At 33.9% G+C, this 60,948-nt stretch overlaps 3 protein-coding genes, 1 non-coding gene and 1 pseudogene across 4 annotated transcripts; 2 read left to right on the forward strand and 3 right to left on the reverse strand.

Moving 5' to 3' along the window:
- Nucleotides 1-2,511: 2,511 nt before the first annotated feature.
- Nucleotides 2,512-2,585, reverse strand: TRNAR-UCG (transfer RNA arginine (anticodon UCG)). Its single transcript has one exon. It is a non-coding gene; the product is annotated as a tRNA-Arg (tRNA).
- A 9,983-nt stretch (nt 2,586-12,568) lies between these two features.
- Nucleotides 12,569-17,761, reverse strand: MORF1 (multiple organellar RNA editing factor). The gene is made up of 5 exons (XM_086440184.1): nt 17,282-17,761; nt 15,169-15,266; nt 15,023-15,088; nt 13,277-13,980; nt 12,569-12,819 (listed from the first exon to the last, which is right to left on the reverse strand). Exons 1-5 carry the CDS (start codon nt 17,656-17,658, stop codon nt 12,808-12,810), a joined length of 1,257 nt encoding a protein of 418 aa, XP_086296310.1. The 5' UTR covers nt 17,659-17,761; the 3' UTR covers nt 12,569-12,807.
- A 3,139-nt stretch (nt 17,762-20,900) lies between these two features.
- LOC147404303 (UDP-glycosyltransferase 88F3 pseudogene) lies at nt 20,901-22,556 on the forward strand (annotated as a pseudogene).
- Nucleotides 22,557-27,748: 5,192 nt separating this feature from the next.
- On the forward strand, nt 27,749-30,074 carry LOC147404304 (transcription factor bHLH80-like). Its single transcript, XM_086440186.1, has 5 exons — nt 27,749-28,192; nt 28,534-28,656; nt 28,742-28,807; nt 28,982-29,050; nt 29,704-30,074. Exons 1-5 carry the CDS (start codon nt 27,806-27,808, stop codon nt 29,749-29,751), a joined length of 693 nt encoding a protein of 230 aa, XP_086296312.1. The 5' UTR covers nt 27,749-27,805; the 3' UTR covers nt 29,752-30,074.
- A 4,077-nt stretch (nt 30,075-34,151) lies between these two features.
- On the reverse strand, nt 34,152-55,799 carry LOC147404305 (transmembrane 9 superfamily member 1). Its single transcript, XM_086440185.1, has 12 exons — nt 55,541-55,799; nt 38,539-38,731; nt 38,343-38,447; nt 38,198-38,215; nt 37,996-38,093; nt 37,760-37,912; nt 37,333-37,467; nt 37,058-37,224; nt 36,679-36,773; nt 36,109-36,482; nt 35,407-35,680; nt 34,152-34,473 (listed from the first exon to the last, which is right to left on the reverse strand). Exons 1-12 carry the CDS (start codon nt 55,637-55,639, stop codon nt 34,406-34,408), a joined length of 1,779 nt encoding a protein of 592 aa, XP_086296311.1. The 5' UTR covers nt 55,640-55,799; the 3' UTR covers nt 34,152-34,405.
- Nucleotides 55,800-60,948: the final 5,149 nt, after the last annotated feature.

The following is a 60,948-nucleotide window of genomic DNA, read 5'->3' on the forward strand; positions in this document are numbered from 1 at the left end:
TAAAATAGTGACTGAAAAATCTAAAATCCCAATTCATAATTACATGCCATTGATACTTTTTTAAAATCCTAATACCTAAAGTTAAGGGATTTTTACACTTTTGTTTCTCAATTAGAATTTTTTAGAACCTTGAGTGCTTTGACACCTCTGCCTTTTGATGATCATGATTAATAAGTCTCATGGAGGTGTAAAAGACAATTAGGAACAAGTTGATAAAAGATATTTGAAGTCATATATTGAATTTTTTTTAGAATATTTGAAAATTAAGGAAATTGGACAAGTAATCTCACTAAAGCCTATAAATAGAGGACCCATCTAAGGCAAATAGAAGAGAAAAGTCTAAGACCTACAATTATGTTATTTTCTTTTCTTGAAACCTTCTACTATCGCAAAACCTTGCCCAAATCTAGTCTCATACATCCTAGAAGCCTAAACCAAAAAGAAGTGAAAAAAATCAAAAGTGGGGAGAGTTTTACATTTTTAATTTTATGTAATAAATCTCTCTTTATTCCCCCCCTTAATCCCCCCCCCCCACCCCCATTTTTTAATTTCAAACACTTTTTTGCTTCTTGTTATATAATAATTTGCTTCTTTTATTTTAATGGCATAAGGAGGTAGAGAGTAATCCCTTGCTTAAGTGAGATAATCTCCTATTTCTAAGTCTAGAATAAACTCATAGAAAGCATGTAGTTTATAATAATAAGTTCACATCCCTTTAAATTTCAAGCATCTTTAAATTCTTAGTTTAATCCTTTTTAGTTCTTTTTATTTTTTTATGGTTTAAGGAGGTAGAGAGCAAGACTTCACAATGTAAAGCAATCTTCCCTTTCTAAATCCATTAATAAGTTCATTTGAGAACATATGATATATACATAAGGAGCAACACCACATGTTTATCTACCTTCAAAAGGGTCATGAGTCAAAGGTGGAGGTCTTTCTAAATCTACATCTAATCATCTAAATCAACAAAAATAGTCTCAAAGGAACACATCTTTATGTATAAGATTTTAAGTTCCACAAAAAACGTATCCATTTATAGATATGTCCTAAGGACTAAACCAACAAAAGAAAGCAACTCTCAGGTGAGTACATGAATGTATGATAGTGCTTAAGGACTCAAAAAGTGAAATTCAAGTAGATTTGCACTCAAGTCCCAAGGCCATGAAAAAAAATCAGCAAACACCCATTTTCATTTTTAATTTTCTCATTACTTCCATTTTGCGATTTCACAAACCAAACTATAATACGTTTTATTCCTAATTTCTTCTATCTCCTCTACTTAAAAAAAAACAGTTTTCAACTTCATTCTTGGCTATTCTTTGGTAATCATTACTTGATGGATGAGACAAGATGCCTAACACCTTCATTGTTCATCAACCAAACCTCCCTACCTAATTCTTCGGTGGACCTTACTCTTTCCATTGTTGTGAGTCACCACAAAACAAAAAATAAATTTCTAAAATTCATTTTTATTATATCTATTCACACCTTAAACATTGAATGGTGACGATTCATAAACTCATGTAGATGAGGTTAAAACCATTTGAACCTCACGTATCTATAAAAATTAAATTATTATGCATAACAAAATGATTTGAAAACTATACATGTGCCAAACTAGTCACAATGCATTTGAGCAGGTACTTGTTATAATAGTTGCTCATAATCTTACTATTTCACCGTAGCCTACAATCCACCATTAGATATATGACATTCATGGTACTTCAGATAATAAAATTCATTTTGAGGTGGTATCCATAAAAATTATGAGAGGGAAACATGTTGTGGTCGTTGTCGAGAGTCCTATCACATCGACCTCCATGGAGCATCATGGTGTGGGAGAAGTGACAAGAGTTAGTACTTCCACTAAAATGGATGCATGTGAAGGAGAGGGTATATTTGTGGTCCACTTCAAGGGAGGAGAGGGTTTTGGTTTTAGTTCTTTTCTAACATGCTTGGAGGATCAAGGGGACCCTCAACCTAATTTTTGGATTTTTAAGTACTATGTATTTTTCATAATGTATTTTTAATTTTTTTTTTCGACCAATAATACATACATAAGTAATAATTTGCCTATCCGAACTATTTAATTAACTTTTTGCCTTACTATTTAATTTTTACAACCAATAATGCATACATACCTCCTAGTTTAGATCTTGACTCCAAATTAGTCACTATTTTTAATTCTAAAATCTATAAAGCTAGCTGATTTTTTGGTGTTTGTAATGTTTTAATAGATATGAATTGATCCAAATAAATAGTGCCCATGATGTCTGAATTGATAAAATTTTCGAAACAATCCTTGGTTCGATTATTATATTTGGATGGATAAATCAAGATGATTTTTTGAGTAACATTATAAAAGAGTAAATTTGTCATTTATAATCTTAAAAAATTGGATATCGTGCCCAGACTCTTGGAAACTTTTTAAGTCTTTCAAAAGATATGAATGTTTCACTTCATTCAATTAATGAAAGAATAAAAATAAAAAAATTTAATTTCAAAATAGAGCGACCACAGTGGGAGTCGAACCCACGACCTTTTGATCCGAAGTCAAACGCGCTAATCCACTGCGCTATGCGGTCATTTCTGAAACTCTTTGTCACAAAAATTTATAAAACAATTAAATAAAAGGAAGAACCTTTTCCTATGGCATCACCAGATAATCAAGAAATGGAGGGATCCTCCTCTCCCAACTAAGCCTCAAACGATCTTTGAGTCAAATATAATTTGAAATGGGAGAAAAAACACAAGCTTCCTGGGACCATTATAGATTTTTTAGGTGAATCCCTAAATATATTTTACCATTTTAGTCATACATCATATGTTATCATGGTTTTAAATCTCGCCTGAGTCATCTCAGTATCGTCCACGAACGAGATGGATAGACAAGGCATCTCACATATGCAAAATCTCGCGAGACAAACTAGATGACTTGGATGATATTTTGAAAAAAAATATTATTTGTATATATATGGGGAGCATTTAAGGGACAGAAGTTAAAAAACATATGTAAAAACAATCATTTTTCAAAATATGGGTTAAAAGTTTCGGATTGAAATGATTTTTTGTGAGGATGATCTCTATAATAAGAAGATCATCCTAACAAAAAATCAACCCAATCTGAACCTTCAAACCCCATCAAAAGTAATTTAGAATGTAGACTATTGATTTTTTACCAATAATTTGTAAATCACTTTGATGGATTTAAAAGTTTCATAGAATCCATCCTCACAAAAAATCAGCTCAATCCGAAATTTTTACCCTAAATTTTGAAAAATAATTGTTTTTGCATATGTTTTTACTTATGTGCCTTGAACGCCCCCACCCCCATATTATTATTTATAAAAAATAATATTTAAATTAGATTGAAAGTGTTGACTTGCTAGGAGAAATAAAATAGAGACTACCCTAAAGATGAGAAGATGTTCCTAGGGATTATGTAAGTTCTCTAAGATCTATACATATCCTATGAAGACTTTGTTTTTTCTCCTATCTCGACCACACATTTGATAATCAGCACAAACACATCCGATGATAAACATTTTGACTATTAGAGCTCCCTTCATAGAATTGTAGATCCGTTGTTTCAGGATACACAAGTACAAATCCTTATGATTTTGTACAATTTTGTGAAAGGAGCATACAAAAAAGTGAGTTAGATTATGAGACTCTTCTTATTATTTTCAAATGATATAAAAAATAAAGGAAAAAAAATCTAAAAAAATAATATAATCTTGACTGGTTATAATCATCAAACAAATTGAGTTGACCCAAAAGAGTTCATACTTGCTCGAGTTTTAAAACATGGGAATTAGGGAAAGAGCCCTGATCTTGAGGAACTAAAAACCACTATGACAAAGCGTGGTTCGAGAATAATTTGGTAAGAAAGCTCTGGAAAAAAAAGAAGGCAAAGGTTGATGAAGTCTAGAAAACATTGGATAAATTAAAAAGTATAAATAATTATTTTAAGTATAAATATATATATATTAAATAAAAAATAATACTTAAAAATGTGAAAAATAAAAATAATTCGTGAATTTGTTCTGTAAAAAACGGGATTAAATCACGACTAAAATCATAGGGTGTTTCAAAAACTTCGTAGTTTTTTGAAAAAATCATGATTTAATATACAAATATTAGATTTACTCGCGACTTTTTAATAAATCACAGATTTGTATCGCTATGCTTAGAACAACAATCCAATCCACAATCTACTGTATTGGAACCTAAGATCCTTGTCAGGTGCTACAGTGCACATTTCAACTCTAGACTTCCACTTTCAGCTTATTTACATATAGACACTAAAATAACACGTGGAGGCTTACCAGGACGTCTAGCATGTTGAGCACATAAGTTGTCAACCAATAGGATATCCCCCTTTTGCCACATCAGATCCACACAATTTTCTTCAAGTACTTGCTTGTAGGCATCCAAGGCTTCAGATGGAAAGTGGGTCCCATCTCCAAAGGTGGCGTTGACATCATTTTCATAGCTAGTGTAGCCTGAGATGGTGTTGAACCAAACCTTCCTTCCTCCAAATTCCCTTATAGGATTCATAGGTCCGTACACAAACTCTGCACTGCCGTCCTTGTTGAAGTTTACTGGGCTCTACCAAAAACCAACACAAATTAAATTGGATTTCACATGTTACCCTCTTCACTCGGATGAAGTAATGAAAGAAGAAGTCATTGTTAGTAGTAACGATTTATAAAGATACATCGTTTCGTACATGTCGAAACCTAATATTAAAGATCCAGAGTCAGCTAAACAAATCGAGTTCCTCCACTTAACTCAAAAGTCAGCCAAACGAATCATTTTTTAAATTAATATATAAAAACTCTTGCAAAATAAATACAATTAGTAAATTTAGGGGTTTTTTTAATCAAATTATAGAATCGGATTCTCAATTCTGATTGTGGATTATCATAATTAGATTATAGAAACCAATTTTCAGAATCCAAAATTTTGTTTGATTGACACCATTCTTGAAAATTGATCTTCTGGAAAAAAAAATTACTTGATTGACATTGTAAGATTAAAAATATTTGTCCCAGAGATTAAAGACAACGAATTATTGAAAGAAAATCCAAAGATCTTTAGAAGGAGATTGAGAAATAGGGCATTTAGTTCATGTTCTATTAGTGTGTGAGAATCATGAGAAATAGTCTAAGAATTGTTTTTGAGCCATAATCAAATTCTAGAATCCGAATCTAAAGTCATATCTTTGTGGATGGAAAATGAGTGGAAAAATGATTTCCCTTGAAAATTGAAAGTGGTTTATAGTTTCACGTTTAATCCCATCCTTAAAACTAAAAAATGAACTCTCTTGTTGACATTTTTCAATGTGCCAACAAAAAGTCGAATTCATTTTTCCAATGGAATTACATGATCATTAATTTTCAAAGGAACTCATATTACCTTGAAAATGAATTCCAACACCAATAAGTCGCCAATTCTAGAAATCATCATTCAGGTTGTATATTATTCTTATATATCATAGTATTTTATTTTATTTTTTTCAGAGGAAAATATTTGTGTACCTATTTCTTGCTTCAACTTGGTCTTCAGTTTGTAGAAATGATTGCCATGTCTTGCTATTGATTTTGCCAAAATTATTCTTTGTCGGGGTCTTCAAACGGAAAACATATCCTATTTCTGATAACTTTGTAACGAATTCTGGCACCTTTTCTACCATCTTTTCTACTATAATGTGGCTAGGCACTATCGATGTTTGGCCACCTTCTGGAGATGGTTGTGAACAAAAGAAAAATATCTTGGAAGGGAATTGTTTTATCTGCAATCACATGTCAGTCATTAGGAGATCATAACTTTTTTACGTTGATTGCCAATTTGATATAATTCTCTCCCTTTATCTAGGTTTGGGATCGACAATGTAGTGTAAATGGAGAATTTATAGTCTAACACAACTTTTTCTTAAATCGTGATAAACTAACACTCTTTTTTGTACGCTCTCTGACCTGACAGTTCACTTAATCATAAATCTATGTTCTTGTGTATCCCGAACCGAAGGATCTATGATTCCTTGAAGGGAGCATACGACTAGCGTCAAATTATCACGACTCATTTTTCTTCTAATATTTCAAATACCAAGATTAAATATGATGTATGAGGTATAGATAACTACTATATGTTAATATATGAGTCATTTTTCACAGATATACTTGTCGACTCAACTCGATTGGATTTTGAAATGACTGAGTCCCAAATCTCGATGGAACCAAGTCATCAAGTCGACTAAAAAATTATTGAGTCAACTTGTCCCACGTATCCCAATCCAAATTATAAAAGTTCAAACTTATTTGGCGGTTTGTATCTTTTGTTTGAAGGCCAAAAAACAGAAACGAGAAAACAATTGCACATAAATTACAAGGTGACATTCACAATGAAAGAAATGGTTGAACCTGACGAATAGAGTTTACATACCAGACATAGTCTACATATGTAGGCCCACCAAAAATAGACTCCAACATTTTCTTTAAGAAATGTATTATTTTAGAGTCCTGATTATATGACTCGCCAGTTGGCATACTTAATCTACTCCCTGACATGAACAAGTTCGGGAATTGTAAATCTATATACGTCTTGGGATACACAACTCCCTTGAGATACCATTTTTATGGGGAAGTGCAATTGTGTATCCCCAAGCATACAAGTCTACGGTTCCAAACTTGTCATGTCAAGGAGTCAATTGAGCATGTCACCTGATGAGTCATATTATCACGACTCTATTTTATTAGTGATCGTTGTATAAGCTAAATTAAGGGTACACCATAATTTTTATTTTGTGAAAATATTCTTGAAATGTATTTATTATTTTGTTTTTAGTTCAAAAAGTAAAAGTATTTTGGTTATTATTGTATAATAGTATATTTGTAAGTATAAAAGAACTTTTCTATCTTCAATCCATAGTTGAGGCGACTATTCATTAAATACATGATTGAGATAGGAGGAAAAACAAAATTTTCATAGACATCAATTCTTATTATCTAGGGATTATGGAAAATTTTTAGAGATACATTTTTCTTGAGAATCACCAACATCTTAATCGTCTGATTGATGAAGAATCTCAAAGTAGGGTTGAGGATGGGAATGTCAAGGACTCCTGAGAAAAATGTATCCCTTGGAAAAATGTATTGATTTCTAGAAAATCTGTTTTTCCTCTTACGGTCTAATCGTTTGTTTGATGGATGGCCTTAGAAAACACTAACCTCAACCTACAGGTGAGGTTCTCCATCAACATGACTGTTGGGATATTAAGGGTTCTTAAGAAATAGTATACTATTAATACATTTCTAGAAGATTGGAACCGAACTCGAAAATATTTGCATTTTTCCTCAAATCCCAATGATCATGTTGATGTAGAGAGACTAGAAAAGTTCTTTTTTCTTTTTTATTGTAATAATTTAACTAACCCACTTGGCACACTTAATCAACTCTCTTGATGGGACAAATCCAAGATACACGTTTTTATGGGGAAGTGTGTCATGTATCCTGAGGCATATAGATCTATGGCTTCTGAACATATCACGTCAAGGGAGTGATTAAGTGTGCCACGTAGGATAGTTAGATTATTGTAATTCTTTTTTTTTTTCCCACTATTTTGGAAAAGTATGTATCATGTAAAAACCTAAATATTATTGTCTTTAATTATCATATATTTTCAAGAAATTTTTATATAATTAACTTTATGAACGATACGATACTAACTAACGTCCCCAAGAAGCATTAAAGGTATAATAACGAACCTGTGCCATCTCATGATGAAAGTTGATAAATTGATCAGGAGGGGCTTGATTGGCAGTGTAGACCCAGTCAGCAACCTTGACACGTGTGGCCCCTAGATACCCCATCTCCTCCCATCCAAAAGCCTGCACCACACGTCCAAAATCACTCGCTGAGCACACATTGAATCCCCTAAACAAAATTGCAGAGTGACGTTTCAGTAACTCACACAACCACTCACCCTTTTCTCTCACCATCTCTATCAACTCATCTGTACCCCACTCTTCCAACTCACCACCAACACCATCACCATCACCTTTAGGAGGGTTTAGTGTCTTTGGGAACACCACACCTCCAAATACCTTCTCTTCTTCAATCTTTCCTTCTACAAATTCCATTCTCTCTCTCTCTCTCTCTCCTCTCTCTCTCTCTCGATTTATAGATGCATGTGGAATTAAAAGTTTTAATAGTGGCAAATATGGACAAAGTGGGTATGGACAACCCACTTTGTAAAATCTTTTTTTCTTAATACCCATTCACCTTGAAAATGATGGGGGCACCTGGAGAAAATGGTGAACTAAAATGGTCAAGATTGACGATTGTAACAAGGTCGACTTAAATGGTGATCTTGATGATTCAAATTCAAACAACGAGATCAATGATTTACAATCTTTGTTTTCAACGGTTATAAAAGGTGATCTCGACAATTGGACTAGAAGTCGATCTCAACAATTTGAATCATCGATCTCACTAATTGAAAGGTAGGGCTCAAATGGCTTTAAGAAAGAAAATGTTTATTAGATGGCTTATGATTTTCTGATTCGTTTTTTTTTTCATTTGGTTAATACTCGGTTGACATGGCAAGGGTACAAAATCAAAGATCGTTTTTCTTATGTATCCCGAAGAAAATGATCTATGATTTTGTGCCCATATCAGGTCAGTCGGGTATTGATCGAGTGAAAAAAAAAATCGAGTCAGAAAATCAGAACTCTTACTAGATATAGACCTTTAAGTTGTCACGAAAAAAATTACGGGGAATTTAGAAAGAAGTCCCTCCAAAGGGTGCATTAATTAATTTCCCTCCAATCTATGGTTTGGTCTCTAAACCACATCAATGGACAGCCCCACCCCATGTCCAACTACATATCAAAAGCTAACATGATTGGCAATTTAGGGCCACATAAATTTTTTATTGGGTGATTCCATCCATCTTTATGGTACTTAAATCCAATGGTTATAAATCACCAAGTAGTTGATTTTGATATTTTGGTAGCTATCAATGGATCCAAGGGAATCTGCCACCGATGACGACACATGTCCTTAGGATTTCCCATCCGATCCATCGAATTTTTTATACTACATCGACAATTACAAGGAAACCATTAGAGCATAAGTTTAGGATTCATGTACTATGAGGTAGAATGCACATATATTACAAAAATTAGAATTTAGTTGAGATTAATTTTTTTTAAATTAATTAAATAATTATTTGAAAATTTTTAAATAGATAATATAATTATAGTTATAACATTATAATTTAATGTATTACAAAGATATTTTAATTTGTAATTTAAAATATTAATAATGGAGATTTTAAATTTTCATCGGATGATTATATCATTATAATATTGAAGATTAAATGGGTATTTTTTATATTTGTAACAATTTAAATTTTATTAGACCCTTATCTCATTATAACATTGAAGTGTAAAATAATATTTTTGATATATTAAGTGAGGAAGAGGAGAGATAATGTGAGTCAAGGAAATATCAAGTTATTTACACTGTTCATTTTAATTCACAAAACACGTTTTTCCAATGAATTCATCACTTTTATAATCATTGAATCCGTAGATAAATTACCAATGAGATCATTGATATGGCAAAATCACTGGTATTTTATTAGTGAATTCGTAGATTATAAAAGTCACTCGAAAAACTTGTTTTTGAAATTAAAATGAATAATGTGCCAAACTCGAAATTTCATCATATTTAATACACGAAAGGGAGATTAACCCATTAAAATAAAAATAATAAATCAATGACTAAGATTAAGTAAGAGTTGGGGTGCCAATAGAAACTCTCTTTCTCTCTTTTGGATTCCTATTTGTTACATTTAGCATTTTATATGAGCCTAATCCTATAATTGCAAACAATTGAAAAGTTGTTTGAATGTGCTTAATTAAATGCTTTGTAATGATGAGGTAATAACTTGAACCAAGCTTTTTTTTAATGTTTGAATGATGTGCTGTAATCTATAATTAGGGGGTGAAAAATAATTTAAAAGGTTAGGGTGTGATAATTAAAAATTAGGGTGCCAATAGCAGTTCTTTTAAAAAGACATCAGTTATTTCTTAAACTTTCATCAAATTTCAAGAATATTACTAACAGTGAATCATGTATAATGCATCAAGACAATTTCCAATCCTTCGAACCCAATCCAATTAATCACACAAAGGTATCATCATCAAACACCCTGGAATTCGAAATCCACCAATTTGCCTAAAATTACAACGATCTACTACGATAACAGATACACTTAATTATTAAATTGCAAGGATGAGAAAGCAGATTGATCTTAGAAGGTTTTCCAATGTGTTTGTTTGTTTGTTTTTTTTTTTTTTTTTAAATTTCCCAAAAAATATTATCTTTCTTGACGTTTGATGAATCAAGTGTAGAACATGACTGGGTTTGATAAGGGAAAAACAATATAGGGTTGTTATTGTACAAAAACTTAGAATTTTCTATCCAAAATCAACTTTCGGGGAAAAAATGAAAATACTATTTCAATCCTATCTGAAAAAGAAAAGCAAAACAAAAAAGAAGATAGCGATGAACCTTTGATTAATGGAGATCAAAACAAGGTATTGCTTCTGCTGATATATCGATTCAACGAACTTGATGTGTGAGGGTTTACAACTGGGAACAAAGAACCTATTCATCTGATGACAACGGAAAAGAATCATCACGTTTTTTCATCTGTTATGCATTGCCTTCTCATTGGAGAAGGAATCGGAGTCACGAACCAAAACAACTCAACCTCAATTTTGAACGAAAAAAATAAAATAAATAAATTTGATTCATTTTTTACCATCAGATTTACCCTAAATCACAAAAACATAATCTTCCTCTTCTTCTTCCCTACCACCATCACCACCGTCGAGCCTCTCTCTTCCTTCTTCCCCTTTTCTGGTATTTTTCTCAAATGTACTCAAACACAAAAACTTGTTTTTTTACCATCCTACCTATTTTCCCATGGATTTGGAATTTCATTCAATCAAACAGATCTTTAGGAACACAACCACAACTCGAGAAAATTCTCACACACTTGTGTTAAAATTGGAAGCACGATCTACTCTTCAAGCCTGGGTACAAATGTAGATTCCCTCCTTATTTATAAACTTTGGTTGGGGGTGGGAGTTCAAGGTTTTCTAAGTTAAAATAGTTGAAAGAGAACTTTATATCTATTTACATTTCTTAAATAAACCTAAAATTTCTTAACATTTCATAGAATTCTCCACAACCTTGGGTATTCTAGAGCTTTGCAAGTCCCTAAATCCAGTCTGCTAAAGAAATATCTAAAAGATTTTATTATTTATATGGAACACCACTATAACTTTTTAGAGTTAGTCCACATTTTTCTAAGAACTCTTCGTGCCTTTCTGAGAGTTTCTAGTTTTTCTAAAAAAATGTTTTAATCTTCCCCAGCCCGAAATCCATAAATTGAGAGGGAATCCGCGCTTGTGCCCAACCAAATCTTCAAAGTTCAACACAAGTGCGTGAAAATTCTCTTTTGAGTATGAATGTGCACCTATATTGAACCGACTCCTAAGACACTTGGGGTAAGACTAACTTGAACTAGATTGTGGGAATTAATTTAAATGTCGCACAGGCACTAGATAATGAGGGACTAGGTTCGTGGCATAAAATTACAAACTCTAATTTCCACACTTATGTCACCAATAAAAAAAAATTTAAAAACAAAGACTAACTGAAATGCCATACTGGGGTTGAGTGAGTTATATGTAATGGAAAATTTTAATTGTGGTTTCATCGTCATCAAAGCCTTATCCCAAAGTTTTGGGCCTGACTAAAGGAATGTGAAACACGGCTTGCTATTGTTATTGTATACATATCCGCTTGCCTTCCAGTATCTCGATCCATGTATCTCGATCCATGTTCATATTCTTTCTAACTAGAACGGTAATCTGTCTCACTTCTTTAAACATGCCAAAACCATCTCAATTAACATTGGAAGACTGCAGCGTTAAGATGTACCCTCTAGACTCTTCACATCCCCATCTACATCAGCCCATATTCCCCCTCCCTTATATAGGACTCTCCTATGACTGATAGTTGTAAAAAATGTTGAATTTTCGGTACTACGTTTAACATAAGGCAACAATAGTTGTGGCATTCTAGAAATTGTAATACTTAAGTCTTTCTATACCAATATCCTCGACAATTTTCATCATTCTTCCAACACCACCACTTGGTATAGTTTCCATAGGTTTGGACCAATAACAGAAGCCATGTTAGTTTCCATGGAATATCTACTCCACTGGAGGGAATTTCTGAGGACGTTCTCAATTGGATAATCATAATAAAAAACCATACTACTTATTGGGAAAAAAAAAGAAAAAGATTGATTTTTTATGTAAATCCATATGTTGGCTCCTTGGAATCATCACTAAAACCCTGCATGTGAACCACATGTACCACTATAGGACCCAGGCGGACTGTCCTCAATGTCTTACAAATTGGTACCTTAGTTGTCAACTTTGTACTCAGTGTGTCTGAATCCCGAATCAGTCGATCCACATATCAAATGATAAGAGATTCAAGTTCTAACTCTTCAACCATAACAGGCTAGTTCCTTGTTACAGAGTGACATTCATAAAGTTGGACATAAAGACTATCCACCAAAACAGGTTTCTTTTTATACAATTCCTATCTAAGAGAATAATTCAGTCTAAACAAGTAGGAAGGGCTTCTTACTTAACCTTTTCTCAGATGCTCTTCGGGTTTCCTCCTATCTTCAAGTCATGCATTGAAACCTTTTCAGAATCGCCCCTGCATCAACCCATACTAGTGTGTTAAAACCGACCTTCACCTAAGCAAAAGAACTAGAAACATTGAAAAGGGATGAGACCAAAAAAGGAACTACCCAACAAGAGTCAAACAAGGCTAAGAAACGAGACCAAAGAAGCCAAGTGAAAGGGCAACGCAATAGAAGGTGGTTTACTGATTCACCATTTGCTTTGCAAATGAAACAAAAACTCGGCAGGACAAGTCCTTTTTTATCATGTAATTACATATTGTTGGGCCAATTGCGGAAAAATCTTACCAAACAAGAAAAAGATAAAACAACTATTAAAATAGAACACTTCTCCTATAAAAGTATCACTTTACTTCGCTAATATGCAAAGGGATCTGCATGGTTAAAGGTTCAAGACCAATAAATTTATCAAATGCATTGATCTTCAACAGTAGCTCAATATAAAACACAATAAAAAGACTAAATTCATACTTGGTCATTCCCCATTTGTCCTGTGGGATTGTAGTTCTTTTGCTCTCCTTGCGTGCCATCCCTCTCATGAACCTGTGAGAACCTTTGCCCATCTCCTTGTGCGGGATAATTCTGCCCATAGCCAACACCAGATCCTTGATTATATTCTCCACCGGGTGGAGGGCCAAAATTCCTGTTATCTCCTCTCATATCACTATGATTGGGAGGTGCATAATCCCTTCGATCTCCTTGAGTGAAACCCCTCCGTTCTTGAGAATAATAATTTCCTTGATCCCCTTGGTTGTAGCCCCTCTGATATGAAGGCATTGGATCTCTTCCTGCAGAAGCATAATCCCTATTGCCCATTGGCACGGAATCTCTACGTTCTCCTTGTCCAGTTGGACCATAATTTTGTTGCGGTGTGTAGTTCTGTTGTGCACCATAGTTCCTTCCATCTCCTTGCATAGGACCCTGTCGATCGTACTGTTGGTAACCTTGTTGCGTTGGCATCGTGTCTCTCTGTTGTGCACCATAGTTCCTTCCATCTCCTTGCATAGAGCCCTGGCGATCATATGGTTGGTTCCCTTGTTGCATTTGTGCCGGATCTCTAGGCCTATCGTACCTTTGCCGATCATAATTTCGATTTCGGTCCCCATACCTTCCTTGTCTTCCATACTGAACTGGCGGAGGCCTAGGTATGATTGTACCGTTGATGTATTTGTCACCTAATAATTACATAGGAATGGCATAAATTCAAAAAGACTGACATAATAACTCGATTAACCAGTCCTTACATTACACACATGATTTCAAATCTCAGTTTGATGGCTCAGATCCATGGACGAGAGCGAGTTGTCTCGGACGAGTAAACTCATCTTGAAAGAGATAAACCATTTAACTCTGTTTATAATTATTTTCATATAAATACATATGAATAAATAATTATATATATATATATATATATATATATATGGGAGCGGTTCGGCAGCCATAAAGTTTGCCAAGTTTGGTGCCAAACATTTTTTGTAAATCACTTTTGATGGGGTTAGAAGTTTTGGAATAGGCTGATTTTTTGTGAGAATAATCTCTACGGTGAAGAGATCATCCTCACAAAAAATCAGCTCATTTTGAAACTTCTAACCCTAGTTTACAAGTTGAAGAATCGTGGACCGTCCAATTTTTGTAAATCACTTTTGATGGGGTTAGAAGTTTTGGAATAGGCTGATTTTTTGTGAGGATGATCTCTATGATGAGGAGATCATCCTCACCAAAAATCAGCCTATTCCAAAGCTTCTAACCCATATTTTGAAAAATGTTTGGTACCAAACTTGGCAAACTTTAGGGCTGCTGAACCATCCCCTATATATATATATATATATATATATATATATTATAAAATAAGAAAGATTAGAAGATGTTTTATTATAAAATAATATGTTATTAAGATAATAAATGTTTAAATTCAAAAAAAATAATTTTTTCAATTAAAATATAGAAAATCCCAATTGACTCGGATGAGTATTAACAACTCGGTCAAGATTTTCAAAATATCATCCAAGTCAACTCGTTTATCTTGTGAGATTATGCAGATGTGACACGTCATGTCTATCCATCTTGTTCATGGATGATACCAAGATGACTCGGGCATGTTATCTTGGTCTCAGACGAGTCACGGCTTCAGTTTCAACAAGCAGATAGACTTCTGCTTCTCTATTCCCCATAAGAATCAAAAAGGATTTTATAGGGAGAAAAATTGAAAGGTCCTACCTCCATACTCCTTATTCACTGGATCAATGTACGAATCTGGCAAGATAAAAACAACTCCTGGAAGACCTGATCAAAGCATAGATGGAAGCATATATTAGAAACCCAATCTCATAGTTTGCAGAAAACGCAAAACTACAGAAGCATACCTCTGAACTTCTCAGACATTTCTTCTGTCATCACAGCCTGAAATCCATTGTAAGTTGTTGTGCTACAAGCATACATTCTCTTTTTTGCTTCTTCAACACTGACTCATACATAACATTTCTTAAATTAGCCCAATCATTTTAAATATTGGGTTCCAAACATCAAAGTTATCCAAATCTAACAACTATAAATGTGATAAATTTGGGGGTCCAACTCAAAACCAATTGGCGATGAGTGGAGAGGCCTAGGAGCTTATAAGGAGAGAGACAAGGCAACAAGTGTTCAATGTGAGTCTAAACTCAACACGCCCCCTCATGTGTGGGCCGGACTGGGCCAAAGCATGTGGAGATATGAATTGGGTGGCGTGAAGGAGAGAAAGGCCTGCTCTGATACCATGATAAATTTGGGGGTCCAACCCAAAACCAATTCGTGATGAGTGGAGAGGCCCAAGAGCTTATAAGGAAAGAGAAAAGGCAATGAGTGCCTGATGTTGGACTAAACTCACTAAACTCAACAACATGCTGAAGCAAACCAAGGAACATTGCAAGAAAACTGAACATAATTTTTTCAATGGGGACAATAGAACATTTTATAGCAAAATTGGAAAATGTGCGAAGCAAAACAGTTGAGAAACACCATTATAAGTTTTTCCAGACTGAAAGTTTACCACACTAAATTAGAGGAAAGATTGTGGCACTTGCATTAATGCAAAAATTTGGCCACTCACCTGCATTATTTGAAACATGTCTAGGTGAGGAGTGTTGGTAATTTGCATGGGCAACATGGGAGTGGCGTGCCAATAGGACGAGCCCAGTGCGTGGTTTTTGATATTTTTTAGGCCCAGCACGGCCTGATTGAATAATTCAATTCATGCCTGCAGGGCCCACAGTGACACCCCTAATCCCCAAAATACGATCCAATAAATGGTGACAAAATTGGTGATTTTTTAAAGAAAATTCGTGCTTTTTTTCAAAAAATCTCCAAGTTTTATTATTATTAAATAATAATCAATGATGTAATCGAAGGTATTTTGGGGGGAAAAAAGTCATATCTTATTTTTATTGTGTTATTTTATCATTTAATTTATGAAATATGTATTTTTTACATTTTTATACTTGAAAAAATAATTTTTATATTTATTTAATACGATGTTTTTCTGAAGTTTTCTCTTGCCAAATTATACCTGAACCCCGACTTTATCACTATGATCCAATGGGCACGTACCCAACAATAAGGGTGAGTGACTATCTTTCTTGCACTCATATGAGTGCTGCTGCTAGAACTTCTTCTCACTGAATTTTGCTAACTAACAACCCGCTTTGTGAGGTTCAAAGAAAATCCAGTGATCAGCCAAAAAAAAAATTAATAATACACAAATGAATAGATTGGATAGCAACAAAATTAAGTCGCGATTAATTAACTGATCTAATTTTCGCATAGGTGGTCCTCCAGTGGCCTTTCCACTTTGCAATCTATAATGTCAAGACAGATCATTGGAATAGCTTATGTGGTTAATGACCCATATCCTATCAAGTAGTTATCAATTCTATATGTTTGGTCACAAATCACAATACTCCAAAAAAACAACAAAAAAGTTCATTAATTGACAATTCAAGTAATCTCATCGGTATAATTACAGCCCGATACTACATTTCAAAATTGATGTAATATTAAATATGATTGAGAACTTTTACAAAACCACTAACCCATCTAACATCATAAATAAAAATAAAATTTTTTGCGGCCCAATACTACATTTCAAAATTGATGTCAAAACAGATCGTTGGAATAGCTTATGTGGTTAATGACCCATATCCTATCCAATAGTTATCAATTCTATATGGTTGGTCACAAATCACAATTCTCAAAAAAAAAAAAAAAAAAAAAAAGTTCATTAATTGAGAATTCAAATAATCTCCTCGGTATACTTACGGCCCGATACTACATTTCAAAATTGATGTACTATTAAATATGATTGAGAACTTTTACAAAACCAATAACCCATCTAACATCATAAATAAAAATCAAAATTTTTGCTTTACATTATAAATTCTGGCTTGGAAAACAGATTATCCACTCAAAACTAATAGAAATTGTGATATTCAACCATTTTACCTTCCAACGACCTTAGCGAGAGTTTGAACATAAGTCTCGACCATCTCTTCTGGGGTGGGTTTTGGGTCTTTGGGGAAATCCATGGTGATGAGCCAATGATTGTAATCGCAGCCCTCAAAGAGGATCGTATCTGGCGATATCTTGTCATCATCATTATATGAAGATCTCGATGATGCAGAAGACAATGAGGTTGATCGAAACCACAGAGATTGGATCCTGAGATGATTTCTAGGGTTTTGAGGAACAATGGGTGGTGATGAAATGTGGGATTGTAAAAGAGAAGATGAAGAAGCAATTGCAGAGAGCGAACGATGGTGTTTGAGAAGAGAAGATGAGAGGGTTAAGGCTCGGCGAAGGCGTAGTGAGGAGTAAGCCATGGATGGTTGCCAAGCGAAGATGGCTTTTCTAGGGTTTAGGGTTTTGGCAGGTGGAATTCGCGGATTAAAGCCCGACTCCAAAGAGGATGAGAGGGCTTATTGAAAGGGGGCAGCTATTTGCACACACCGAAATGGCTCATCGCACCCACTTAAATGACTTGTATTTTAGAAAAAATAAAATAACATAAAATTATCATTACACCCTTACGTTTTGGCTTATTGCACCCACCACCTACTCTTCTTTTTCTTCATTTTCATCTCCTTCTAAGATTGTGAGACGTTGAATCAATGAAGATTATGTTTTAAGTTATTTTAATTTTTTGATTTTTGATTTTTTTACTTTTTTGTAAATCACCATTAAAACCTTAAAATGATGATTTTGAATCGAAGAACTCGAAAAAAATGTGATAGATCTGTTCGATAGGTACCTACTAAACAAAATTTTCTACCAAACATTACAAAATCAATTTTTGGTAAGTACCTATCAAATCTTACAAAATAAATTCAATAGGTACCTATCGATCAAAACTTTCTCATGTGAATGGTTTCGACTTTATAGAAAGTATTTAGGGTAAGAAATATAAGTAAGATTATTGCTTAAAACTCTCATTAAAATCTTTCTAGATGTGAAGATGAAAAAGTATATGAGAGAGAGAGAGAGAGAGAGAGAAATGATTTGATACCTTTAAATGAGTAAAATAAACAAAATATATTTAATAGGTGTGTGTAAATAGTCCCCTTCCAATTGAAATGTCCTCGTAGTTCAGATTTCTTCTCTACAATTAGGGGATTCTTCAAATGGTTTTAAAATCTGGTATCTCATCTTGCTTTGCTCCAAGAAATATCGAGTTGACTCATCCAATCATCCCATTTATTGTTTATAATTATGTTAAATTAGAATGTCGCATGGGCAAACACACGTGTGTCAAAAAACTTATTTGTAATATAAAATATTAACTCAAGGGTTTTTTTAATATGGTAAATTACATTTTGCCCCTATAGGTTTGCATAATTTCATATTGAACCCTAATGTTTTGATAATTGAACTTACCTCCCCTTTCACTAACAGTCTTAAAATTCAGATGTTATTTTATTAATTTACCTTTTTATTATTACAAAAAATAACTTTTAAAACAATAATTAAAAATGCCTCGTCCAAGCATTCACATTCTTAAGTATGAACCCATTTTTTTTATTGGGATATTTTTGTTTATCAAGAAAAATAATATTAAAAAAAAAAGGATAAAATAATCTTTTTTTAAATAAAAATCATTTTTTAAATGTTTGGTTGGCCTCAATTAGATGGAATGGAGGTAAACAAGCCCCTTAGATAATTATAAGGGAAATAAGTGAAATTATCAAAACTTTAGGGGGTCAACATAAAATTATACCAAACTACATGGGATCAAAGTGTAATTTACCCTTTGGTATATTACTTAGTAAAAAAAGAATATTTTGTAATTTTGGAAACGAAAGGCTGCAATTTTTTTAATTTTTATTTTCGAAAACGAATCTCATTACATCAGATTTAAATATAACAATGGGGACATTTATGACCACTCAAATTTTGCTATGGAACCACTTCTACTCTGCCTTCTTTCATTATAATAGTAAAGAAAACACAAAGTGACTTGGTCGATATTAAGTCCCTAAGGGTTGGACCTTAGACTAGACATATATCCCTATTGGACCTAAGTTGTCTAAGCACAAATCATGTCTTATCGTGATTTTGTTGGTTTGAATTTATTTTTTGGATTCTAAAAATAATAAATTCATGCACTTTTTTAAATCATTTAGAACAGTTTGATATTGAGGGTCTATACTCTATAGTTGAAAAAATAATTAGAGATGAAAGTAAACTTATCACATTATAATATATTTTGGTCATTTTCTATTATAAAATCATACATTTAATCATAAATAATTTACATATATAAAATATATTAACAACGGGTAAGGTTGGACGTTGCTATGTCTTGACTGGCCTATATTTAATGAGTTCAAAATTTTGAGCCCAACCTAACTTTTGAAGGATCAAGATCAAGGTCTTAACCCATGTTTTTTCGGATGGAACGGTTTAGCAAGCATAACTGACCCCTACCAATATACATTCCTGAGACAATATGCAAGTATTTGGACCTATTTACAAGACAAGACAAGCCAAGCCAAGCCAAGCCAAGCCAAGCCAAGCAAATCCGCATTTAGGACATGTAGATTGTCATGTTGGTCCAAATGACATCTCAGCTAGGGCTACAACTTGGGTAGGCCAATCCGAACCCAATCTTGGGTTAGGTCTAGGCATAATTAACTCGGGTTTAACGGTAAAACAACGCCCGTTTGGCTCAAATCGGATTGGGTTCAGGTATGGGTATCAACCAACTCGAATTGTTCGAACCCAAGCTTAATATGGTTATAATTTAAAAGTGTGTATATATATATATATATATATGTATATATATACTTGTCAAAAATAATGTCAAAAATATATGACATAAATAATGTGTGATTATTTTCATCAAATAAATAACTGCTTTCATTATGAATGCTTTTTGTTTAAGTGTATTTACATATTGTCATTATATTAAAATTATAAAAGTTTTTCTTTTGTTGAAAATTTCTATTATCAATAAAAATGATTGTTTTAGTTAATCTACTTATTCTTCTTTACTTTTCTTTAATTTGCTTATAATTTTATGTATTATTTTTACGATAAATAATTGTAAATTTTAAGTTCTTTTACCTAGCACTTATCTTTATATAAACCATTTCAATACTAGATTACCTAGTATTAATAAAAAATGAATTGACCAACCCGAACAACCAGACTAACCTAACTTGGGTACGGTTTGATACTTATCAAGTTAGGGTTGGGCACATGTTGATCCCCAACCCAACTGAGTTGTAGTCCTAATCTCAGCCCTCTAAATTTCATGATCTATGGTATGACTTTGTTTTTTTTAACATTCTTTTTTCTAAACTTTAAAAAAAATTACACACTACATCCATGTGACAGTCGATCGTGTTTTTGAGTGTCACATGAACGTGCGATCCATATATATATATAAGTGATCCTTTGGTCAATATAAATCATATGATATATTTATCATAAATATAATATAATATAATTATGGCAAACGGTCCTACACACCTACTAGAAACCCACTCTATGGGCTGGGCTAAAACCCGGCCCATTAACATCCCTAGTTAAGATAGAAATCAGCCGCCCTCCGTAGACTTCTGCAAGGACTTTCGTCCTTTCCAACACTTTTGTAAGTTTTAAGAGACTCTTTAAACCTTGATGGCCTTAAAAGCTAAATATAGACCGGAACTTGGATTACTGAGTAAGCTAAGTATGTCAGACACCATTGTTTTATATCCAGGTCCAAGCATGGGACACGTGGCATCCATGGTGAACCTAGCCAAGCTAATCCTCCGTCACCACTTCTCCGTCACCATCCTCCTCGCAAGCGGACACGTGGACATCTCTTACATACACCGAATTTCCCAAACTACCCCTCTCATCACCTTCCACTATCTCCCTCCTCTCACCTTCCGTCCTAACTGTACTCCCACTCCTTTAGAACTCATAAGCCTCAACGACCATAACCTCCTCCACGCCATCCAAACCATCTCTCAAACCTCAACCGTCCGATCTCTCATCTCCGCACTTTCCACAGCCGTCCACGTGGCATCCCAACTCAACATCCCCTTTTACAGCTACTTCACCTCTTGTGCAGCAACTCTCGCTGTGTTGCTTTACTTCCCTACACTTCACAACAACTCCACCCAAAGCTTCAAAGACCAAACCTCCACTTTTCTCCAATTACCAGGTTTGCCCCTAATCCGAGCCTCCTACATGCCCGAACCTCTGCTAGACAGAGAGACCCAAGCCTACCAGTACTTCTTGGATTATACCAACAATCTCCCCAAATCTAAGGGTATTTTAGTAAATTCCTTCATCCCTCTCGAACCAAAACCCATCAAAGCCATATCTGATGGATTATGCATTCCTGATGGTCCGGTTCCACCCGTTCGTTACATAGGACCGTTGATTAACACTGAAGATCGAACGGTCGATGGACAAGATGATGGATCGGAGTGTCTGAGTTGGCTCAGTGATCAACCGAGTCGAAGTGTTGTGTTTCTTTCTTTTGGAAGCAAAGGCAGATTCTCAGCGGAACAGGTGATGGAGATCGCAACCGGGTTGGAGAATTGCGGGTACCGGTTCTTTTGGGTGGTTCGGAGTCCTCCAAACGAGTCGAATAATTCTGACCCGGATTTGGATGTTTTATTACCAAACGGGTTCTTGGATCGGACCAAAGACCGGGGACTTGTTGTAAAGTCATGGGCACCACAAGTGGCGATACTGAGTTCGGAATCGGTGGGTGGGTTTGTGACTCACTGTGGTTGGAACTCGGTTATGGAATCGATTTGTGCTGGGGTGCCGATGGTGGCTTGGCCTCTGTACGCGGAGCAACATTTGAATCGGGTGGTTTTGGTGGAGGAAATGAAGCTTGCGATTTCAATGGAGGAATCGGAAGATGGGTTCGTGAACGCTGCCGAGTTAGAGAAACGAGTGAGTGAGTTGATGGACTCGGAAAATGGAAGAGAACTCAGAGAACGAAGTTTGAAAATGAGGGAGAGTGCGTTGGCCGCGTGGACTCAAAACGGGTCATCAAAGATGGAGTTTACCGAGTTGATTGAGTCGTGGAAGCGAGGATGATACTATAGTGTGGGTCCCACTTCATGCTGAATTATACTCTCTCTTGTATTTGTATAAAGATAAATGTGTTACTCAAATCTAAAATAATTTACCAAAGAAAAATAAAAGAATTACCATGCCACAACAACTTTGATATTTTATTTTAATATAATGCTTTTCTATGATGCCCCCCCCCCCTCTCTGACATACGTCCCAATCATTGAACCGTAGATCATTTGCATTGGGATATGTATACTCATACTTTTTGTGTATCTCAAGGTAAATGATTTACGATTTTGTAAAAGGGGCGTCAGATTATCACAATTCTTTATTTTATTAATAATTTATATTTAAATATGAAATTTTTTCTTAATTTTCTCTAATCAAAATGTGTCATGTAGACACTGTATGTTGTTATAGGAATAGGACACCGACACCACTATAGACCGCGACTCTTTGTAATTTTGTATTGCTTATTATCGCTAAGTTTAACGATTAGTTGTTGTCAAAAGATAATGGTAAAAATGTAAAAGTGCATGTGACCCATCTCAATGTAAGTTCCTAGTATTGTTTTTTTAAATTTTTGGAAAATTACTTGAAGGATTCTATCGAAGGAATTTATTTCTAAATAGACCCTAAGTTGATATTTAGTGAATTTTTTATTTCTTAATAGTTCCTCATTATCGATGTCCTCACAACATTTTTATTTGTTGTTAAGTTTACAATTTTTATTGTCGAGTTCTCTATTTTTATTTACTGTCAAACTTGAAGCTTTTTATTTATTGTTGAGTTCACCATATTTTAAATAAAAAAATGGTGAACTCGACACTGGTAAAATCTACTCATTTTTTATTTTCAAGTTTTTTCAACTAAAATACATGGAAAGATCGATTAAAAATTTGAGATAATGACTTGTTTAGATGATTTCAACCCCAAAAGAATTATTTTTGATTAATTTTTATACAAACACTAAGAAGAAGAAGAAAAAAAATGAAAAAACATAGTTTTTTACACACATCTTCAAAATATTTGAAAAAACTATTGAAAATGACTTTTTCTTTCTCTTAAATCCTTTCCAATGAAATAAAGTATCCGAAACTCGATTGAGATGCCAAAAATTCATTTATTTATTTATGAAAACGATGAGTTAAAATGATTAATGCATTCAATCGTGAGAAATGTAGAAGATGAGGTCTAGGGACTGCTAAGAAAAAAAAAATTACTAAATGAACTATTAAGATATCGCCCAAAATTTAGAAATTATTTAGAAAAAAGTCCCTCCACTAGGGTTCTTTAAGTGACAAAAGATAAAAGATTACCCCCAAGCTAGTCTTATTGTATACATTTTGAACGGATTGTTAAGAGTAATATTTTCATATATATGTGAACAAAAACTAAAGTTGCAGAACCTCAACTTTGCTCGAATGAATTGCAATATTGCTAAAGATTTTTTAAATCAAAAATTTTCACCCGGTTTGTACTCGACTGACGTGGCAAGGACATAGAATCGTTGATCGTTTTTCTTGTGTATCCCGAAGTAAAAGATCTATGGTTCTATACTTGCCACGTTAGTTGCATACCGACCAAGTGAAAATTTTCAAGTCAAAAAATCACGACTCATTGCAATAATTATGTGTAAAGCATAAGGCATGAGGATATTTTAAACAAAGAATATGACGATTCTTTTCGATTATTTAAAAGCCTTGTAAAGAGATAATCAACCAATTTATTTATTTATTTAATTTTTTAAAAGATGGATGATGAGGACAATCACATGCGTAATTATTTTTTTATGCAATGTGAAGTCAATAATATAATAAGAGATATGATATGCTTTGACACAACATTTAAGACCAATAAACAAATAAAAAAAGAAATGAACTCATTTGAGAAATTGTAGGAGTATTTCCAATAAATAACAATTCAAGAGAAATCCGATTGAAAATGATTTTAGTATAGAGTCATGATCATTTGACTCCCCCCCTTGACATACTCCTTCACACCTGACTTGGCATGTGCATAGAATCAGAGATTTTTCCTCAATATACACAATTACACATCCCTATAAATATGTATAGTTGTGTATCCCGAGGGAAAAAAAATATGTGGTTCGATGCACATGTCACGTTAAGAGAGTAGAAGGGAGAGTAAGAAAATCATTTTTCTTTAGTATATCAACGAGAGTGTAACGAAGGGATGAGATATGCTTAGTCAACCCTAGGATTTTGGGATAAGGTTTTATTGTTATTATTATTAATATATTTAAAAAATAAATAATATAGTTAAAATTTAAAAAAATAATAAAATTTAAATTATTTTATATTTTTGTAAATCAAAAAGTTTTATGAATTTTAAATCATAGTGTTGATTTTGAATTACCATTTATTCAAAAAGTATATGCATTGACTTGATATTAATGTGTTAGGTTTTGCATGTGAATGGGTGAGAGGTAGAGTCTACATAAGATGGTGGAATTCGTGTGCACTTTTATTACAAGTAAAGGAAACTAAACGTCTCTTATGGTCAACTTTATTACAGCTAATTCAAAAAGTCAACGACTTGCCAGCTTTTAGCTTTGCTGTTTGTGGGTGTGTTTAGAAGTTAGAACATGGTGGACCCATTGTTGTCCTCGTTAGACTTACCAAATAAACAGGAAAAAAAACCTAACAACATGGTTTTGTGCCCTTTTGGTCCAAGAGATAAATGTGTAAGGGTATCTTATTAATTACATATTAAATAAGTGCTGATTTTGTAACTCAACTTGATAAGGTAACTCAAAAACTCACTGACGTGAAAAGTGTCAAAGCCGTAATTTTTTTTTACTCAGTATACACAATTGCACATGTTTTATGGGGATGTGTAGTTGTGTATCCCAAGGGAAAAATTCTACGATTCTTACAGGGTACATGTCAATTGGGTTTTCGAGTTACTTTGTCAGGTTGAGTTACAAAATCATTACATTAATTAAAATGAAGGGTAGTAGAACCTTCTCCCATGAGGTAAAAACTTTGGAGCGGGCAATCCGTTTCAAAATTTTGAAGAAACCTTCACCATTGGATTACACATGGTATTTCGAAAGAGGTGTTTCAAATTTTGGTGGAAATGTAGGGTTGTGAAATAAATTTAAAATGCCATGTGTTTTGTAATGAGGAGGGTTTCTTCAAAATTTGAAACGGGATCCTCCTATGGGTCCCACCAAGAGATTTTAAGGTAAATCATGACCGACAATTTGAAAATAAGGAAATTAGTTTCTTAAAATAAAATAATAGTTGACGTTGACAACAAACCTTGAATAGCCATTTATGTGAATGAAGACTTCTTCTCTACACCGATAGAGAAGAGAGAAAATATTTGAATCGTTTGTAAAATTTGATGTGGTAGGCCTACAAATGTCCCCTCATTTATTCATAATGATTATAGTGATTATTTCGAAAACAATTTAATTGGAAAAAAGCAGTTCCCAAGATTTGGGATCAAATGTAGACCATTAAATAAGTCTAATCAACCCAAGTTAACTTAAAGAATCATATCATTACCTCTTCAAATGAAGTCTGTTAGTAGTGGACAAGGTCTTGATTACATGTGAATTATGGGGTGGGTAATATCTTGATTGAGTCGTGATAATCTTACTCACTTTTCTATACTCACTTCGAACTCTCCCTTCACATAATCGTAGTTCTTTTACTTCGAGATACACAATGACATATATTTATGATTTTGTACGATGATGTGAAGGGAGTGTCTGACGTGAGTCAAATTATCAGAACCCATCTCGATTACATAAGATCTTATGAATGATGTATGGCCAAGTTACACCCAATACCCCAATAACGCCTATTACAAGAATGGATTTAAAGTCAAAATGTTGGGAAAATGAAGGTGGATCTAAGTTTAACTGTTACATTAAACCTAAATGCAAATAATCATCCATATTGTGATAAAAGGACTCATTAGGTGGCATACTCAATTGACACACTAATGTGGACAAGTTTGGAATTGTAGATTTGTACATCTTCATATACACGATTACACTTCACCCCATAAAAAAGTGTATCCCAAGACGAAAAGATCTACGATTTCCAAACTTGTCCACGTTAGTGAGTCAATTAAGTATGCCAACTGACAAGTCATTTTATCAAGACTCATTATAACATCGAAGTTAAAAGTGTCTGGGTAAGTTAAAATTATTGTAATTGAATAATGATTTTCTGATACTCCCCTCTGACACACGCCCCTCTATGCCCCATAATTATTTTTCTTGGGATACACAACTACACATATTTATTGGGATGTCCAGTTGTGTATCCCAAGGAAAAAAAATATATGGTTCTAGCCCATGCCACATTAGGGGGTGAGTTAGAAAATCATGACTCATTGTAATTGTTTCTTAAAATGATTTGCAAGTTATTTGAGGTAAAAATTGCAAAGCAAATAATGAAGAAATTAAAACCCACCCCTTTTCATGAAAGGATGGGATTATATTTTTTAAACTCTTCACACCACGTTTGTGTATGATTGAAAAGAGAAAGCATATCCTCTAGAAAATTAATTTTCAAGAAAATCATGCATGATAAATACCCTCAGACATGAAAAGAAAATCCAAATGTGAAAACACCTACTCTCCTCTGGCTGTGGAGGGACCAGTCTCCAAGTAGAGATTTTCAAAATAAATAAAGTTGTCTTTCAAAATTTAATATAAAGAAGAGAAAAAGGCTTCTTATATAAAACAAGAGAGCTGCTATTCGGACCCACAATTTTTACTTATTAGACTTCAATTTTTTAAATTATTTAATACAGATTAAAACACTCTTCAAACATTAACAAAATTTGATTTAAAATAATATCAACATTATAAAATATTATAGCACTCATTTAAATAATTTGACTAATGAATAATGATTATGATTAGGTTTGTATAAAATCTTAAATTCAAAAATTAGAATTATAGTAAAAAGGAAAGTAAGAGAGCTTTCATTTGGCACTACAACTTTTACTTTTTCTCAATCATTCACTTTTTTTTAAATTGAATTGTAATAAGTAAAAGCTGAGGTGCCAATGATAACTCTTCAAAGTTATCTTTTAAAGTTTATTATAAAGTAATGTTATGAACACCCCAATTATTATTAAGGGCACTTCATGTTATAGTTAAAAATTTTATTTTATTTTATCTTATTTGAGTTAAAAGTTTAAGAATGAGCTGATTTTTTGGTACGATGATCTATTAAAAATTAAAAAATATAAAAATTAAAAATAATTTTTTTTTTTTTTTTAAAACTTTTTTTGGGGTTAGAAGTTTCAGAATAAGATGATTGTTAGTGAGGATGATCTATACACCGCCCCTGGTAAAAATTGGGATGCCTTTAACCCTATCCTTAATATAAAAAGGAGAAAAGGGCTTCTTCATAGGACAAAAGCAAACCAAGCTCACCCAACCATTACAGAGCTATGATGGAGCAACATCATCATCATCAACAACAACAACAACAGATGGGTAGTAGTGGTGGTGGTGGTGGGTTATCAAGATTCCAGTCAGCTCCAACAACATGGTTTGATACACTACTACTTGAGGAAGATGAAGAAGCACAAACCCAATGCCTTTCACAGCCTCCCATACTTAGAAACTCTACCGTCTATGACGATCCTTCCACCACCACTAACACCTTCTTCAGACATAATAGTTCTCCACCTGAACTTCTTTCTCACCTCACTTCATCTCTTCCCTCTGATTCCTACTTCTCCACCTCTGGGTTTTCCTCCAATTATGACTTACTCTCCATTCCAGATATCCGAAGTGAAAAGAGACCCAAAGAATTGGAATCCACACAACAATTGGTAATTAGCAATCTCAATTCTCAACCAACCAAACCCTCTTATTTGTTGATATTTTATTTCTTTATTTGATATTAAATACTTGGTTCAAGAATGGGTAACAATCTGAATCAATCAAATTATGATTGGTTTTATTTACTAATTGATTTTAAACACTTGGTTCAAGAATGGTTAACAATCTGAATAAATAAAAAAGTGTGAGTGTGATTGATTTTAATCAAACACTTGGGCTGGTTCAAGAAATTTGTTGGAATCCACACAGAAATGGGTAACAATCTGAACCAAACAAATTCTGTTTGATTTTAATTTTTTGTTCTAATTTTTGAACATTGGGTTTGGTTCAGAAAGTTGAGAAGGGTGCTGATTTTTCTGAAATGGAGATGGAGAATCTATTCCAGGACTCTGTTCCTTGTAGGATTCGTGCGAAGCGTGGCTTTGCAACTCATCCTCGTAGCATAGCCGAAAGGGTAAGTAAGATCGATCAAACTTACTCCTGAAATTCAATAATTATTGGGGAAGTTTAGTGTGTTTTTATTTGGTCAATTGGATTAGGTTCGGAGGACTCGAATCAGTGATCGGATTAGAAAGCTTCAAGAAATTGTACCCAATATGGACAAGGTGATTTGCTAAATCAAAACATTGGGTTAGAGAGTTTTATCAATTTATTTTTTATTTCATTTATTTACTTACTTTGGATTTGATTCATTAGATTGGTGGACTTGAGAGTGTTAATTGTAATTTGGGAAGCATTTCATAATCTTGTTTGGGCAATTTCATTATTGTTACATGCAGCAAACCAATACCGCCGACATGTTGGACGAAGCAGTTGAATATGTCAAATTGTTACAGAAACAGATTCAGGTATTCCCTCCATAAGCCCAATTAAAGTAAAAAAGTTTGCCATTTTTTTATTAGAGGGATCGACTAATTGCAGATCACAAGTTGTAGGTTGCACCCCAACCAAAAAATACCCCCACCCCTTTTTATTCATAATTGGACCCTACTAGTTGCGTCTTGCGGGAGGAGTCTTTATGATCTCTTTCAACCCACTTTATCATTTTCTGCTCTTATTCTCTTGGTGTTGCATTGCAGTCGCAAGCACTCTCTCTCAATGTCACAGCCATACGTATGGAGTGTAAGATGATGAAGAAAAAATAGTGCGATCTTTCTTTCTTTTTTGGATTGATTTTATTTTCTTCTAACCAAACAAAAAAAAGGGTTAGATTAATAAAATAAGGATTATAGACATATTATAAGAGGCATCCCTATGGTTACAAACTACCATGATGAAGGAGTGCGACATCTTTTTTTTATTTTTATATATATATATATAAAAAATGAAATCATTTGTGTGAAGTGCAATGAGGATTTTTTCAAGTGATCGAGTGTGATTTGTACTAAGTGATCTGCAACTAGTTGGTCCCTTTACTGGCTTGTAGTTGAATTTCTTTGAGTTGTCTATTGTTGAGATCAAAGGCAAAATTTCTCTCCATCTAAAACTCTATACTTGGCAGGAACTCACGGAACATCAAAATAAATGCAAATGCTCAAGTAGAGATTAGTTGGAAGAAAATGTCGACGTGAAATTCTCTGTTCAAAGATTCAACTTGATGTCATGGAATGCTTGTTGAAGATTGTTACCAGCTTCATCTCTTTTCAAAGGTTCCACTTTTAAATATTCTCTGTTCTAGGGTTATGGATGTAAATTATCTTTGCATGTATTAATCTCTTAAGTCTAAACTAACTAACCCCATATTTGTTGAAATATTTGCTGTTCTTGTTCTCTCTTGTACATATGGGATTTGTTGTTCCATAAGACTCACTGTTTACATTATTGCGAATCTATTAGATCAATAAAAATATTCTATATATCATGATTTATGCAGATTTATTATTCTTGATACCGTTAATTCTTATCACTCTCATGTATAGATTTGTTCTCATTTCTTCTTCTTCTGTGGTTTAATTTCAGTTTCTTTTTATAGTTGAGTTTGCTTTATCATCATTATTGTCAAAGCTTTGCTCCAAATAAACTGCAGAGTAGTCTAAGGGACAAATAAGCTTTTATTGGAAAATGAATGTGGTTTCTACTGTCAAGTGTTGATGTTTAAGATATGTGTAGCAATGTTGATTTAAGACTCCCACTTAAGGTCGGGTAGCTTCTCTTCCTTGAGAGCTCCATGAAGGAACTCAATTTTCATTCATCTTGACTTAGTGTCTTCTTGGAATCATTGGCAAGAATAATTCCGTTCTCATTGTAGACGTCCTTGTGATCTAATTTTAGCTAGCTCTCCCAATAGTCTAGGTTGTGTACGTCCTTGTGATCTAATTTTAGCTAGCTCTCCCAATAGTCTAGTTTGTGTACGTCCTTGTGATCTAATTTTAGCTAGCTCTCCCAATAGTCTAGTTTGTGTTTCACTAGTTGCATATCGTAATTAGTATTTCATGGTTAGCGGATTTTGAAGAAAATAAAAGAAGTTTGTCGTGCAGATGATTTTCTAAGAAAATGTGCTCTAATAGTTTTCATTTCCCATCTCATGGAAAACTCTTTTTACTCCGCTTAGTACTATCCCCCTCTAGGGGAGCCATAAGTAGGTTTGTATTGAATTTATTCCTACATTCATATGAGTTTTATTTGATTGTGATTTTGAGGATGAGAAACAACTTGGAAGAAAAAGATGAGAAAACAAATAATAATATTGTTTTTTTGGAAAAATGAAAAGAAAATATAACCAAAACTACCCCTTTAATAACTTAAAACAACTTAATCTACTTTAAAACCTTACTCTTTTTTCCCTCTTTAACACTTGTCGAGTCAGAAACTGAGGACCCTTCAATCTATAGGTTTGTCAAGAAGATGGTGAACACACTTGAATCAAAAGAAGACACACGGCTTTAGACAGGATTGCCTGGTGAAACAAAATCCATTTAGCCAACCCCAATTTTTGGGATAAGGCTTTGATGATGATGATGGTCCTTGCTACAATTTACTTCTTATGGCTTTGTTGACTGCATAATCTTGAGAAACAATGCACATTGAATGATAAAATATTTTTTCCATATTGCCCTTTTTGAATTTGACAATGTCTACAATGATATCTATTGTAAAGTTCTAGTGAAGTGATGAGTGTGCATCATCTATATACACTAAATGGAGTAACCCCATTTTAGTCTTTCTGAAGGATATAGTTGAGAACAGTCCCTACTTTATTTGGTAATTTTTTATCTTTGACTACTAATCATATTATTGCTCGGGGCATTATTCTCGATGATTTTTGCCTTCTTTGAATTGATTGCAAGGAATCAGTCAATCACCTTCTTATTCATTGTTCATTTGGTATTCACTTACTCATATTTCATTTTCCTCTTTCACATGAATTGGACTATCTCATGATCAATTTTAAATATTTTTCAAAGTTGGCAGTCCTTGCAATTTTTTTTTAAAGATTTTTTTTGTCAGTCTTGCGGGTGCATTTGCATGGAGTTGAATGGCCCAAGGGGTTGGCCTAGTGGCAAGCCGAGCCTTGATAAGCTCCTTAGGAAGGGTAGGTCAAGTGTTCGAAACCCCACGAAGCATTGAATTCCTTGGAGCCACCCTCCAGTGTCAGGTTGACCCTCAACTTAACCAGTTGCACGTAGGACTTTTTGAGAGGGGGGGGATTAGTCTCACCCGAAGGGTTAGGATACCCACGATAAGAAAAGAATGGCCCATTTTTTAGGGAAAAAATGATATCTATTCACGAGGTTATAATTTTCATTTTGTGAATCTTATTTTATTGGTGCAAAACTTTTAATGAAGTCTGAAGGCATTTTCTTAGTATTTCCCTTTCAAATAGAATTTTATGCACAAAGAGCCTTCAAGAGCTTTTGATCGGTTGGTGGTGTAACTGGTTGCTTCCTCTTATTCTTTTATCAATAAATTATAGTGGAATTATAAAAAATAAAAAAATTAAAAAGGAGAAAAAGAAAAGAAAACAGTCTACAGTTACACCATAGCCACCAAATCGGAATACGGGTTTAAAATGGCAAGGGAAAACTTCGGAAAAGAATGGAGAAACCTAGTAAGAAATGAAAAAATGGTATATATATTAAAAATTATGAAAAAATGTGTTTATAATGTAATGTATAATACATTATACCTTTACTCTTAAGTTTGCAATATATTTTTAAGTGAAAAAAATATTATTGAATATTATGATAATATGTTCCCACCCGTAATTATATATTTTATGATGAAAATAACGTCTAACGATCAATGTATCTTTTAAGCAAAATAAAACACTATTTAAAAAAAAAAATGTATAACATCAAGCAATTATCATCAAATCCTTCATTAAATAATGAACCAAAGCACAAACAACTATAAGGTCATAGAAATTAACCATAGACCTGTAAAGAATAGGTTATTTTAGTTTTTATTCTTTTTAAATAACGTGTTTAAAATGTAAAAGTCCTGTTTAAAATATTAAAACTTATTTTTTAAAAATCGAGTTTTTATTATTATTTTAATTGTTAGAGGTACGAAAAGTGTTTTATAGGAGAAATTAATAAAACAGCTTCGTATTTCACCAAATTACCGAACCAGCCATGTTTTTTTAAATCTTTATGAAAATGGTCATAAATCTGATTTTGTAATTATAATTTTTTTTACGAAAATGGTTATTGGGTGTATAATGTAGTATGGATAATGATGAGTTTATCGGCATGCCCTTGAGTTTAATGTAGGTTCCCAAGAGAGGTAAACAAGTGAATAGCAAATGTAAAAAATGTTCACAAGATATATTCCTTTAAAAAAAAGTTACAAAATTTGGGTATATGACCATCTTTGTAAATGTTAAAAATAATGTTTGGTTCAGTAATTTTTGCAAAATATCTGAGAACTAATCTAGTCTATGGTGCCCCTCTTCATGATCCTTTTTTTTTCACTATTAGTTCAACAGCTACTAATATCAAATATGATAGATTGCAACCATCAAAGAAGCACTCATGGAGACATTATATCAAGATAAATGATTTTAAAAAGGTTCATGATGCAAGAATTTTTCATCAAAGTGACCTTTTAAGATTGTGTTTGGATTGAGAGAAAATAAATGAATTTCTCTCCATTTATCTTATTTGGATTGTTAAGTAAAGAATTGGAGAGAAATCCGTTTAAAATATTTTATAATTCCAACTCTACCCCTAGATCGAGATCTCTTTTAAGATATTTTAAAATTCTAAAGTTGTCTCAAATTCTCTCCATCAATCCAAACATGTGGAGAGTAATTGGGTTTCTCTTCTCTTCCCTTCTCTCAAACCAAACATAGTGTTAGAGAAAGATCAAATTATCCCAAAATTACAGGGATGTTTCTTTTCTCAGATTGCACTTTTATAAGATTTTCATCTTATCTTATTATAGTTCTTAAATAGAGAATAAAGTAAACCAGCTGAATTTGGATTCCAAATAGCCAAAGCAGTAAATAATAATAATAATCATAGAAACTGGATTAAGATTATGGGATTCAAACATTAAAATTGAAAAAGCAACTTTAATCCATAACTTCATCAAAAATAGTTGCCCATCTAGAAATTTAGATTCTGTGCAGGTACCCATGAATGGTCAGCTTCGATCCATTAGTTCGTCTAAAAAAAGTTGCTCATCTAAAATTTAGGTTCTGTACAGATTCTCAAGGTGGGCACCTCCAATGCACGGTGCAAGCATTAAGTTATCTTTGATAAAAACCCCTCTAAAAATGAAAAATTAAATCATGTTAAAGGCTGTTCCACGAGAGCCGTTGGAGTCGCAAATACAGGGCATCTATAAATTACTACTTAACCAATTATTCTCAACTCACTAACGAAGAAACTCTGGCCAAAAAAATTGCAATATGAAACAGTGAAACTTGCATTGGTTGTTACATGAAATCCATATTCATAGAGTGATGAAAAGAACTAGAAAGTAAATCGAAGACAAGAAGCTAAATGATGATCAAATAAGCTGGATTTTTCTAGATTATAAGTTTCTGCACTCTAAATTAATTAAACAAGGCTTTCAATTACACCCAGAAAAAAAAAAAAAGGCTGACAAAAAAACCACCCCTCCTCAAACACTAGGGTTCAATCCTTTTTTAACCATACATTGGTGGAGCCCATCAGATGGGTAACGTCTCAAGCACTTTTGTCTCGATAACAAGACTCTAGCGAGCTCTATCAATTCTGTTGGTCCTTGCCCCTTCACTAGTCACATTTGATGTTTCTGTAAATCCTCCTCACAAATAAAGTTGAGCCCAGATAACCAACAGCCCCTGAACATGCACAGAGAGATGAATCCAATGTCAAGTAAGGAAAAAACGAGCAAAACCTGAAGAGAAACATAAGTCTCCCAAAAAGGTGACCAATAAAGAACTAAGCAGAACCATCTATACACTCAAAAAGCAGGTTAAAAAAGAAAGAAAACAATCTAGTATATGGTTTGAATATAACAGGAGTAATGATGGTGGCTCTTGATCATAAATCACAGAAGTTGCAACGATGGGTACTTTTTTGGATTTTCACTATTCTTTGAACATTTTATCAATAAATCTGAAAAACAATAAATTATTCTCACAGATGGGAAATCTTTTGGGATTGGTCACTTGTAAGTGTGCTGCGACCAACACTCAAGGCAGTTTGTTTGTTTGTTTGAGCATGGAGAGAGAGCGCCCTTGTGGTGTTTGGAGGCCCTAATGAGAGCCAAACATTTTTCAAAACATGGGTTAGAAGTTCTGGAATTGGCTGATTTTTTGTGAGGATGATCTCTATGATGAGGAGATCATCCTCATCAAAAAATCAGCCCGTTCTGAAACTTCTAACCCTATCAAAAGTGGTTTACAAAAATTGGATGGTCCACGATTCTTCAACTTGTAAATTAGGGTTAAAAGTTTCACAATGAGCTGATTTTTGGTGAGGATGATCTTTTCATCATATAGAGATCATCCTCGCAAAAAATCAGCCCATTCAAAAACTTCTAACCCATGTTTTGAAAAATGTTTGGCTCTCTTTAGAGCCTCCGAACGCTCCCCTATATATACGCATAATAGGGTAAAAGACCTAAAACCATTAAAATGACATTATTAATGATCCAATTGTGTGGTTTGCAATCTAAAAGTAGAGTTTTCCTAATAATATAAGCAATTATCAGAGCCAAGCACTACTGCCTTTAAATATTATAATATATAAAGGGAAGTGTTAAAACTCACCACAGAGGATTCCTAACCCAAGACAAAACATGAGTGTGTATCCAAAATAGAAGCTAGTCTGGAAGAAGCCTGACATCTTTGTCTTCACATGGTAATAATATATGGAGTAGAGGTATACATAGACAGCCGTCGATGCAGCAGAGAAGAATGAAGTCCATTGCCAGTGATAGTTCTCAGCATTCAGTAAGAAATATGTACCCACAATTGTAACACAAACGGTAACAATAATGAGAATCAGGAAAACCAGCAACATAAATCCATATACATAGTACACCTGCCAAGCACGGAAACAACACCAGAAGCATCTGAAATAGTCCCAAATAACAAATTTGATTCCACAACAACAGATCTTCTTCTCAACGGTTATATTCCATCTTTTTTTGGAGAATTTAATGTTCATCACTTTTCAGAGAATTTTTCTGGGATATATTCCTATATGCTTTAATTATTTGTTGCAAGTTTTCCATGAAAGTAAGAGAGATTCTATAGTCACGCCACCCCAATTCATATGTAAATCACCAAAGAATTAACACACATATTGGGGTGGTGTTAGCAAAATTTGGTGTGGCAATAGAAGCACTCTAAATTAATTTATTGCAGATTTTCAAGATATGGTATGATATTAGGAATATTTTCATTTAAAAGTTAATTTGAAAAAAAATCCTACTTTTTCTCGAGCCATTTGAATCATAACATTTTTACCTTGTAATTCCAGAAGGATGTGAAGACAAAATACATCTCAATGAATATGCTACCAAAGGGAAGTAAACCTCCCATCAGCGAAACAACAGACGGTGTGAGATACCATTTCTTTTCAGGGATAGGGCGAGGAATAGTCTTCACACGGCAGGGATTGTTTGGTGCACCACTCCAGTTTCTTCCAACAACTGTACCAAGAAGTGCTAGAGGGAAAGAGATGAAAGCCCAAATGACAAACACAACTACCATTGTACCGAAGGGGATAGCCGCTAGAGATCCGTAGAATATTGCAATCGTGTTTAATATGAATCCAATCCCAAAGCACATAAATGGGAAAAGTGATGCCGTAAGAATCATTGATTTTATCCAGTTTTTACCTGACAAAGATGAAATGGAACCTTAAGAAGAGATATATGAGAAAACAAAGCAAAAGGATAACCATCTAAACAATACATGCACATTACAACAAACAAAGCTCTCCCAAAATGGAACTAAAAACATTAACCAAAGCCCAAAAATTCAACACTGTTGACATACAAAAGACAAGCAAAAGAGGATACATTAAATACATACCACCATTGCGTGAATAAAGTCCACCACTCACATAACCCGAAATGAATGATGTAAGAGCATAACATACTATAAAAGTAGTGATAATCGCTCCTCGCCTGAACCAAATTATAACCTTAAAGGTCAGCATTTCACCGAACTAATTGATTGCAAAACACAATCAACTCAAGAATACATGAGAGGAAGTGACAACAAAATAGAATGATAAAAGTTAATCCTCTCAGAAATGGCTTATCCATATTGAAATAAAATCTGCGTATAGAAAATTCAAAAAGAGAACATTTTTTATTCTTAGCCAGCAAGACGAAACTGGAATCAATAACACAATGGCATGCTTCAGGTCAGATATATTCAAAGTATTTCATAGCTGGTTTCAACATACCCGATGTATAACATCCCAATGATTGCCAAGACAATGACAAGGAGAACAAGCATTGCAAGCTGAGCACCTGTCCCAACAACAGCTGAAAGTATAACCAAATTGCGAGGAGGACGAAAAACATCCCCATGTACAAGTTTCCAACCAGACTCTTCACTTACATCTCTTTCCTGACAATGTGTTGAAAATAATCACCCATTTATTACGAGTTTCCAACAAGATGAACAACAAATAATTACCAAAAAAGAAAAAAAAAAGATAATTGAAACAAAAGTCACCAGTGTCTCCAGATCATCATCTTCTCGAGCATATTTTGCATAGTCATTTCTAAGTGTTCGCATCAATATCATAGATACCAAGCCAGTGAGGAAGATAACCATCATGAAAGAATTGAAAATAGAGAACCAATGAATCTGCCAAAATAACATTTAAAGATTTAATAAGTACTAAAAATAGGTGTAAAATACACTAACAAAACGCAATAAGCCAAAAATATTAGTAGTCCTCATGAACATGACTTCGATAACATTTGGCTTACAACATCAATGACAATATGCAAAGCTATAGCCAGTTGAGTACAGCTGCAATTTGTAAACAAACATAGTTTTCAAATTTGCTAAACCTAGTTTTAAATAACTAAAAGAATCAACTTCCCCACATGAGACAATGCACATGAAGAAATCTGCCATTATAACCACTATTCACCTGGTGCTCAAAGAAAGGGTAGTCCAAGTACACATCAAATCGCCGCGCAAAAGTGGTATTTGTTTGACTCCATTTTACAGAATATGTCATTTCTAACTTTTTCCCCACTTCCAAGGGTTTCGGATTGTCGTGAGTGAGATTAACATGAATAATCTGCAAGGATAAAAACTTGCTCAACATCAGAAACAACCAAGTAAATCAAACATACGGTCCAAAAAACATTAGAAGCCACAAACCTGATCTCCATTGTATTGAACAAGAATTTTCTTGTGCGTATGAAGAAGGTGTTTGGCGTTATCATTGCTTTTCTCAGGATGGAATTCGCCAACATAGGCTGATCATTAATGAGATAATTTACGCATGCATAAGGGTTAAGATTGAACAATCTAAAAGAACTTTTAAAAAAATCAGAAAAATCTAAATGAGATGAGTGCATACCCCATAGAGGAAGATCATCTGGATGAGTATACAACATTTGGCAGGAACAAAGAGACGGGGGGAAAAAAAAGGTAAAACAATTAGCACTCCAAACAATATCAAGAAACAAACAGAAAATCAATCACCGATCACATAAAGAACATACCCATGAATAATTCAAACCAATATGTATTCTCAATTGCATCCTTGAACCGTTTAACATTTGCAGCAGTAAGATCAATTTCACAGATGGGACTCTTGTCCACATTTTCTGCCCAAACACAGACAAACAACATCGACATATTTTCATAATCATAATCGAACAAAATAAAATTAAGAATATAAAAAGGAAGTCTACATACTCCTAAACATTATTTCCATCTGGCTATCAATGAGTTCATTTCCACCCAGAACCTCGCCAAGTCCACCCCACTTGTGAGTAACATTGCTAGATGGCTGGCAAAATGGAAGGCTGAAGTAGTTGTATGTTTCTTGCGGATTATTATAAGGGCCAACTTTGTTAACCCAGAGAGTAACTGGATCGTTCGGTTGATACTACAGACAGAAACCACGAAACATGTTAACAAGATCCGAAAGAATATTATACTTTAGCATAGAAAAACTGCTAAGAATGATTCGGTAAAAATTCAAGTTACTGGTCGGATAACAAAAGCATTAGCTTGGGCTGATTGGAAACAAAATTCAGCCCAGTGCCTGTTGTGCCTTCTATCATAAACATGGAAAACAAGCAAATTGACTATGGCTTTAATTGACGGTAGGAAGAGCTTTGGGCGTAACCATAATATTTGACTATTATGTCAAATAGTAAACACTCCAAAATAAATAAAATAACAAAATTAAAAGAAGAAGGAAAAAAGATAGTTGTAACCGTGGTTGGATCCGGTGCCGACTTACTGATGTGCAGAACAATAATATGTGCAGCCTAGTGCAAATTGAACACTACAAAAGTGGTGAAAAGCCACCGAACTCCATCAAGAACTCTCAAAATAATCTGAAAACCATCCTCCATCCCAGAATGAGAGTTTTTATACCTAAATTCGCATTCTATGGCTAATCCTATCCTTTAGTTTTCTTAGGGAAATCATAGCCACTGTTTTAGTAAATCATAAAATCAACCCTAATCCATTGTGCTAAACCCCAAATTTTTTCTAAATAAGGAACATTTCCATTTGGAAGGAATATTCTTGACCATCCAAAATTTTGCAAACACGAGCCGTGGTCTACATCAACTCTTCCCCACTTGAGAAAAATCGACCTCAAGTTTTGAGTTAAATGAAGCTTATAGGGACACATCATTTCTTCACTCAACTCCATAAACTTGCACCTTCAACAATAGTTTATCTTGGTGAAACCACACACCATTTGCAGCTATGGAATCCAAAAAGTCACCATCTACTCTTCACTTCGGTATTCACCTGGATTTTCAAGAAAGCTTTGAGAATGCCAAAACAAGTGAAAATATAGTTGTTAGACTCATGTGAACGTGCCACCTGGTTCTGAAGTGGCACAGAGTCCAACATCTGGTAGTCGTTAATTTCCATGTCATTCGTCAAACAGTATGTGAGCCGCAATAAGACATAATTTGGAGGGGCGACATTAGAGGCATGCTCCTAGCTTCCCTAAAACACAACATTAGATGGGGCCTTCTCAAAGGCATAATCCTCCTAAAAGAATGGATTGACATACGCAATGACAGTCCAAAAAATATAATTTTGAACATGAAGTCTTACGCATAGGAGTCCACTACAAATTGAATTGGGTACCAATTTTATTGATAGCCACGTCATACAAGATAGCTTCTTCATTTTCATCAATAATGATCTTCTCAATGAATATCAGGCAGCTATCAAAGTTAAACTGAGTAGTGCATCTGTCCTTCATCAGTTGCTAATCACAATGTAGGTGGTGAATCCCAATTGTTGTTTGAAGAGATGTCACCCTCTACTTTGTCAAAGATTGAAGGTGATTCAAGTTGACGTAAATCAAGGTAGTTGAAGGTGCCAGCTTGATGAGTGGATTAAAGTCTGTGAGTGTTGACCATGGCTTGGGTTGAAAGCTGCCTTCACCTATTAATTACTAACCACTAACCTACTTGCTTATCATGGAAAAAAATTTAAATCAAGGTAGTACAAGGCAAAAATCCAATAGAAAATTCTTATGAGCAAATATTATGAAGTCAATTAAAAACCCAAGCCAAAAACTATGAAAAATCTAAGCCAAAAAACATAAAAAGACCTCTTGTGCAATTACAAAAATGAATAAGCTAAGGGAACTCCTAGAAGCTTCAATGTGGTTTCAAACGTTCGCTTAGGGAAAGAGCATTTGGGTTTCAAATTGCTTCAAGGGTAAAAAAAAAAATTGTCTTTGCTCATTCCCTGCTATTTTTATACTTGACTTAAACCTTCCTTTAAGAAAAATTAAAAATCCCTAGATATCCCTTACAAAGATTACAACAAAAGACAGGACTGTAATTAACTCAATTTGTTTCACAAAAGTTACTAAAAATAAAAAATCCTAAAGAACTATCCATTCAGAAACTAAAATGGTGCACTCTCAAAATTTGATAAACGTACACGACTTATGATAATTAAAAAAAAATACCACTGGGATAATGTCGTCTCTAGGAATTAGTATGAGTGAACACATGATGCTAAAAGACACTTGGGCAAACTAAAGACAGGAATATAGAACCGCCCTAGAAGATTTTCATTTCCACGATTTCTTTTAAATCATTCCCCTCCACCAAAAAAAATTTGCTTTCCCGTGCAAATTGCCTTTTTTTGTTGAATGATTGAACGACACTTCAGATCAACCTTAATGAACTATGTCCCTTCTATCTAAGGGTTATCAGAATTGGATCGACCAATTATTTAACAAGAAACAAAATACATCTTCCACATTGAGTCATGATTTCCCGTCTCAACTACATTTTTCTAACCAATTTTCTCTATCTTGGGCCCTACATCACCATCAGGGGCGGAGCCAAGATTTTTTCTACATGGGGGCAACTAAAACTCTTATAAATTTTAAAAATTCTTGTGAGGGTAAAAATAATTTTTTCCGCCTATATTATCAGTTGCAGTAGCATATAAATCATTATAAAATTTTAAATTTCTTGTGGGGGCCATGGCCCACACTATAACTCTGCCCCCAAAGTTGTGGATCTTTTCCCCATTTTGGGTCATCAATGCGTGAGTTATGACACTATTGCCTACGCTGAAAATATCAAGGAAATTCAAGAAAATGTTAAAAAAAATGTTGAAAATTGACCAACTTTGCATTAAAGCAAATGGTTGACCTCATAAAAAAAGAATTTTCAAATTGGTGATTGGGTTATGGATTTCTTGAGGATTGAAAGTTCTTTGACCATTGCATATCATAAATTGAAAACAAGAAATTTTGATGCGTAAAAGCAATTCATTAATCAATAAGCAAGTACAACGGAAAAGAAAATAAAAGAAAACCCCCAAAAGTAGGTCATGGAGACCTCCAACGAGCGTTATCTGTTTATCTAATCTCATGCAAAAGAAAAGGGTAGGAACACTTACAAAATTGAGCCTCCCAAAGATGTAGGGATTTTCCCAACTTTTATGCGGCTAGCCTTTTGTATTATGGTGATCGGGGGTAGAATTATGGTGGGGGCACTTGCCCCCACAAGAAATTTTAAAACTCACAATGATTTATGTGCTATTGCGATTGATAATGTTATTGGTATGTATAGGACGCGTGGGGCCAAACTAGTCTTTTCCAGTTCCACGCGTCCCACTTAGTGTAGCCCTAATTCTCTTATCTAAATATAAGAGCGGATGCTCATAGAATATGTTATTTTTTCTATTGAGTCTCTCTCAATGCTTCTACTCTAAATCTCTCTTTCCCTTCTAAACAATAGCATGGTATCAAAGAAAGGTTTAGATCTTAAAGTTTGAGAACCTACTCTTCTCTTCCTATTTCCCTTTTCTTCTTCTTCTTCTTCGATCTACTTGATATTAAAATCTTAGGCTTCTGATTACAACTTATGATTTTAATCTTCTAATTGGTGAATACTCACAATATGTGAGCATGTTTGAAGTTGGTGTTTTGTAGTTTGGTTGTGCAAGTTGTGGTTTGGTGGTATGTTTTTCCCTAGGAGGTTTAGATCTACTTTCTGAATATTTGCGTGATTTATTTAAAAAAAAAAAAAAACAGATCTGATTGGTATTTCAAATCTGATTTATTTGGTGCAATCTATTTACTGTGGAGTGATTTCTAATGGAGATGAAGTCCAACGCTCTATCTCCTCTTGAGTTCTTTAATCTTCAGATGACCTCAATCAAATTAAATGGGGATAATTTTATCCCTTAGTCGAAATTTGTTGAGGTGTTCCTTACTACAAAGGGAAAGTTGAAGTATCTGAAAGATGATCCTCCTAAGACCGACGATCCCCACTACTCTGAGTGGGTTTAAGAGAATACTCAGATTATGACGTGGTTGTGGAATTATATGGATTCCACCATTTGTGTCAACTTAATTTTCCAATCTTCTGCCAAGGAGATTTGGATTCAGGTTGGCAAGATGTATTCTGGAGCGAATAATATTTCTCGGATTTCTTAGTTGGCTGAAGAATTATTTTCCGTTTAGCAAAGTGACCAAAGTTTACCAGCATATTACTCACCTTCAAAATATACGGAACGAGCTCAATATATATCAACCCCTTACTACTGATTTGGCCGTACTACGTAAATAGCGAAAAGAGATAGATGTTGTTTGTTTTCTTTCTGGTTTGAAATCTAAGTATAATTTTGTTAAATCTCATATTTTGACCAGTAAAGAGTTGTTTTCATTTACTTAAGTTTTTTCTCACCTTCAAAGAACTTTTGTTGGTGGCTCTGATGCTACATCATTGGTGTATGAATCTGACCGATCAACATTGACTATTTCTAGAAGTACAGATCGTGATCGTGGCCGTAGTATCGGCTGTGGTGGTGGTCGTGGGTATCGTGGTAACCATGGTGGAGGCCATGGAGGGAGTTGTGATTCTAGTGGGGATCATGGTTGTGGTGCACCCAGGAAGTGTACCCATTGTGGATTTGATGGTCACTCTATAGATTTCTGTTGGGATTTACATGGTCAGCCCACAAACTTGACCAATCAAGCTATAACTAGTGACATTAATGGTGGTGGTTCTGTTAATCTTCCTCATCATGTGGCTTCCCATGCAGATATGGTTACCATCTCTCGTGATGAGTATTCCAAGTTATTTTATCCTCCTCAGCCTAGTGCCTCATCCTCTAACACTGCGACCCTAGCTCACTCAGGTATATCATGTCTTACTTCATCTTCATCCCCTTGGGTCATTGATTCAAGGGCGTCAGATCACATAACTGGGTCATTAGGTGTGTTCATCCATTCAACATTCTTCCTCTTTGTCTCAATTTGTCACTCTTGTTAATGGTACTACTTTTAGGATTTCTAGTATTGGAACTGTTGTTCTCTGTTCTACTATTTCTTTATCTTCCGTGTACTATATGTCCCTAAATTTTCCTTCAGTTTAATGTCCATCAGTAAGTTCACTCAATTTTTTCATTGTTACGTGACGTTTTACCCCTCATATTATATTTTTTAGGAACTAAAGACGAAGAAGACGATTGGTGGGAGATATAAATATGTAAGTTTCTACTATTTAGATGGTGGTGGAGGTTCGCCTGCTCTTCATGTCACATCACTCCACAACAATGGCATTGTCAACTTAGTAATCCTTTACTCCACTTTTTAAAAAAGATGGTTCCCACTTTAAGTCATATTTCTATTTTAGATTGTGAGTCATGTCAGTTAGCTAAACATCATCGTGTTGCTTATCTATCTAGGTCTGTTATTAGAGTATCGAGTCAGTTTAATACGGTTCATTATGATATTTAGGGTCCTTATAGGATTGTTTCACGTTGCGGGTTTCAGTATTTTGTTACTTTTGCAAATGATTTTTCAAGAATGACATGACTTTATTAAATGAAAGATCGTTCTGAGTTATTTTCTATTGTTAAATTGTTTCATACTGAAATTCAAACTTAGTTTCGTGTGCAAATCAAGTTGTTTCGTAGTAATAATGTTAAAAAATATGATTATGGACCTTTGTATGACAATCTTTCATCCTTTGGTATTATTCATCAAACCTCTTGTACACGCACCCTTCAACAAAATGGTGTTGCTGAACGTAAAAATCAACACCTTCTTGAAGTTGCACGTTCTCTGATGTTTCAGATGCAAGTTCCCAAATCTTACTGGGGGGATGCGATTCTTACATGTTATTTGATTAATCATATACCTATGTCTGTTCTTGACGGTCAGTCTCCTCATTCTGTTATGTTTCCTTGAGTCCTTTATTTTCCTTACTTCCATGAACCTTTGGTTGTGACTGGTTTGTTCATCAGTCGTCTCCTAATTTTGATAAGTTTGATTTACATTCGGTGAAGTGTGTATTTCTGGGTTACTCTCATACCCAGAATGGTTATCATTGCTATGATCCTTTAATCCGTTGTATTTATGTCAGTGCAAATGTTATATATTTTTATCGTGTCATATTTTACAGATCCAATATAGTATGATGATCTTTTGTTTGCTCTTCCTCTTTCTGTGGCTGATTCATTTCCCAATGTTCCATTTCCACTCACTTATATTCGTAAAAAACAACTGACAACTTCATATCCCCATCCTCCTCTAGATGCAAACACCTTACCATTGTCTTCACAGTCTGCAAATCAAGTATCTAGTACTTCTGATTTTAATCTTCCTATCGCACAAAGGAAAGGCACTCGTTATTATAATAAGCATCCCATTTCTAAGTTTGTTTCTTTATCTCATCTGTCAGCTTCTATCGTGATTTTGTTTCTGATCTTTCTTCTGTGTCTATTCCTAGTAGTGTACAAGATGTTTTGTCTCATTCAGGTTGGAGATAGGCTATGGAGGTTGAGATGGACAATCATCATCACAATGGTACTTGGGAGTTAGTGTCCTTACTTGCTGGTATGCATATTGTTGGTTGTCGTTGGGTGTATGTGGCAGAGTATTTGCCTGATGGATCTGTTGAGCAGTTGAAGGCCCGCCTCAAGGCCAAAGGCTATACTCAGACTTATGGTGTGGACTACTCAGAAACTTTTTCTCTTGTGGCAAAAATGACTTCTGTTGGTATTGTCATCTCCCTTGTTACCCACTTCCAGTGGCCCTTATTTCAGTTAGATGTTAGGAATGCATTTTTGAATGACGATTTAGAGGAGGATGTGTACATGGAGCAACCTCTTAATTTTGTTACTCAGGGGGAGTCTAACATGATGTGTAAGTTGAAAAAGGTCATTTATGGCCTAAAACAGTCTCCACGAGCTTGGTTTGGGAGATTCAACAAGGTAATAGTTCAATTTGGATTGAAACAGTGTCAGACAGATCATTATGTGTTTGTTCGCTTCAATTCTTCAAAGACTATCATTCTGGTAGTTTACGTTGATGATATAGTCATCACATGTGATGACACTAATGGAATAGAGGAGTTGAAAGCCTTCCTTCAAACACAGTTTCAGACAAAAGACCTTAGTAAGTTACATTATTTCTTAGGGATAGAAATTGTGAGATCCAAGAAAGATATTAACCTGACTCAAAGAAAGTATGTTATTGATTTGTTTGATGAGATAGGTATGTTGGGAAGTAAACTTATGGACACCCCAATGGACCCTAATTCAAAGTTGATAGTAAACAGTGGAGAATTGTTTGATGATCCAAGAAAATACAGAAGACTAATTGGTAAACTCAATTATTTGACTATCACTTGTCCAGATATTTCTTTTGCAGTAAGTGTAGTGAGTCATTTTATGGAAAAGTCAAGGGTTCCACATTGGGAAGTTGTTCGGATCCTTCGATTTCTTAAACGATTTTCAGGATGTGGTTTGTGGTATAAGTCCAGAGATCATTTGGACTTAAAGAGTATTGTGATGCTAATAGGGCAGGTTCTCCATCTAATAGAATGTCTACATCTAGGTATTACACTTTCTTGGAAGGAAACTTGATTTTCCAGAGAAGTAAGAAGCAAAATGTGGTTGCAAGGTTTAGTGCAGAAGCAAAATACAGAACAATAGCTTTTATGACATGTGAACTGACATGGGTTAAGATTTTTCTTGAAGAATTGGGTGTTAAGATAGCTACTCTTATGCGATTATATTGTGATAATCAAATTGCAATTCATATTGCTTCCAATCCAGTGTTTCATAAACGAACAAAGCACATTAAGATAGATTGTCACTTTATCAGAGACAAGGATTTATGTGGGGAAATTAGTACTCCATTCGTGAAATCTGAAGATCAGTTGGCAGATATGTTCACTAAGGCACTTAACTGTAGTCACCTCAATCTTATATGCTCCAAGTTGGATTTACTTGATATTTATGCTCTAGCTTGAGGAGTGTTATTTTTTTTCTTTAATTTCTTTTCTTTTCTTTTCTTTAGTAGTTTATTTAGTTTATTATTCCAAGTTGGACTTTCCAACTTGAGGGAGAGTGTTATTGGTAGGTAGGACGTGTGGGGGCAAACTGGTCTTTTCTAGTTCCACACGTCCCATTTAGTGTAGCCTTAATTCTCTTATATAAATATAAGAGAGGAGGCTCATAGAATATGTTATTTTTTCTATTGAGTCTTTCTCAATGCTTCTCCTCTAAATCTCTCTCTTTTAAACTATAACAGATAACAAAGACGACAAAATAAATCTGCCACTATAACCTTCACAAGAATTTTAATAATTTATAAGATTCTTAGTTGCCCCATGTATACAAAATCTTGGCTCCGCCCCTGCACATGTTTTAGACCATGCACATAAACAACCTAAAGGACATTTTCCTGTAGACCGATTTATCGAGTTTTTTAAGACGAATTTAGATTGTGATAAAATCATATCCCACTACTAAATCTTACAATGGTATTTGGGTCTAGCACCAACTTCACAATGCACGAAACAAGAATATTGAGGGCCTAGCACAAATTGAATGTTGCAAGAGTAGTGAGAAGTCACCAAACTCCTTGATGGCTAAACGAATAAAAATCCTCAAGGGAGAATAAATATCTGCTCCAAAGCGAGTTAGATTCTCTCAAAATGATCAAAAAACTATATCATTTCCAGGAATGAGTTTAATCTTTATCCATCGACTTCATTGGGGGTAATCTCAACTATTATTTTAGCAAATAGCAACAGTCGCTGTCATTTCCCAGAAAAGAAACTGATGCTCACCATGCCAAATGGAAATCCTAGATTATGCACTTGCGACCTGACTTCTTTCTCTCCTGAACCTTTGGTCAAGTGGCTTACCTCTTGCAGATCCTCTCCTTTTAGTTGAGTATAAAAGTAAACTTCGAGTACTGCGGTTGCAAGAACAGCACGGCAAGGAAACTCCCCCCCCCCCCCCAATAACAGAACTACCTTAGTGCTTGGCTTCAGCCCCTGATTAAAGGACCTTATCTTGTTGGGCCGAAGACTTTATAGGTGTAGTCTAGTCATGCTCTGTTCCTGGGGGGTTGGAGTTTGTTATTCTCTTCCTACATTACATAAAAGGTTATTTGGATTATTAACTTTGAAAAATTACATTCAAAAAATTAAAAAAAAAAAAAATCTAAACTTCTTAGATAGTAAAAAAAAAAATTACTTTCTACTTTCTAAAAAGTACTTTCTCCCAAAGCTACTTTTTTCCACAGTTACTTTCTACTTTGTATCCAAACGAGCCTAAGTCCCATTTTAAACATAAAACCTATTTAAATTCCTTAAAAGATTTTACTCCATAGAAATATCAACCTCATTGAGTACAAAATAACTTAGAAATATCAACCTCACAATGGACAAAATGACACATGGATCCCATTTGGATTCAAAATAGAAAGTAACTATGGATGAAATACTTTTTAGAAAGTAGAAAGTAACTTCGTTTTACTTCTTAAAATGTTTAGATTTTTTTACTTTAAAAAAGTAATTTTTTAAAGGTAACCCAAACAACCTTTTTAACTTCCTATTATTTAAAAGTTAAAAAACTTAAGTTTTTCAATGTATTCAAACATGCTATAAAAGTAGTCACAAATAAGGAATATTTCAAATTAATGGAACGAGTCTTCTCTAAGGTTATAGAAATGCTAGGTGGGCCTAGGCGTTTGACCCTCTTATGGCCAAGGAAGGGTTAAGCGGCAAAAAAAATAGCGTTTCAACTTTTTATACATAGTAAAGGTCATAAAAAAGGAGAAAAATGACATAAATATTACCAAAATAATATCAACTATGAAGCAAGCTGGTAAGTCATCACAACTAACACGTAAGCAAAATAAAAATCATGTAATCCACCAATATTCAAGTAATTTAATGTCCCATTTCCAATGTCTTCAACTTTGGACACCCCCCCCCCCCACACACACAAAAAAAAAAAGTTAAAGTGAATATTTTAGACACCCTTAATGTTTTAAAATTAATAAAATACAACTTAGATCATGATTTCTTCAAAAATATTACATAAAATTACCATTTTAACCCAATTTTTGAAACCCCGATTAAAACTAGAGTGACCTAAACGCTTGGATGGTCTAGGTGGCCAAAACGGGCCTAGGTGTAGCTTTTGGCAACATTGATCTTCTCCCTTCAATTTAACCTCTTACTATTTGCAAAAGAGGGATCTTTGAGCCTAGTCTAGATCAAATATTCCCAAATTGAGAAAATTGTCCTCAAGTGTTGCATTAGTTAAGCTCATGGGAGAACATCATTTCTTCATTCACCATTTTCGTATTATGCATCCAACATTGATATGTCTTGGCAAAACCATATGCATTATTGAAACTATGCAATCCATAGAGTATGCCATCTAAACTTCATTATGGTATTCACTCTGATCATCAAGTAGGATACGCTAATGCCAAATCAAGGAATCCAGGAGAAAATATAGTGGTTAGCCTAATGTGCATGTGTAACAATAGATCAAGACCCTACATCTAGTAATCCTTAATCCCCAATCATACATCAAATAGTTTGTGAGTTGCAACAAGTTATAATTTGGAGGCAACACTAGGGACAAACTTCTAACTTCCATAAGACACAACATTAGCGACCCCTTCTCAAAGGTGTAATCCTCAAAAAATTGATTGCCATTATGGTGAAGAGCCCATCAATATAATTGACGATGAAGTCTTGAACACCAATGTTCCCTTCAAAAAGTGAATACCACTTTTCTTGTTGACCACATCATCTAGGATAGCCTCAGTATCAAAGGCAAGTACTTCATCGTCAACAATAACATGATCTCATTGAAGATAAGGCCATCGTCGAAGTTGAATTGAGCAATGCATGCTCCCTCCGTTGATTTTCCATAAAATATAGGTAGCAAATCAAACTTTGTTTGAAAAGATGCCTCCATCTACTTCTTTGTCAAAGGTCAAAGATGATTTCCATTTGATGTAAATGAAGGCAACAAGAGGAAAAAATCAAATAGAAAATTCTAATGAACAAATATTACAAAGGAAATTGAAAACTCATGCCAAAAGCTAAGAAAATTTTGATAAAATACCTCCAAGTGCTGGTAGAAAGGTCCAACAACTATTCCAAGATATTTAACTCAACTTTTCCAAAGTGTTGGGCTTGGTTTCTCAGGTGTCTTCGTAATATTTGCTCATAAAAGATGTTTATTGGATTTTTCTTTGCATTCTTGCCTCATGTCGATCAAAGTGGCACTACTCTCTACATCCTTGTCTATGGTTTGATGGAAGCTATTGCAAGGTTTCCTCCTGGAACTACGAAGCCTCTCATTTGTGGGAGGGATTGCAGCCTTATCTACTAGCATTCAGATCTCTATCATAGTAACTAGATTAGTTCCCTAAGCTCATCTACTTCGGTCATCCAACCATCATGGCCCCATGCAATTCTCATAAGCATTAATTAATTGATACATTTTACTTGCTATAGTGGCTGAAAATTATAGGATTTTTTTGACGACTTCAACAATATAAAGAGGGCATGAATCAAAGTCGATTTGACCCTTGATCTAATAAAAGATGTATGAATCTTAATATTCCAACACACAATCGATCACATTACGTTCAACAGTGTGCAAAGGATGCACATGTTTCCATGATTGCAACAATATAAGATTCATCTAATACAAATATTGTTTGGACCTTAATCAACCAAAAAACAAAAAGCGAAAATTATAAATAAATAAAAAAAACTATTTAAAATATAATTTATTAAAAAGATAATAATTTTTAAGAAATTATCAAAAGGAACCAAAATTGGTCCTTCAATCGCCGATTTTTTTTTTAAGTTAGAATTTGCAGCCGCCAATTTTTTTTAAAAAAATTCAAAAATTCAGCCCTCAAAAGGCCGAATTTTTTTTTTTTTTTTAAAGTCAAAAATGGCGGCCACCGATTATTTATTAAAACCCGCGCCACTTTCCTCTTCTATCTGTTCTTCCAACAGATAATATAAAAAAAATTCGGTGGCCGCAATTTTTGACTTTTAAAAAATAAAAAAAATTTGATCCTTTAAGGGCCGAATTTTTGAAAAAAAAAAAAAAATTTAATCGACAGCCGTAATTTTTTACTTTAAAAAAAATCGACAGTTGAAGGGCCGATTTTGGTTCCTTTTACTAATTTCTTAAAAATTGTTATCTTTTTAATAAATTTTATTTTAAATAGATTTTTTTATAATTTTTCCAAAAAATTTTATTATCATAATTATTTTTTATGGGTAAATTGGACTTGAATCCAAGACCTCAAAGTTGCTTTGCAATGTGTCAAACCAACTGAGTTATGGGTCTAAACCCCATAATTGTTGCATTCACGATGTCTTGAACAACTAGGTTATGCAAGCCTAGTTGTTTATTGGGTTTGGGTAGGTTGAGTTTTATGATCAGTTGAGCATTTGACTTAGCAATCGCCTTTTAGTCTTGTGATCATCTAAGCACAAAAAAGTAAAGCGGTGGGCTTGACAGCATGAAAAATCCAACTACTTCCTCTTCTACAACATCTCACTCATTAAAAAGATAGGTCTTGGGAGAAGGCTTAGAGTGGCAATCAATAGTGTTGGGTCAGACTTCAAAATCAACCAAAATAACATATGAAAATGGCTTCCTCGATTCTAACCCAAAATTCAAGGATTTTGTTGCTCTAAAAGTAGCGGTGCAACTTGGACATGCCGAGCCCAATCTCCGGTTGGGCTTAATCTAGTACATTTAGGGTTGAATTGGGCCTTGAAAGATTTGAACCCTAACAAAACTCCAATTGTACTTGGTTGAGACCACAAACTACCTGACCTAACTTGAGCCCAACCTCTATGTCGTACGTATTTCTTAGAAATACCCCCTCCTCTCTCTGAAGTTCCCAAAAGAAACATCATTGTTCTTCAACCTCTTTACATGGTACCTAGACCACCAAAACAAATTCTTGAGCATATGCCTTCATTGACTATGAGCATTCCATTGAGGCTTTCCCTCCATTTTACAAAGACCATTTGGAAAAGGGACATAACAAAAACCAATGCTTCCTTCAAGAAACTAGGGTGATGAAGAGTAGAACACACAAACCTAAAGTCTATGTTAAAAGTCTGGTTCTAGGGTGAAATCCCAAGAACTAGGAGTAATAAAGAATCTTTAATGTCGAGTAAAACTGACTAAAAACTTCAATCTAGGTTTGAGATTGATGGAAATCAATCTCAAACACTAAAATTAAAAATCAATATCGGATTTTCATGCTCAGAATAAAATAAAATAAAAAACAAAGAAAGGGTCTAGTCTCTTCTTTTTCTTTTCTTAATCAATCTTTTAAAGAAAAAAGACTAACTCCCTAAATTTGTTTATTAGAGCTCCTTATACAGATAACTCCATAACTTAGGAACCTTCTAAAATACTAAAAACTAACTTCCTAGTCTATTTATAACATATTACTAACCTTCTAATCCTATTATAATTATAACTCAATTTAGACATCTAAAAGGACTTCTAAATTTAAACTTAAAACAAATTAGAATTTAACTAGGAAAAGATACTTTCTAAAATTAAAATAGAAACTAACTAAGACTACTTAAGCAACTTAAAAATAGAAACTCAATGAAAGAAAGAGTCCTAAGAGAAGTTGGACTAGAACTTGAGGACCAGTCAAAGCTTGGGTCGAGTTGACTCGGTCAATGCTGCTGATTTCTTTCTTCGATGTATCTTAACTTGATCGTAGGCATTGAGAAAGTGTTGGTAAGCCTATCTACATCACAGGGCCTTAGACATAATCTTCTACATGTTTTCCTTGGGAATGTTTGGAATAAAGTCCTTCAAAGATATCACCAGGACTTAGACCCATAGCTCAGTTGGTTTGACACATTGCAAAACAACTTTGAGATCTTGGGTTCAATTCCAGTTTACCCATAAATAAATAAAAAAGAAGATATCACCCATTTGTTGAGACATGGGAAACATATGTATTGTTGTTTCACCAATCTAGAAAAGCATCTTAATGGAACTTATTCATGACCCTCGTAAAAACACTGCCACAATAAGCCAACATCTTGCAAAAAAATAAAAAAGCAGTTGAGAAGAAAACCCAAGCTTAGAGTTCTTCGCCCTTTTTACAATATATTCCTTAGTTATCTAAAAATAAAATTGTTCATTTTCTTTGTTATTTTAGAATACATTTAAAAAGTACAGACATTCTTGGTTTCATGTCAAGTATCCCACAAAAGTTCATGTTTACTTTACCTCAAGACATACGACAATTTCCTCATGACTTGGAACCAATATTGAAAGTAAAAGCTCGTGTTATTCAAAGCACAAACCCCTACTTTCCATTTAGAGATTGGATATATAAGATAGCTAGTTTTCTCTACATTAAGAAAGATATTGGACACCCATAAAACATGTCGATAGTTGCCATGTCAAGTTTTATTTACAATATTGTAACACACCAATCAATTGCCTCCACGCTCTTCCGAATGGGTGCTATGGAAATGCTAAACTAAAGGGAAATAAATATATAAATAAAGACACCTAATGACATAGCAAGTTGATGGAAGCTAGTTGGAATTCCCACATAATATTTGGAATTGAATGAGGCCACCAGAGTATCAAAATAATGAACTGTTAACTGTGAGCTAGAAAGCTAGCCAAATAGAAGCTATCTTCGCAATTACATCGCCAATTAATCCTAAATTAAATTTCTCTCAAGATAATAAAGACTGAAAATAAAGACAATGGGAAACTCAATGAACTTTGCTGCCCTAAAATAGGCTAATTATAGGCCATGAGAGCTAGCAGAGGTAGAAGAACATAGGAAGGAGCTATATTGAAGAGAAAAGGTTCCACAATGATCGTTCTTTTTCCTTGTTTGTAAACTATGGCCCTGCTTGGTACTGTGTAAAACATCATGAATATCGAGTGCTTGGTAATCTTTGTAAAATATTTCTGCAAAATTCTGTAGGTGCTTGGTTGAATATGAAAATGCAAAAGATTGGTGTGTGTTCTTAAAGTTGATCTAATTTGGTCTGCAACACACCTGAGCAAGAAATTCAAAGCTCAATGGTGTCAAATGACAGTAATTGTGGGTATTTCTCTAACAAATGCAGCAACCCCTCATTGAGTTTATGTGATTTAGACAAAATCCCAATCAACTAAAAAAATCAAAGGTCTTCCAACTCACCTCAGATCAGGAAAACAAGAATCCACTTCGACCAAAGAGCTCACAAACAAAAACCAAGAGATGAGTCCCTATCCAAAACTAAACTTCTCTCTATATTTCTACAGAGGTCTGGCAAATCCTTCTCAAATCATTATCTTGCTTATGCAGATTTCATTCTTTCTGAATTGGTATATCAATTTTGGGTTTGATGAACACAGAATTTTTCAACAAGGAAGCTTAGGCAAAAAATTCTTCCTGAGTATGCTTGGATTCAATCATAAGAGTACAAATCACAACAAAAAAATTTTACTTGTAGAAACCACCCAAGGGATTAATTCTTCTATGGTTTTTAGGTTTAGAGGTTCAATTACGTGTCTAGGAGAGAGAGAGAGAGAGAGAGAGAGAGAGCACTGGTGTAGTAGAATTGAGCGCTGAGAAGCATTCAAGTATGAATCAAGTTTTACCGTGTTTTTCCAATGTTTTGGGGAAAGTTTTTGTCCGCAAAAGTTTCCTTCAAATTCTCTTCTGTTTTATGACATTTTGATAGGCACGCCCATTTTTTTTATTGATACCTCCAATATTTTATAATGAAAAAAAAGAGGACCACAAGGAAAGAGATTTCCTAAAGAAAGTACAATGAAGATGAATGAGAGCAACTCATAGTTGATTAATGCTTCCCAAATTACAAAGAAGTCCTCCAACTTAACACTAAAGAACACAACCACCACAACATGTAACCTTCACCCCAAAATGTACAAACAAGAACTGATACATAATTCTAACAAATAAAATTAAATAGAGGGAGCATAAGACTCCTTTTCCACATCTTCCCAGTAAAAATTTCAGCAATGCTAGGTCCACACACTCTCTCATCTAATGATGTTTCTATAAGTTACATAGGGCTGTACCTCACCAAAACACCCTCCAAACATGGTTTTAAATCTCGACCGAGACGACTTGTCCGATACGTCTCGGTATCGTCCACCAACGAGGAGTATAGACAAGTCAAATGTAACGGACGAGATTCAAAATCACAGTTCATTCTACTCATTGTTGAACGAGATGACTCAAATGTATCGGAAAACTCGTCTGAGATGACTCGGTCTCATTCATGGATGAGACGTGACGCCAAAACAAATTTTAAAACCATGCCTCCAAAGGGGGGCAAAAGCAGTTAGCGGATCAACCTGGCATTTCTCAAGTACCTCTTGTCCAGTATGTTTCAAATTGCCCAAAATTCTTATTTCTACCAAAAAAATAATAAAGCTTATCTATAAAAAGATTTCTACTTCACCATCAAATTTCCTATAAATGGTGAGGAACGTTATATTAACATATTGACGAAGAATTCAGGTCAAGATCTCAAAGATAATCAACATGTCAAATCTAAAAACAAGTAAAAGATGATGGAATCTAAAATGAATGTGTAGCAATGACATCAAAATGAGATCCGAAACGAAATAAATTAACCTAATTCAGATCTACTCTCACACAAACAATCCTGAATTCGACATAAAAAAACACTACTACTAACGTTTACGTTTCAATTGAGAGATCTGCAATCTTGGAGACGAATAATCATAATTTAGATCCAAGAAAAGTGATACAAATTCAGATAAATAACAAATCAAGAAGAATATCTACGAATCTAAAAAACATTTAGGTAATTATGGTTAAAGATCTGATTTTGAAAGATCTTGAACTTTCTACCTTGTGATCGGATTCAGAAGCAAATGTTGGAGAGGCGACGATGAGAAGGAAGAGAGAGAAGGCCGAGAAGAGCGAGAAGGATCGAACGGTGGAAAACATCGCGATCGCTATCGATGGTCGGATCTGCAGCAAAAACCCTCGCTCCTTCCTTTGCTGAGCTTTCTATGCTTGCTGGTTTCGCCTTCTATCGCGAGAGAGAGAGACCCTGAAAGTACTCGCCCTTTTCAGATTTGCGAATTTGACGCGTTTTGTGTGCATTTCTCAGTCCTCATGTTTCTTCTTCAAATACGTATTTTAAGAGAAATACTAAGCTAAATATGAAGTTTAGCACCTAAGTAGCATACTCTCGTCCATTTATTGCCACGTGGCAGATAGTAAATCATGCAAAGTACAGTATTAAATCATCAAGAAAAGCAACATTGACTTAAGATCAAGGGTGTAAACCTAATTTTGCATTTTTAAAGAGGGTAAACCTAATATCACTAATTTAATCAGAGATATTTCTAAAATACCCAAATTGTAGTTCAAGAATACAATAATAGGGGTTAATAGCTTGAAGATGACAAATTTTTGTGGTAAGGTTTTTACTCTCATCTTCAACCGTAAGATTCTCTCTTATTCAATTTGAAAACATTGGATGATATTTCTAATATCGACCAAAATGTGGAGGAGTACGTCTCGATGATTCTCTTTTTCTATTAAAAATAATACATATAGGTTGTATGTGTTAGAGATGTCTTCATTTTCAAACTGATGAGATAGGTTTTGTCTGAGAGACATGTGAAATGTGTTGGAATATTATTATTATTTTCTTAATTAAAATTATTTTGTGATTTTTTCACATATACAATTTTCTATGTAAATACTGGATTGTAATTTGTTCAAAACATAAAGGGTAAAATTGAAAATCATGTTTATGGTCTGGCATTGGTTACCAACATCAAATACAATGAGTTAATAAACATCCTATCAAAGTTTAAGTGGTATTCACCTAATACTAGAATTCTACGATAGGTAAAAAACATAATATCCTCTTTATATATAGGTGGTCGTCTCTCATTCTCTACACAAATTATTCTATTATTGAGATAAAAGTTCTCATCATCAAAGGTGTAGTCAGAGTTGGGGTAGTACGCCTATTTTTCGTAGATCAAGATTGACATCAAAGTATTCTTTGCAGATTATTGAAACAACGAATCTAGGTATTTTAATATTTATTGTTTCAATTCGATTATTATGTTTTGTTCAAGATCAAATCCTAAATCTATGTTTATTATGACTGTAATTTTTTTTTCTCAACAATTGGTATTAGAGCCATGATGGATTTGTTCTTGTTCAAAACCTTGATAAAATCTCAGATAAAATATATTTATTTTGGAATAAATATTTTTTATTTAAATTTAAAATTGTATTGATTCCAAAACAAATCTGCCCTTAACAGAGACAAACGATTCTAGTGATTATAATCTCATTTTGTCTCCAAAAGAAGTAAAACAATTTTTTTGAATTTTAAGTTCACATCTCTACAATGATCGGCAGGAAACCCTTCATGGGTTGAACCCATTGAAACGATAGGAAAGATCTAAATCGTTTATTTCATTATTGATTTAAAGTAAATTTGAAAAGAAAAGATTATAATTGGATTTTTTTTTTCAAGAGTTCATATTCTCAATCTTTTCGATTCTCAAAAAAGTTTAAAGTAGAAGATTTTGATTGGATTTTGACTGTATAAATCGAATACATAAAATGAAAACTCTTCGATTCTTAAAAACTAGTCATGGGATTTTTTGTAGTCGTCGCTTGACACCATTGATCAAACTTGTTGGTCAACGTAGAAGGTGGCGACAATTTTTTACGATGGCGACAACAAGGGTTTTACAATCGGTCTTCTTCTTAATGAAGAAGATGACATGTTCATTCGGGTTGGGTTAAGCCCAATAGGATATTTCGGTTGGGCCAAGCCCATTTTAATCATTTTGCTGGGCCAAAGTCGTTTCTTTATTTCGTTTGGGCCAAGTCATTTTCTTAAGTTTTTGTTGGGACAAGCCCGTTTGATTGTTAGTTTGGGTTAATTCCAATTCAAATAAAACTAATGTTTTAATATTCTGTTGCATCATATCTCATTCAGAAATCTGACCTGTCCATTCGACCCATTTTGGTCAACTTATGACCCAATTCAGTTGGTTCAAGCATGAACCAGCCCATTGAAAACCTAATTTTCCTTTTAAATTTTTTAAAAAATCATAATTTATTTGTTTTAACTCCGATTTGGACAAACCAAAAGTCCATTTTGAATATTTTTTTCGAAATCTATTTAATAAAATTGTTAAAAGACTTCGTTGACAACAACATATAACAGTAAAATTCAAATCAAGTATGTACCTTTTTGGAGAATATATTTATAATTACTTTCTTTTATGATTAAATTTTATAGTTATTACTATTATCACAAATGATTGTACCGACATTCAAAATAAGAACAATTAGAAAGTAAATTTAAATATATTAAGGTATAGGTCTTGCTTGTAGGGGTTTAGGAAGATCCTTTGAGTAATCATTCAAAGAACATGGTGGCGATAAGATAGTAATCTGTCTAAAGGTGACCATTTTATGAAAATTGCGGGTTCTTGAAATTTGAGATTTAGTATCTCACTAAAATCACTTTGTGACACTCTTTTACATAGAATTACTAACTTTTCCTTAAAGGTGATTTAGGAATGTTTGTGTAAATCGAGTGAATAGAATAGTCACAAGTGTGAAGAGAGAGAATGATAACTCTTTTGCCTAAAGGTGTAGATAGTGCCTGGATTGAACTGAAAAATGAGTGGCCAAGTCTATGTGTGTATTCCAATGCAATTTTAGAAAATATATAGCATATTGATATCTCGACCTAAAGGTGAGTCATAATGATGTGACTTGTTTGTACCTATAGAGTAGAAAGTTTCACCTTTAATAAAACACTTTAAAATGATTCGATCAAAACCCCTAATACGAATTGAAATAATTGAAACCTACAATATATATTAATGTTTAATCATATCTTATTGTAGCTATGGATGGGTCATTAATTCTAAAGAGTCTAGCACGGATTAAGCCTATTAATGACTCTAATTACTCATCCTATAAAAAGAATATTTACATCTTATTGACATGTATGAAATTTAATTTTGTTCTATTTGAGGACATGCCACCCACTCCACTTTTAAATTCTACAAAGTTGGTAATGACCCATTTTGCTAAATAGGAAAAAGGCTAACAAATTGTCTATGATGATCATTCAAGCATTTATAAGTGAGACTTTTCGAAGTAGTATTCAGACCATCAAAAAATAATTTGTCGTAACAAAGAGATCTGTTCAGTATGAGTATTTGGGTCAATTAATAAATCTGAAATATGACGACAACGAAAATGTATGGGAACACATTCTTAATATGTCTAAGCTTGTTATTGATCTTCGTGAATAGGAAATTCCTTCTTACGATGATCTTTTGGTTAGCATGACAATTTTATCTCTGCCTAAGTCTTATGACACCTTTAAGGTCAATTACAATACACAAGAAACTAAATGAGATTTGAATTAGTTGATTTCCTTTTGTGTCACTAAGGATGCAAGATTTAGAGGTTTGAAGGTTGAGTCAACACACTTGGCAGTTTATCTAAGTAGTAATAAAATTTCAAGAATAAGAAAAGCGGCAACAAAAACTTCCAGCAAAGAAAAGGAATAAAAAATTTTAAGACCTGCAAGAGTAAGAGACACATGAAGAGAAATTATTTTGCTTATAAGAATTGGTTACAAAAGAATCTAAAAGATATCAATTTAGTTCTAGTTTGTCATGAGTCCAATTTTGTTGATGTTTCTTTAAACTCATAGTGGATTAATTCAGGTGCATCTGTGCATATTTCTCATCCTCTACAGGGGAAAGTTTTTTCTTGGAAATGCAAAGGCATTGTAGGTTAAGGTTATTAAAGCTTATCACCTCATTCTTGATATAGGATATTCTTTGATTTTAGAGGATATTTTTTTATATCTCGTCTTTTAGACGGAACATTATTTTTATTTTTAAATTGGACATTATTGGTTACGATTTTTTCTTTTTGTGATAGTAGGATGCATGTTTATTATCATGACAACATTGTTGGACATGATTTTTTATTAGATGGTCTTTATCAATTATCTTTGGATAATACATTTGTTTTTACTATATTATGTTTATCTGTTGATTCATATGTTCTGGGGTCTAAGCATCCAAGTTTATCAAAAAACTCTTTTATGTTATGACATTTGAGATTAGGTCACATTTCTAAGAGAATACTAGAATTCTTAGTTAAATAAGGAATTCTAAGCCCTCTAAATTTCTCAGATTTTGATGTTTATGTGGATTGCATTAAGGGAAAGATAACTAAGCAATAGAAGCTTGAAGATACTAGAACTACTGATTTGTCGGGTTTGTTCATATAGATATTTGTGATTATTTTTTGATTCCTTCTTGAGGCGGACAACGCTATTCATTACTTTCATCGATGATTATTTTAGATTTTTCTGTCTGTATCTGATCCACCATAAGGATGAGATATTAAAAAATTTCAAAATCTATCAAGCAGAAATTAAAAAGTAGTTGGGTAAGAAGATCAAAACTGTTAAATCTGATAGAGGTGAAAAGTATTATAGAATGATGGATAATTGTGGTGTTAATCACAGGAAATTTGTGGAATATTTGAAGAAGTAAGGAATAGTTCCTCAATATACCACACTTGGAACATCTGAGCAAAATGGAGTTGCTAAAAAAAGAAATCGGACTTATCAAAAAGTTATTCACAGTATAATAAGTTATTCAGACTTATCAAAAAAAAATTTGGGTGAAGCCTTCAAAACGACAGTTTACATTCTCAATAAAGTTCTCTGTAGATCAGTTCTAAAAACTCCTTTCAAATTATGGATTGGCAGGAAACCAAGCCTTAGCCATCTTCATGTTTGGGGGTGTCTTATCGAAACAAAGTTGTATAATTCAAATCAGAAAAAATTTGATCATCGAACAACAACTTGTCACTTTCTTGGTTATCTTGAGAGGTCGAAGGGTTATAGATTTTTCTGTCCATTGAGACATATGAAGATTATTGAAATCAATCATGTTAGGTTTCTTGAATATGGTCAAAATAGTGAGAGTGAAAAGTGAAAAAAAGTTATATTTGAAGAGAAACGTAGTGATCTACCAATATATTTTATTTCGTAACTTTTACCTTTTTTGTGGCTTTACTTGTCTGTACAGTCGTTGTAGAAAAAAATGCCACAATCCAACTAAAATCCAATCCTCAAGTAGTAGTGGTCCAAGTTCCATAACCAATTATTCTCATTAGGATATCTAACCAATAATGTAAACTCGCTATCACAAACGATTATGAGGTGTACT

This window comes from Akebia trifoliata, chromosome 4, assembly GCF_017979445.1.
Source record: "Akebia trifoliata isolate Shusen 1 chromosome 4, ASM1797944v1, whole genome shotgun sequence".
Lineage (NCBI taxonomy): Eukaryota > Viridiplantae > Streptophyta > Magnoliopsida > Ranunculales > Lardizabalaceae > Akebia > Akebia trifoliata.

Excerpts from the sequence above, each read along its gene's own strand:
- MORF1 (XM_086440184.1), bottom strand. The coding sequence starts at position 17,658 with ATGGCTTACTCCTCACTACGCCTTCGCCGAGCCTTAACCCTCTCATCT. Across the intron at positions 15,267-17,281 it reads CTCGCTAAGGTCGTTGGAAG|TGTTGAAGAAGCAAAAAAGA; the intron begins GTAAAATGGTTG and ends TGTATGAGTCAG. Across the intron at positions 13,981-15,022 it reads AGTGAATAAGGAGTATGGAG|GTGACAAATACATCAACGGT; the intron begins GTAGGACCTTTC and ends TGTAATTATTAG.
- LOC147404304 (XM_086440186.1), top strand. The coding sequence starts at position 27,806 with ATGATGGAGCAACATCATCATCATCAACAACAACAACAACAGATGGGT. Across the intron at positions 28,193-28,533 it reads TGGAATCCACACAACAATTG|AAAGTTGAGAAGGGTGCTGA; the intron begins GTAATTAGCAAT and ends GGTTTGGTTCAG. Across the intron at positions 28,808-28,981 it reads TTGTACCCAATATGGACAAG|CAAACCAATACCGCCGACAT; the intron begins GTGATTTGCTAA and ends TGTTACATGCAG.
- LOC147404305 (XM_086440185.1), bottom strand. The coding sequence starts at position 55,639 with ATGTTTTCCACCGTTCGATCCTTCTCGCTCTTCTCGGCCTTCTCTCTC. Across the intron at positions 38,732-55,540 it reads CTTCTGAATCCGATCACAAG|TATCAACCGAACGATCCAGT; the intron begins GTAGAAAGTTCA and ends TTCTGTCTGTAG. Across the intron at positions 36,774-37,057 it reads ATTGGGATGTTATACATCGG|GCGAGGAGCGATTATCACTA; the intron begins GTATGTTGAAAC and ends AATTTGGTTCAG.